This window comes from Oncorhynchus keta, chromosome 29 (assembly GCF_023373465.1).
Source record: "Oncorhynchus keta strain PuntledgeMale-10-30-2019 chromosome 29, Oket_V2, whole genome shotgun sequence".
NCBI classification, from domain to species: domain Eukaryota; kingdom Metazoa; phylum Chordata; class Actinopteri; order Salmoniformes; family Salmonidae; genus Oncorhynchus; species Oncorhynchus keta.
In genome coordinates this window covers 50046785-50118873 of record NC_068449.1, presented here as the reverse complement: position 1 = coordinate 50118873, position 72089 = coordinate 50046785, and the positions used below count along the sequence as shown (strand labels likewise).

General features: G+C 42.4%; 2 protein-coding genes across 3 annotated transcripts; one reads left to right on the top strand and one right to left on the bottom strand.

Moving 5' to 3' along the window:
• Positions 1-23677: 23677 nt before the first annotated feature.
• LOC118363028 (F-box only protein 8-like) lies at positions 23678-37638 on the bottom strand. Of its 2 annotated transcripts, none has more exons than XM_035743783.2 (6): positions 37496-37638; positions 32199-32596; positions 30866-30992; positions 30134-30252; positions 29872-30068; positions 23678-26423 (listed from the first exon to the last, which is right to left on the bottom strand). In XM_035743783.2, exons 2-6 carry the CDS (start codon positions 32585-32587, stop codon positions 26236-26238), a joined length of 1020 nt encoding a protein of 339 aa, XP_035599676.1. In that variant the 5' UTR covers positions 32588-32596; positions 37496-37638; the 3' UTR covers positions 23678-26235. The 2 variants fall into 2 exon arrangements, with proteins under 2 accessions (XP_035599676.1, XP_035599675.1); XM_035743782.2 differs by lacking the exon at positions 37496-37638 and adding an exon at positions 36369-36624.
• On the top strand, positions 37205-47037 carry LOC118363027 (centrosomal protein of 44 kDa-like). Its single transcript, XM_035743780.2, has 11 exons — positions 37205-37255; positions 37520-37618; positions 41556-41703; positions 44690-44836; positions 45034-45129; positions 45329-45481; positions 45623-45838; positions 46122-46188; positions 46324-46442; positions 46749-46786; positions 46912-47037. The coding sequence occupies exons 2-11, from the start codon at positions 37527-37529 to the stop codon at positions 46958-46960; spliced, it is 1125 nt and encodes a 374-aa protein (XP_035599673.2). The 5' UTR covers positions 37205-37255; positions 37520-37526; the 3' UTR covers positions 46961-47037.
• Positions 47038-72089: the final 25052 nt, after the last annotated feature.

Here is a 72089-nt window from a genome sequence, read left to right as displayed (position 1 = left end):
TCTCCTCCACCTTTTGAACCCTAAGGCAGAGTGCAGACTAGAGCCCCTCTAACTGCCGGGAGTCTGGGGGCCTGGCTGGCTGACTTCTGTGTGAGCGAGGACTTACTGACTGAGAAGGAGGAGAGATAAAAGTAATCTGCCATGAATATGAATGGGTTTGGATGGAATGAAGTTATTCTCAGGATAGAAAAAGAATCACAGTGGTCTACGTTTTTTTCAACTGTTCTAGTGATGATATTTCTATGGTTCTCAGTGTGTTTGTGATGACTAGTGAGTTGAATGTGGAGGCACTGGTCTGCTCCAGCGTGACTGCCTATCTATCTCTGAGAAGACAGGAAGTATTTATCAGTACTGTGTGGAAACAAGACAAACAAACCCAAAAGGACTGATGATGGGACACAAGCCTTTCCATTGATGTTCTGCATGAGAGCAGACAGGCTTATAATGCTGATTAGGAGTCGTTCTTTTATCTTCACATTTTGTGTCATCTGACATTTTAGTGTCTGCTTTTTGATATGGAGATACAGAACAGCACGGTCTGAAACGGATAAGTAAAATCGAAGGAACAATATGAATTTGTTAAATACAGTTGAAGTCAGAAGTTGACATACACGTAGGTTGGAGTCATTAAAAATCGTTTTTCAACCACTCTACAAATTTCTTGTTAACAAACTATAGTTTTGGCAAGTCGGTTAGGACATCTATTTTGTGCATGACACAAGTCATTTTTCCAACAATTCTTCACAGATTATTGAACTTATAATTCACTGTATCACAATTCCATTGGGTCAGAAGTTTACATACACTAAGTTGACTGTGCTTTTAAATAGCTTGGAAAATTCCAGAAAATTATGTCATGGCTTTAGAAGCTTCTGATAGGCTAATTAATTTACATCATTTGAGTCAATTGGAGGTGTACCTGTGGAAGTATTTCAAGGCCTACCTTCAAACTCAGTGCCTCTTTGCTTGACATCATGGGAAAATCAAAAAAATCAGCCTAGACTTACAGAGGTCTGGTTCATCCTTGGGAGCAATTTACAAACACCTGAAGGTACCACATTCATCTGTACAAACAATAGTACACAAGCATAAACACCATGGGACCACGCAGCCGTCCTACTGCTCAGGAAGGAGACGCGTTCTGTCTCCTAGAGATGAACGTACTTTGGTGCAAAAAGTGAAAATCAATCCCAGAATAATAGCAAAGGACCTTGTGAAGATGCTGGAGGAAACAGGTACAAAAGTATCTATATCCACAGTAAAAGGCTGCTCAGCAAGGAAGAAGCCACTGCTCCAAAACCGCCATAAAAAAAGCCAGACCACGGTCTGCAACTGCACATGGGGACAAAGATCGTACTTTTTGGAGAAATGTCCTCTGGTCTGATGAAACAGAAATAGAACTGTTTGGCCATAATGATCATCGTTATGTTTGGAGGAAAAAGGGGAAGGCTTGCAAGCCGAAGAACACCATCCCAACCGTAAAGCACGGGGGTGGCAGCATCATGTTGTGGGGGTGCTTTGCTGCAGGAGGGACTGGTGCACTTCACAAAATAGATGGCATCATGAGGAAAGAAAATTATGTGGATATATTGAAGCAACATCTCAAGACATCAGTAAGGAAGTTAAAGCTTGGTCGCAAATGGGTCTTCCAAATGGACAATGACCCCTAGCGTACTTCCAAAGTTGTGGCAAAATGGCTCAACAACATCAAGATATTGGAGTAGCCATCACAAGCCCTGACCTCAATCCTATAGAAAATGTGGGCAGAACTGAAAAGGCGTGTGAGAGCAAGGAGGCCTACAAACCTGACTCAGTTACACCAGCTCTGTCAGGAGGAATGGGCCAACATTCACCCAACTTATTGTGGGAAGCTTGTGGAAGGCTACCTGAAACGTTTGACCCAATTTAAACAGTTTAATGACAATGCTACCAAATACTAATTGAGTGTATGTAAACTTCTGACCCACTGGGAATGTGATGAAAGAAATAAAAGCTGAAATAAATCATTATCTCTACTATTATTCTGACATTTCACATTCTTAAAATAAAGTGGTGATCCTAACTGACCTAAGATATGGAATTTTTACTATGATTAAATGTCAAGGAATTGTGAGAAACTGAGTTTAAATGTATTTTGCTAAGGTGTATGTAAACGTCCGACTTCAACTGTAGCTTTGAGCTAAAAGTTCAAATATGGAGCTTGCTTACCACCAGCTGTGGTTTTGAATGCAGCAACAGAGCACTTGTCATTGCAGTGGTAGGAACTATCTATCATGATTAGCTAGTGACACATTTTTCTCGCTCCCCGTGGCTAATGCAGGGAAAATGGGCAGGGGCACCTGGCAGAGATGAGCCCCCCACACACACACACTCACACACACACAAATACACACAGATGAGCGCCATTTGACTTTGGCACACTAGATTGGCACAATGCCCCTCTCCATATTAGCCTGGTCCATGTGTAAATATTTCCCCTGGTTACACAGCCTGTTGATCTTTCCGATCTTTCCATATTTATATTGTATTCAAAACATTTATTATCTGGTCAGGTGCAAATTGTGAATGGAAAGCAACGCGATGTGGAATAAAAGTGTTGCACCATTCCATCATCCATTAAATATCGGCCTGATTTATCGACATTCTGTGAATCTAAAAATAAACAGTGACAATATTAATCTTTCCACAGTGTGCAGGAGTGACTGAATCATTTTAATCGAAGACGTGTGCCCTGGCGCTGTGCGTTTCCTGTTTTGTGTGTGTGTCCGCGTGTGTGTGTGTCCGTGTGTGTGTGTGTGTGTGTGTGACAGGGACGTACACAGTCCAGGCCAGCCCTCTGCAGCCACTACCAATAACACGGAGCTCTCTGACGCTCTGGGAGAAACCTCATCAAACAACTCCATCGTAAAAAGATGAGATGAAGAACATTTAAAAAAGGAAAAGAAGAAAAAAAACAGAGAATTAGATGAATGAACCGTCAGAGCAGAATCACTGTGCTGTACAGAGGAAGTATAACCTGTGTACAGCCATATGAGTGGGAGACTCATTCATCTGCTGCAGTCAACTCTCCTTCTGATTTACGGCCTGTTCGCCTTGATTAAAAGTCATTTAAAAGATTGATTGCAATAGAGCTATTTATTAAATCAATGAAATAATAGTGGTTGCGAGATAGCGTCATAGAGCTCATCACTATAAACCACATTCTTTAACCCTTTAGTTGCATAATGGGCTATGTGCACAACGATTCTGAAGCTATTATAACTCATTGCAGAGAAGTCTGTTGGTGGCTGTTGCCGGTGGTGACCCTGTTGCTAAGGCAATCATCACCTTAAAACCACAAAATGACCTATGACCTTTCTGCTCCCTTCCCTACACAGAGCAGAGGTCTACACTCGGATACCCCACACCACCGACTTTAATGGAGGCTTCTCTTTCTAGCAGTAAAATAATACATGCCAGAAAAATATTTTCTTAGTAATATATTAGCCAATCAAAATAGTTTGACAGACGATATGAAAGTAAGATATGACAGGCCAAATGTGTCAGAGTGTGCGCCATATATTTGGACGCTGCAATGCCTTGAAACAACTGTTTTTATTTTGAGTAGTGGTTCTGTAAAAAGACATGCAATATACCGGGTGATCGAATATATTTATCATGTACCAGTGACTCATTCCCAGTCAAAGTCACGTCGTCTAACGTCAGCTAAATAAATCACAGCGTTAACTAGGACAGTGGATCTGTTTCATGTTAGCATGTAAATCAACGATATACCCGACGTTATAATCCAGATATAACAACGTTATCAAACCCTTCTCTCCATCTCCATGTCCACTTCCAAGAGCAACCATGCACACGAACACACACACGTGCATTAGGCATCAATTACACATCGCCCAAATCCATTTAACCCTATGGTAATAAACCCAAACCCTTGCCCAGGGGCGAGTCAGGTCCCAGAACCACATAGGGGACAGGGTTAAGTGAATTAAAGCAGGGCCAGCAAGGTATCTGGTGAGTGTCAGAGGGCCAGGGGGCCGTCTGGTCCGGCAGCGCTGATTTCACTACACAGTGATTTGGCCCCCCTCTAGTGTTGTTGATAGTGATGGTGATAGCCCACCTTCACTGATATCCTGTCCCGTTCCTGTGTTCCCCCACCGTTGGCTGGTTGGGGTCAGTTCCATATCAATTCAGTCAGTTCAGGGAATATACTGAACTTTCGATTCTAATTTCAATTTTCCTCAATGTGTCTCTATTAGAAAAATGTGGAATTTGAATTAAAAAGGAACTGACCCCAACACTGCTGGACACAGATGACAGACGGACATACGGACAATGGTCAAATGAGGGTCTGTGTGTTTGTGTGTTTTTGGCCGGGGTGGAAATGGAAATGGGGTTTGAGAGCCGACTGCACCGAGCAGCACTCTGATTCAATTAGCAGTACACAGCAATCAGTCGTTGGCTCTTTTCTGATTTATAGTTTCCTGTTTCCCCCTTCTCTCTCTCTCTCTCTCTCTCTCTCTCTCTCTCTCTCTCTCTCTCTCTCTCTCTCTCTCTCTCTCTCTCTCTCTCTCTCTCTCTCTCTCTCTCTCTCTCTCTCTCTCTCTCTCTCTCTCTCTCTCTCTCTCTCTCTCTCTCTCTCTCTCTCTCTGTGCCCTTTCTGCCTCCCTCTCTTTCTCTGCCCTGCCCACTGCCCTCTCTGATACTGTGTAGAGTCCAACTGACCCAAACAGTCCTAACCCTCCTTATCAGTCAGCAGCCCAGGGCATCTAGGCTGCTAACCGGCAGGTCATTACTAACTGTATTTATTTAAACATGAGAAACACTTCCTTCAGGGCAATTAGGGAAATCCTCAATGGCTCGTTGAAGAGGACTAAGGCTTTGGAACTCTTTGCAGGAAAAAGAAAAGGGGATATTTTGCATTTGAAGATGATGAGGGTATATGGTACCGCACACTCTGGGTGGACAAGAAAATCATTTATAACCGAGCAGGCGGGAGACGGGGCAGCATAATGGGGGCCTTTGAGCTGCGGCAGTGCCACCCGCAGTCACAGAGGGTTGCCGTGGCCGCCGACATTACCCGCGCTGGCACGCGGGTAACCTCTGGGTTGCAGAGAGATGCTTCCTCTAATGGCTAATGACTGGTGTATGACCCATATAGAAAAACACAAAGGGGATTCAGAAATAAGTACGGCTATACATGGTGTTGTTTCAATTTCTCTACTGTAGGGACATTATCTCACACACACACACACACGCACACACACGCACACACACGCGCGCACGCACGCACACGCGCACACGCACGCACACACCCACACACGCACACACGCACACCTGCACACCTGCACGCACGCACGCACGCACGCACACACACACACACACACACACACACACACACACACACACACACACACACACACACACACACACACACACACACACACACACACACACACACACACACACGCGCGCGCGCGCGCGCGCGCGCACACACACTGTAATGGTTCACCAGTCGAATGAAACCTAGAAAGGAGACACAAAGACGACGAGATGGCAAACAAATTTGGAGTTATCAGTGTGTTTCAGTGGGAGTCTGTATTCGATGGAGTGTGCGTGTGTTGTTTTTGTGGGAGTCTGCACTCGTTGGAGTGTGTATATGTGTTGTTTTTGTGGTAGTGTGCGAGTCCACCAAACTACCCACGACCAGGATATCCAGCAAGCATCCTCTTGCTGTGTTCTGGCAAACCTCACTTTACCCTAAGCGCTTTACATGAGCCCTTTAATTAAAACAGCTGATGGTAAAATGACTTTGTTGTGCTTTCATTAACAGCACATGGGAATATTCAGAATGTAATATCACTGTGGCAACTAGATTATTTGCAACATAATATATATATATATTATTTTTAATTGCCTGCTTTGGATATATACAGATGATTTAGCAGACACGTGTTTCATTTACATAACCTTTCCAGAAAAATAAATGGAATGCAGTAGAAATGATTTAATCGTAAATAATGCATACGCAATAAACCGTGTGATACTTTCATATGCATTTAACTGGATATTTTGTAGCTGATTATCTTGTGCTTTAGTGAAATCTGAGTCTAACCCTTCTCAAGTTACCTTTGAAAAAGCTCTTCGTGCATTTGCAGCAACATTTACAGTATGTTCATTACATGAATCCAATTATGAAACGACAAGGGGCCTGTTAGGAAACAGTCATTTCAGAAGTCCCTATCAGGAACAGGAACAAGTGCCGGCCAGTCGGTGGTCCAGCTGTGACCCCCTGAGGGCCAGGTCATCCTGACAGTCTTGTTAATGTCCCCCCATCAGGCTGGTCAGGCGTCTAGCAGCTGGTCTGTATAGCCACCGACCCCAACCCGGACTAGTCCACTAAAGCAGCTGATTTAAGGCCGTTTGTGACATCAAGGCTACTGCAGTTACCATTCAGGCTCCTAATCATGTTAGCCCCCCTCAACGACCAGACGCCCCTCCATCCTCCTTTCTCTCTGATGACTAATCAAAGGCCAAGAGGGTGACTGGGACTGCGGTCTGCGCATGGTTGGCCTGGTCCACGTACTGTCGACTCAGGGATGACCGACCAACCGTCTGGTGTGATCACAGTGATCAGATAAGGGAGCAGAGCTTCTGATAGCAGCAGGCTCAACGAGCCACAACCTCACAGAACCCAGCCAGCCCAACAGTCACTAAATAGGGCCTGGGTTCAATCAATCAGCCACAAGTGGTGGCTCTTAGTTTTCTGTTATCTTGATATTATCTAGAAATCTCCCCTGTGCGTAATGGTGAAACGATTGGACACTTCACTAATGCTGTAAAATGACTGAGTGAAAGCGAAGCCCCGAGTATATCTTGAGAACAAAACTCAGAGGACTTTTATTGTATTCTAAAACACCTGTAAATAATCTAGCCTTTTGTAGGCTAATCCTGTAAATACAGTTTGTAGCCTTGTATAACCATCCTGGTAAACGATGTGCATAATTATAATGAAATGTAACCTTGGGAGATATGCTCCATAATTATCACATTTACACATGTGTAACAGACCCAATAATAACACCCGAGTATAATAATAATTTATGCTGAACATTTCAAAATGTTATATAAGACACAACCAACTGTAGCCTTCACATCCTGTATGTAGAAAACCCCTGAGAGTAAATGTATTGGGTTATTAAGGAGTTATCCCATGACGTAAAATTACAACACAATCAACAGAATGGATCTGTGTACACCCGAACCATGGCAACGCAGTCATATTATAAACCTCTGAGAGCATAATAAATCAATCAAATTACAAAAATACACCTCACTCTGAGAGAGACAGGGTCGGAGAAGGTAAAAGGCCTTCCCTCCCATCTCCCCATGGGGAAATCCGCCACTGCAGATTCGAGCGTCACACACACACACACACACACACACACACACACACACACACACACACACACACACACACACACACACACACACACACACACACACACACACACACACACACACACACACACACACACACACACACACACACACACACACACACACACACACACACACACACTGACCTTTGATATTATTATAATAATAATCATTGAATTCCGTCGTTGATCACTTTAAACATCAACGTTAGGATAATATGGGAGTAATGGGGGATCGGACAACACTTTGATATTTAAATATATGAAAAGAATCTCAGGTGAGATGTCTGTTCCCCTGTAAGCTGCTCTGTTCTAGGTTGAATTAAAAGCCTGTCAGACAGACATGGCTGCTTCCTCTCCTTTGGTAGAGAGGATGTCCTACATACAAATAAAATGACTAGAATGGATATTCTCATTCAAATCAAACTGTATTTGCCACACGTGCCGAATACAACAAGTGTAGACCTTACTGTGGAATGCAAGTCAATATTCCTGTGATGAGGACCTTTTCTCCTGTTCTAGTAGTTCTATTTCTATAGTGGGCTCAGCTTCGACCCCTCTGCCTGCCTAGTCTGCCTGCCTGTCTGTCTGACTGTCTGTCTGCCTGTCGGTTGGTCTGTCGGCCTGTCTGTCTGCATGTCTGCCTGGCTGCCTATAGCAGGGGTCTCCAACAGGTCTATCGCTAGATACCAGTAGCTCGTAGCCCACCTATGAGTAGCTCGCCAAACAATTTCCGAAGGTATGTGCAATTTTTCACGTGTTCCCATCGCAAACTGTCAGAAACAAATTTCACAAGTATCAGACACAATCTCCCAGCTACAATCTAATGAACGCAACCTTGATATTATCCCACCCCTGGTTGGCCACCATTGGCTTAAAAAAGCCAAACCTAACACGATGTCTGCCAATTAATTTCCAGCAATATTGTCTGTCTGTGTGGTGCAGGCATTTGTCTATTACTCCATGCGTAGCCAGTTGATGTGATAGCCATATTGTAGGTTGACAGAAAAACTTCTCAATGAAATGTTAACTGCAAAGTAGGATTACCTGGCAGAAGTATACCTTGAGTGAGTATATCATTTGTATCTATTACTTGTTATTAGCAAACTTTGCCAAGAAATGAGGAGCAGCAGTACAGAACCATCGCTAGACCTGCACATTTGACGGCACATTCCTCACTCACTAGATGACAATTAAAGGGCCAGATGCGCAATGAATTGATTGGGAGTTACACAAACAAAAATCAATGTTTTCTTCCAGACCTAAAACAAATGGTCTTCTGATGTGATTTAACCATTGACATGGACTCAGAACATCCAATTTCATTGTTCCTCTATAAAAAAATGTAATTTTGAGAGTGGATAATCTAAAAGATATCTGAAACCAGGAAAAAATCTAACCGAGAAAACATAATTTGTGAAAATATAAAACTTTTTTTTTTTTAAATCAGATTTTTTAGGGCCCACCTTAGAGTTGTTTATGAACCATTATTTTACCAGGTATATTGACAGAAAACAGCATACAAGAGAAGGTAGTGCACTAAGGACCAGGGGAAGAGTTGCAAGGGAGAGGAGAAGAGAAGAATATGCCTATTTGAAAGCTAGAAAATGTACATTTTTTAAAAGTAGCTGTCATGCTAGAAAAGGTCTATAGCCTGCTGAAATATAAATGTAATACTAGAGGCACCAGACCCCAGACACACAAATTGGAGAGGTTGGAATCAGCCCCACAGCGGGGAAGAAATGCTGAATAGAGAAAGAAAATTTGACTTTAAATAGTAAGAAAATATAGTAAAAATTAAACACAGGAGGATGGGAAGCAGATACGGTCACAGGAAATTACAAACTCTTAGTTTACACGCATGGAGAGGTGAGGTTAAAAAAAAGGGTCTATTTTGCCATTTTAACAGGCCTGTAAAAGTTGTCTTTAGACTAACAAGGTAGGTTAACGCGCAAAGTACACTCACTCTGTCATGAAGTTCTCTTTATAAGACAGCTCTGTCACATAGCCACTCAGCAAAGAACCACAGTAAACTCTGAATTACATCGTATACCAACATACAGTAGTGCCCGTTAACCCTCATCTTAATGAATGTTTCCGAGGAGGGATACTGTCCCTCTCTATATATTTAAACAATATATACTGAACATATATAGAAACAATATCAACATTGGTTTACAGACATATAAAAGAGAGAGAGAGAGAGAGAGAGAGAGAGAGAGAGAGAGAGAGAGAGAGAGAGAGAGAGTGTGGACTAGTTTCACCTTATTTTGAATTTCTTCATTTTTGTTTGTTTTTGTCCTACACTTTCGTCCTGCCCTCATCATAGTTAATCATTTTCCAAATGACTAATGGTCATTATGTAACCAGAACATAAAGCAATGCTTATGCTTTTCTTCACTCAACAGAGTTTTTTTTTTCTTCATTTGAGTGTTTTGTATTCGTTTCTTCTTTTGCTCTAAGGTTACTTTCGGTGATGTCTGACCATTCCTCCTTCGGGTTAAGCAGCCATTTTGGAAAAGCCAGCCACAACAGTCCCTGGGCCTCAACAGTAAGAGACCCTTAAGCCTCACAACACTTAGCAGGTGCCATCCTCTAGTCTAAGAGGCACTGCCACTGTCCCTACTTTCAACAATAGGTGATTTGTTGTTCTGACTTGTTTGCCCTCGTTGTGTCTCAGACATGGGGCCCCTGTAGCAGTGTGTGGTGGTCTGTGGTCATTAGTTGTAAGTCATTACCACAGGGGTTTTACACCATAAAGTCTACCCCAGAATTTCTCAACACAACATCTTATGAATGGGTGTCTCTGTCTGTCTTCAGTAATGACACTGATTATTAACAACAAGTATATACACTATATATACAAAAGTATGTGGACACCCCTTCAAATGAATGGATTTGGCTATTTAAGCAACACCCGTAGCTGATGAAAACACAGCCATGCAATGTCCATAGGCAAACATTGGCTGTAGAATGGCCTTATTGAAGAGCTCAGTGACTTTCAACGTGGCACTGTCATAGGATGCCACATTTCCAACAAGTCAGTTCGTCAAATGTCTGCCCTGCTAGAGCTGCTTCGGTCAACTGTAAGCGCTGTTATTGTGAAGTGGAAACGTCTAGGAGCAACAACAAAGTGGTAGGCCACAAGCTCACAGAACGGGATTGCCAAGTGCAGACACGAAACATGTAAAAGCTGTCTATCCTCGATTGCAACACTCACTACAGAGCTCCAAACTGCCTCTGGAAGCAATGTCAGGTGGAGGAGGAATAATGGTCTGGGGCTGTTTTTCATGGTTCGGGCTAGGCCCCTTAGTTCCAGTGAAGGGAAATCTTAACACTACAGCATACAAAGACATTCTAGACGATTCTGTGCTTCCAACTTTGTGGCAACAGTTTTGTGGAAGGCCCTTTCTTGTTTCAACATGACAATGCCCCTGTGCACAAAGCGAGGTTCATACAGAAATGGTTTGTCGAGATTGGTGTGGAAGAACTTGACTGCACAGAGACCTCAACCCCATCCTAACAGCTTTGGGATGAATTGGAACGAGAAAACATCCTTTCCGCAGTCCGTTGAGTAAAGTAGTGTTGTTGTTATGAAGTGGCACCACCTACTTGTCCCTGTCACGTAGGCGTCACGCCACGACACACTGACATGAACGCAAACCCCGGCTATCTCAGAACAGTCAATCTCATTCACATATTCTCACTAATGCGACACTATTTCAAGTATTTGACAGGGAGTGTAATCGCTGTGACAGGAATGGCGAGGACCGCCGTGACATAGAAAAGTTGCCTGCCCACCCGGGTGCTAACACCATGGGACCAGCTCTGTTCAGTATTGGCTGCTCCTCCACAGCTTTCAACAATGTTGTTAGGCTACTCTGACCACCACGGTTTATGATGACACCACTACAGAGGATCATGGGAGATGTAGTTTCATCACATTTTGTAGTTGGAAACTCAGTCAGGGTTGATTTGTAGTCTGACAAGTAAAAAACAAACAACTTAATTTTCCTTATTTGATTTGATTCCGCAAATATTAGTGTATGTGTTGTCCTTATGGTCAAACAATGCATGTTTTGGGGCCAACATTTGTTTGTTTTTAAATGCAAGACTCCCAAACACTCAAGACGGTTGTGGCTTATGCTTCTATTGGATTTTGCGACTGGAGCTGTGAAGAAGGATGATGAAATGCTCGGCTCTCTCTTGCTGTGGCTGAGTGACGAAGGAGGGCAAGCATCTGTTACGTCTCACGCTATGCCACCGCTAACCCAGAGGGACGTGAGGGAGGCCCGTGATTTGCCGCTGGCATCCTGTTGCTCTGAGGTCATACCGGGTCTGACCCCTGTATCTATGGTAATGAGCCATTTCTATGGTAGCCAGCTCGAAGGAGGAAGGGGTGTGTGGTAGTGGTACATGGGCGGCCATTTTGGAGAGAGTAACTGATCAGGACGGGTGGAGATAAAGGGTTCGGTTTTACTTCAACATCTCTCGCTTTCCCTCTCGCTCTTTCTTTCTTTCTCTCTCTCTTTCTCTCTCTCTCTGGTACAGACAGGGCAACCCAAGCCGATTGTCTCAGAAAAAAAAACGAATGAACAGCAGAAAAGTGGATTAAGATCTCCCCTTCTATGTCGCTTTGAAGCCTTTGTCTTTACGGGGAATGAAAAACAAGACTTCTGCCTCATAAGTGCCCTTTTTCAGTCTAATTTCTACTATTTCTAACTTAAATTGAAACTGGATACTCGCTCATCCATTCACATGAGCAGGCAAGGCAAGCACCTAGTAAAAATGGAGTATGGGACTCGGGACTCCTAGGATTTACAACGCATCGAGCCACCCCTGAGGGAAGAAGGCCATTATCCAACTCTTAACTTCCATTGCTGAAATGGATTCCCAGCTAGCTACTAGCCTACCCCGGCCCCTCAACCCCCTCAGCCCAGCCACAACCTAGGCCATAAAAGCAGGCCCCAGCCCTGGCTCTCCCTGGCTGTTGGTGGTCCCACTCTAGCCCCTTTAAACTAGGAAGGGGGCCCAATATGATTGTGTCTTTCCACTGAAGGGCCCATCTGAGAGGGAGAAACTTCAAACGGCTACATAATCCAGGTACAGGCCCTCCACTTTTAGCTTCTCCGGCCCCGCACGTCTGTAGCAGCCGTAAAACTGTGGCCACTGAAACCGGAGGATGATTGATTTTATACAGAGCTTGATTAGAATGGGGGTTCCAGTTCTCTAGCTGACTGTATCAATATAATTTAATGATAAAAAAAAACCAAGATCTTTAATGAGGGAAATGTCTAACTAATAGATTACTTGGAGTGTAATCAAAATGCTCGTCATGTTGCAGTATCCTTCCGTCGCTTTATAATTTAATGAATCTTTTGCAAGATTACCTTATTCCCGCCATTGTTTTGTGTATCTAACGTTACTTTGACTACACCATCTGTAGTGTTCAATGGACAGTGTTTCCCATGCTGTGTGCGGCGTTGCAACCCTCTTTACCGTGCGTCTCCCTTGCCAGTCAGGCAACAAATATCCAGACATGTCTCTGTCTGGGACGGACTAGGTTGTCCAGGCTGGCTTTGGGGTAGACTAGGCGTCAGTTAGTTTGGGGTTGAGGAGGAACAACGTGTGGAGGAATGTGGGGAAAGTGCACAGTGTGTCTGGATGGTCTGAGCCAGAGGACTGAGTGTATGCCAACAGCTGTGAGTAAGGCCTGGAGCCAGGGGGCATTCCTGGCAGTCCAGGCCGGCCTTACGACCCGCGGCCACCCGCATGGCCACGCAGGCGGTCAGAGCGGGCGAGAGGGGCACCCTGGGTCACCTCGGGCCCCATGGGGAGAGAGAAAGAGAAAGAGAGAGAGACAATGTTAACATATGTTTCCCATGCCAATAAAGCCCCTTGAATTGAATATAATTGTGAGAAAGAGAGAGAGAGAGAGAGAGAGAGTAAGAGAGAGAGAGAGAGAGAGAGAGAGAGAGAGAGAGAGAGAGAGAGAGAGAGAGAGAGAGAGAGAGAGAGAGAGAGAGAGAGAGAGAGAGAGAGAGAGAGGGGGGGGCTGCAGGTATACAGAGACTAAAATAAATAGAGAACTATAGAGAGAGATTGTTTGATGTGACTGGCTGCGATCACCATTCTATTGAAATGAGATGTAAAGAGATGGGGAGAGTGAAAGAAAGATGAGAGACTGGTAGAGCAGCCAAGAGAGGCAGAGAGAGAGACTCAAGAGCACAACAGTGGGGATTAGAACTCTCTCCCTCACTGTTCAGCTAGATGTGGCCATGTCTAGATGGGATACAGTTTATGTCAAATTGACTTCAAAAGTAGATTTGTTTTGTATATTAGCTAACCCTAACCTGCTACATAAAATCCTAAACTTTCTAGTCACTCTTCCCAGGTCTTGATGGATGGTTGATATCCCACTGGATGCAGACAACGCATTTTCATTGAAATGACATGGAAACAACTTTGATTCAACCAGTGTGCTCCCAGTGGGATCTGATTGGAGGAGCAGCTGGAATTAGGCCTGCCAGTTAACTACAGAATATGAACTCATGTTCTAGAGAAAAACAGTAATTGATGTTGTTTGTTAGGTTGTGTTCTTTCTGAATGCTGCTTAGACTTGGACATGTTTTTGTTTTGGTTGTTTCGACCGAGGCGAAAGTTTGGCAGGTTTCTATGAAACCACGTTGTCTTTTAGTGGGGGTTTCTATCGCCACCTAGTGATCCTGGACAATGCCTTGGTGCAGAGACAGAGAGAGAATGTGGTTTACCTTACGGGCAGCAATGGTGGTTTTTCCACATTCGATGAGAAGATGGTCGACTTCAGAAGAAAAAAAATCACAAGAGTGGTTATATTATTTTCACATAAACGAAACGTATACACTCTTTAAAAAAATCCGGATAGAACCAAAAAGGGTTATAATTGCTTGCTTCATACATGGCGCCATATAGAACCCTTAAGAGGTGCCCTATGTGACGCAACCCGATAAGCCTTTTTGGATCTATCTGAAACTTTTTTTTCTAAGAGTGTATATGGTTCGTTTATGCGAAAATGCGGCAATCACTACTGGGACTGTTTTCTAAGAGTGTATATGGTTCGTTTATGCGAAAATGATGCAATCACTGCTGGGACTGTTTTCTAAGAGTGTAGGCCAATTTAACGTGAATGTATTTCTTAGTTGACTTATTATTAGGTCTAAACTCGTTGTGACCAGCTCTTGTAATGTGTCCTTGACGCATCGAAGGATAGAACAGCAAATAGCGTAGAGCATCAATATTGTGTGCAGATTTGCTGTTCGTGAATTGAATTCATATGTCAGGCAAGTGTATAATGAAAACATCTGAAAACGAAACACAAAAACTATTGGAGAGAAATTCATGCTCTCATTGAAGAAAGGCTTTTTTTATGCAATACCAAATGTGATCAGGAATTAATTAAGTTATTCTTTCTGCCTGTTTTGTGTCAAAATGCCTTGCTCGTGGTGTGTAGGATTTCCCTTCGCATAGAAATATGAGATATATAGAGTAAAATATACTACATTCAATTATTTTCTAAATGAATCAGCCTCCCGTTTTTATTTTATCCTAGTGAAAAAAAAATGTGTCGTTCCTTTATTAAAAATAATAACATGATTCATTATTCGGTCTATAACATCATTTAAACAGCGACGTGGCAGGCATGCATACGTCATCTTATAAGAGCACAACTCGAAGCAATGTTTAAAGTTCTAGGAATGTTATTGTGTATGACGTTTTCTAAGCCTATGTAGTGCCTTTGATTTGTCTGGCCGTATTGCCAAGTTAAATAAGGGAATATAAAAAACCTAAACTGCATACAATTCGCTCACTAAACCTTAATGCAACTGTAAAAAAAATGTTAATCTAATTGTTGAACTCATCATTGTTGTCTATGTGAATTTATTCCTCAGTGTCGTTATTTTGAAAGCATGATTTTTTCACTTTCAATTCTTAATGGACCTATTCACTATCGAATGATTGTGAACCGTTTAATATTCATTTGAATAGTTTATTCGTTGATTTCGTGACGATGTAATCCTTGTTTGAAAAGAATGCCATGGGACTCATGGTCACTTTGAATCAAATCATTTGCTTTTTCTGGCTACGTATGAAGAGGATGCTTGACTGGCCTATATAGCCGATTACTCCTCTTCCAACAACGGGGGGAAGAGTCTGCATTGCACGGATGATTGCGAAGGGACACCTCAATCTTCAATATACGATAGGCCTATAGATGTTATATTATAGGAACAGCACAGCATATACATTACACACACGGAAACTGATACATTCATTCAATCTCTAATAAACTGTACCTAAAAAAAACGTACACGTCTTAATTCCAACGTTTGTTACCCATATTTTGTTTTTAACGCAAATCGCCCATCACCCACGATATTTCTTTCCAACAGTCGACCCAAATATAAAACGTTCTTGATTTTGACCTACTCAATATGTAAGAAAGATTTAGCCAAATCTACTTAAGTAGGCCTAACCCAGGTAAATGAATATGTTTGCCTTGGAGCCCAAGGTCCGGCGCACTATTGACTGTGCCGCAAAAGCATGCTCGTGCGGCAGAGTCGATTTCCGCTCTTATAAACACAGGGTGTTACAATATATGTATGTATGTATGTATGTATGTATGTATGTATGTATGTATGTATGTATGTATGTATGTATGTATGTATGTATGTATATATATATATATATATATATATATATATATATATATATATATATATATATATATATACACACACGTATCACATTAATCATTACAAAGAATAACTGGGTAAATGTCACCTTGTTTAAAAATAAATCTGGCCTAGATTTAGTTCCAATGTAGTCTACAACATCAATAAAGCCTTATTGCATTGCATTTCAAAGCAACCGTTCATTTACCAAGGCTAGGCCTACTTAAGTAGAGTTTGCCATATTTTTCTAGCATGTTGAGTGGGTCAAAATCAAGGATGTTTTCATTTCTATGTAAAGGACATAATGATAAACCAGGCGGTAAAATGTTCCTCTAGGCTTTCTTAAAGCACTAATTCATCCCCTCAATGTGATTATTTACCTCTGATTAAGATAATTATGATTAAACGAATCGATTACAAATCAAAAACCCGTTACAAATCATTCTGAAAAACAAACATAATCGGTTGTCATAGTAATTATAATTATGTCTCACCGCTTTGATGGCTCGGGATTACAAATGTGTGTGTTTTATAATTACACAGCGCTCACCTCTGCCTTTTATTAACGCACCTTGACTTTTTACAATGTAGTAATGTGTGAAAACAAGGACGTCAATAAAGCAAATCACTCTGCAGTCCGGCGCCGATAAGAGGGAAAATTACCCTGGTAATTGCACGATTAATCACGCGCCATTTTATGTTTTTCAGTCGGCAGACACCGAGGCACTATACCACCAGTGCTCATAGGCACAGCAGCAAAACATGGTACATAGGCGACGCTGGACTTGTACAAATCACAAACAAGCAAAACGTCCATGCTTCATTAAGCAAGAATGAAGAGGCGGCATGCAGGCACAACGCAGAGCAGCTACAGGCCTACAGAAATTAGATCATTTGAATGATCTTAAAACCCCACGCATATAATGGATAGCTTACATCTAAACACTAGAGCTGAATAATTACTTGACATATAAAAAATAAAAATGTCAGATTGATTTATAAGCAACACATCTTGAACACGTGCCCATTGTATTTATTTCTTACTAAAAGTGTATAAATATAATGCATGATTATCTGTCTGTGTGTGTGTCTCTATACGAGTAAACCTGCACCCAGCAGTATGCCTCGCATGTCCCAGTCTGTGATGAAGGTGGATACCTCCAAACAATAGGCGCTAGGTAGAATACAAAAATACTCTCTTCGGCCTCTCCCCTCTCTCTCCTGATACGTTTCTTTCAGCAATATTACCCTTAGAGATCAAACAGCTTGACATTGGCGAAATGTGCGCTGTTTAGAAGCCTATAGAAGCCCTGCCCTGATTGGTTGGCTGGCAATGGCTGGGGTAATGTTATGACCAGGTAATTGCAGACCTTGGACAGATGCATTAACCAGGCTCAGTGACTGGAGCCACTGGATATTATTTTAGCCTGAGGGCCAAAGGAACCTGGAAGAACTGGGCCCTTAGAGAGGCTGAGGGCTGGACCTCGGAGGCCCCAGGAGGGCCCGGTACCCTGGCTCTAGTGCCCTCCATACCCACAGAGGGCTGCTCCCAACCGAGGTCTCGTTGGATCTCTGGGTCTCCCTCCTGGTGCTTTGAAGCAGGGGGCATTGGAGTTGGTGAGCTCTTGTGGAGAGTGGGGACATTGGCACCCACCCCACTACAACTAACGCCATTCATAACAACTCTCACAACATGTGGTTGACCACTCTGTTGGTCTGTGTTTGACTGTGCCACCCCATCTGTGTATTGGATGTACACACCTTATGGTAGCTTTCTCACCCATGCTTTAATATGCCAGGGTACTCTGCCTTTATACTGCATACTTTGGACGATTCACTGAAAGCCATATCCCCCCTTCCCCCCCAACCTATTGCCTCTTCATTCAGTACAGAAACTTGCCCCTCGCGAGGCCAGAAAACAGCGTTAACTGAAGATTGTGTTTCAGTGGTTTCCATCACATTTCCTGTCGGATCTTTTAGAGGAACCCTTAGCTGGAAACCAGCCCAGCAGATCCTGTTTAGATTTGACGCTTGATACAATGTAACTCTTATGGAATTCACTGGTTTGCGTCCCAAATGTCACCCCATTTCCTACACAGTGTGCTACTTTTATCCAGAGCCCTATGGGTCCTGGTCAAAAGTAGTGCACTATGTAGGGAATAGGATACATTTTAAGACATAGACACTGAGGTGAGAAACAAGCGGGCTTTCTGTAAATGAAACCTTTATGGGTTATTATATAGATTACGCTCCTATGCCTTGTGGGCTTTTAATGTTCAATAGCATAGCCAGTAAAGCCTGGGCCACACTTGCTGAGATGCACTCAGGATCTAATAACACTGTCATAGTGCTGCTGAATGGCTTGGTGTTGTACAGCAGTATGTCAGAAGAGAGCCTTTGAATAAGTTGACCCTCGCCATCCGGAAAGGAACTGCCTCCTTCCAAAAAAGCTTATTGCCAAATTTACAGCAGAGTTCATTTCCAAATGTTGGAAATGTACTCCAGTGTGTTATAATGTGTGGGCTACATTGGACAAATGAGTGGATATTCTGGTGTTTTATTTTCTATCCCATTCTATCCAATTCTATTCCATTCCATTCCAGCCCATTCTATTCTATTCTCCATCTCTCAGTGCCAATCTAGTAACAGTAGCAGCGCAGCGATTGCGATATGATGGGGATGTAAAAGCAGATAGATTAAAGCAGTAGTTCCATCCAACAGCTCAACAGCCTATAGACTGATCACTGATCTCCCCTCCTTGTAATCTGACAAGGGTCAGACACCCCAGCCTGTCACGTCTAGGCAGGGCGCTCTCCCTAGTATATCTTTATGTCGTTTGGGGGAGGGGAGGCAGTAATGTAATGTAAGTTGTCAGAGAGATATGGTCTCAGGAAAAAAACATCCCATAAAACATATCCCCACCACTTACATCACCTCACGGCTTATTCAGGACTCGCCTTAGAATCAGGAACTCACCTTTAGGTATTCGACTCAGAAACGAGAACCATAAGGAGAGAGAACGGACTGCAACAGTCAACTAGGTTATGTACATGGCCATGACAGCACTGTCCTGGTGCTGAAAATGATTGTCATGTCATATTCACAGCCATATTCCTTCCCAATGAATCCCAATGTACCGTCGAGTGCCAGACCGAGGTTTTGAAAAGTACCCTTTCCAATAGGATATGAAGTCTCCTTCCTTCTTCCCTGTATGAAACAGAAGACAACTGTTCCCTAACTCCCCTTCATCAGAGCATAGCCATGACAGGACAGGTATAGAGAATCAGCCTATGGGCCGTGTCTGTGATGGGATGTCTATGATAGGTATAGAGACTTGGTCACTGATCGCTCCCCACAGCTGGACAACAGCTGGCCCGAGCTGTTGGATGTCCAGAAGACTCTCTGTCCACTCCAGAAAATAAGGGACACTTTAGTCTGCAGGATAGGAGACAGAGAGAGAGAGAGAGAGAGAGAGAGAGAGAGAGAGAGAGAGAGAGAGAGAGAGAGAGAGAGAGAGAGAGAGAGAGAGAGAGAGAGAGAGAGAGAGAGAGAGAGAGAGTGTGTGTGTGTGGAGGGAATGACCCTGTTTGCAGATGGGGCTATGTTTAGAGTGTATATACTTATGGTATATACTGGACTTATATTATACAATTAGTTGCTTCACTGGCTTGGCTTCATAGCCAGTATACTATACAGAGGCTATACCTGGACATATTGTAATTCATTATGAGAACATTACATTTATTTACATTACCATTAGAAGATTTCAGATTTTTGCTAACTTTTTATACCATTTTGTTTTTGGGATGGACTGTGACATTAGTATCAACTGCAACCAACTTGCTGCTGCTCTGTCAGGTCAGAAAAAGGGTAGGATATTGTTTTAATCTTCCCCACCCAACAACAATATGTATCCATGTAACCATATAGCAAATGTAGGATTCGTTCATTTATATAAATAAACATTCAGTGGGCTACAATACTCCTCCATCTTCCTTGGAAGGATTTCCCCATGCTTGACATAACGGCCATAAAAATCAAGTCCTCGTGCGTCTTTCATTTGTTACCTTATGTACAAAATAAGGCAGCCCATTTTCAATTAGAAGGCCATCTGGAGATTACAGTTCTTTTAAACCTCTGACAGAACTAAAGTCCGTTATCTCTTGTACAGTTTCTTGATCAAATCAAATGTGACATTTAAGCGGACTAACAAGCAATTATATCAGGTAATCATATCAGTATAATATCGTATCATGATTATTTATGATATGGCCAATAAGGCTACTTGATACGTGCGAGGGGAAATATTGTTGTGAAAATGTTTCCGCTTTTCATTTATTTACGTCAACTGACGTATTTCATAAGGATAATAGAATGTATTTCTGAAATATTTTCATCATAGAAAATTATGTTGAAAGAATGATCATAAGGACATCTCGTTATATATCCCGTAAATTGCTTTATTCCCTACAACCAATATACTTTGTTTAAGTATTGAGAACTTATTAGATACATCTTATAACGATGCTATTGCAAATAATTAGATTATTATCATGCCATGTAACTCCCTAAAATAATCGCAATTCGATGCTTTTTCGATAGGAAATAGAGTTCTCAAGAGCACTAAAGAAGACCCGGAGACAGAGAGGGCAGCTACAAGCACCATCATCGCAGGACTACCGATGGGTAATTCATTTCTTTCAAAGGACTACCCCGAGTTAACGTGTTTTCTTGAAATTATCTTCATCATCATTTTCAGGTGTATTCATACGCTTTTAAAACCTTATTGACACATCCCCTTGTGCGCAGGGTTGTTATGGGGCCGAGTGGATCCAACCAAAACTTCCGTAGCGTAATCAGTGCACGTTTGCAGTCAGATGGAGTTATTGGCATGCTTTTCAAAACTGCAGACAATATAGGCCTATACTCATGGATCAAATCGGTAAATAAAACAAACACTCAAAACTCCTGCCTTTCTATAACTGCTGTCTGTTGACATCACAATATTTCAATGTCACATTGATTGAGATTTTAGGACATAAAAAAGAGCAGAAAATCATTAAAAACCCAATAATCCTAAACCATAAATTGTAAAATTACACAAAAAAAAAGAAAAAAGGCTATGGGAACCGAATTACCCATTTCCAAGAGCGTTGGGTTTGGGCTTTGAATTGAGAGGTGCGGTTTCAGATTGTTAAGAACATCCCCAACTTTGGCATCTGCTTGACATTTGGACCAGAGGAAGCCTTGCGTGAGAGTAACGCCAATAATAAAGATGCCAAAGCACATTTAAAACTTTGGGTAGAAAACATTATTGGTGGTTCCAGACCAAAATAATGAAAGGAGATGCATGCGGTGCCTTTTCCCCCCTCTTGCTTCTTTTCAAACTGTGATGTCATGGATATTATTGCAAAAATGCCAGTTGCTGTGTTTCGGATGAACACAATTAGTCCGGCATGATCACGTTTAGAGTTTGATGGTCAGTTCGCCAAAGTGTACGAGACCATTGAAAGTAGGCCCATCATGCTGGCGTCAACTAGACGAAATAGTAGATAGGCCTATTTCCAGAATCTAAATATTCGTATCCTTCCCTATTCTTCCTCTTTTCATTTTTTGGGGGGGTCTATTAGACTATAGTAATGACAATGATATTTTGTATTACTTTTGTTATACCTGTGCAGTATATGCCTGGCTTCTTTCAGATTAGCATCCGTTTTTGATTTACATAACCAAAAGTCTGGTAAATGGAACTCTACATTCGCCGTAACCTATCCAGAAAGATATTATACGTTTGCTAAAAAAAAAATCGTAAACTTAGGTAGAGTTTATCTTGAACTCTCAAACTGCATTTTGTATATGGCCTATTCTGAAGGTTAATTTTAGAATAGGCCTACTGTTCCTCAATAATATACAATATGAATGTTGGTAAATGTTATATTACAATTATTATTATTAGTAAAAGTACAGCGTATAGTTTTATAATGTAGGCTAGGCTAAGGGTTCGAAGCCTACCCACATCTCCCCGGGTTTCATCCAGAGACTGCGCGTCTCAGCAGCGACAGCGTGGCGTCCCGCTCCCTCAGCAGGTAGTTGTGTTGACAAACTGCAGAATATGGAGAGCCGTAAGGACTTCATCAATCATTCCAAATGAAAGGCAACCTTGGTGTCAGCCACACCGAAAAAAAATGTTACCTATATAAACAGCATCAACTATCGGAAACCCTGATTAGGCTATGGGAACAGAGCAGAATCAAATAAAGCCTGTTCATTGGAAGGTAGAAAAAAACATCTAATTTCATCATACATTTCAGCTTCAAATACACCCAGACTAAATTAAATGAACCGTATGGCCCAATAAATGAACATGTATGAGCTAGGCTAATAAGTTGCGTAATAAATAAAAGTAAAAAATAGTGCAGAATAATAAACAATCACCATTTCCATTTAATGTTGCAAATGACTACAAGAATAATAATAAACACCTACATATTAATGTTGCATGTACAATTTTATGGTCAGTGTGGTGAACTAACTGTAATCCTTATTTTCATATCTTTTGTCCCATCCTTCCTCCCTATGCGCATAAGTCGATTGTTTGGCACAAATCTTCATCGACTGATTTACAGGGTCAACTCGTGCGTAATCGCTTTACTCAAGTTAAGAATCTGCCTTATCAGAAAGTAATTTATGTCATTCAATTAAACACGACGATTCCTATGAAATAATGTAACTTGCATGTAGGATTTTATTAAATAGTATTGCTTTTATATAATAAGAGTAATGGAAGGCGCTTGGAGCTCCTTTTGGCACAGTTGTAGATTTAGGTCCTCAATGTAGAATAACCCCATGGTTGTTGCAACAATGATAGGTAGGCTATTAATCATATCTTAATTAGTACGAACATGTGTTTTACTGAAAAAGTTGGAACTAAATGAATGATTAAGGCAATGGATCGAATCATCTAAAGTAGGTTACCAACCATTCAATTGAACCAGTTCTCCATCCAATTTAGCTTAGTATTTGGCATTGCTGTTTTTTTTCCATAGGCCCTGAAATGAGTTTGAGGAAGACAGATACAGCTAAAAAGGGGAGAGCTAAAAAGGGGTCAGGGTACACATTGCATCACCACTCTCTAAACCTTCTCAGATTGACCCCTCTCCCATGCAGCTCCAAGGGCCCTGTATCGCTCTGCTGACGGCCCCTGTGATGCTCTCCCTTTTCATTTACAGCACATAAAGCACACTCCGCTAGAGGTCGAGGGTCATGTTGTGTCTGGAGTCGATTTACTCCAGTCTATCTATACACTGACAGGCTCAGATGAACTCTATGGTTAATATATACACTATGGATCGGGGCTTTGAAATGCCGTTTGGTAGTTTTGAGAGCAGTGTTTGAGAGGTGTATATAGGGGACTTAATTCGTAAATATAGCGTACATAGTCAAAGGGTGAATCAGTGAAGGTCACGATCTTGAATATAAAAACATTATGATCACTGTAGAAATAGTCACGGCTCAACACAAGGGGAATATTTTCTCAGTTTTATTTGTATACAATCTAGACATGTTTTATTTTCAGTGTTGTCATTCAGCAACCTATCTCAGATGTAAATGGTTTTTGTTAGGCTGTTGAAACAGGAATCGTCTATAAAAATCTCAATCCATAAATCCACACCGGAAACTAAAATGTACATGGAATTGAAGAAAAGGAAAAGTCTGTACTGTCATTTGCTGCTGTTAAACTAGTGTAATTAACATTTCATAAATATTACAATAATAATCTCAAATCACTTAAATTTAAATTAATCATGGAAGTGGAGAACATTAACTGTGCAAAGACTCAGTTTTCTGCATGCAGTCCAGTGCTCATACAAAATGTCAGTGCAAAAACAGGTTTACTTATGTGAGATTTTTTTGTTTTTTGTTAAAATACATAAAAATAAAATATTTTTTAAAATAGAAATCTCTATACATGTGCAAATAAAATAAAATCTGGGTTTTAATCAATTGTATGCAATAATTTACCACAGTAGTTATTCTGCTCAGGTTCACATGCCAGTTTGGTTGTCATTTTCAACATTTTGTTTATTGGCACTATAACTAATAATAAAGACTGCGCCTGGCTAAGACAACAGATAGAAAACAAACAGTCCTTCAGATATGTGAGAACTAAAGTGTGATATTTTATATATATATATATATATATATATATGATTCAGAAGACAGCAGTGTGGAGAGAAAACACCCCCTGGTTAAAGTGCTCACTAGTTAGTAATCATTAAAAGAAACAATCTTGTAGTCCTGGGTCACGTGCAATCTACTGAACACTGCATATAGAAATTTCACAAATAGAGCAGACATGATTCCTTATTCTACATGTCAGAGGTATGTCTGATCGAGATGACATATTTCTGGACATTCGTAGCAAATAGAATCAAGCCCTTAGAGTCACTGGGGAGAGTTAGGGAGAGAAAGAGTGAGAGGTTGCAGTCAGTGAATAGAGATTGACAGGAACATTTAAACATGATAGAGGCATCAGTCCAGAGTCACACACACACAAAACAAATCACAAGATAAATGTAGTCCACAAAGGATGGTGGGAAAGATTAACGTTCATATCCGTGGTTTCACTTAGGCTGTTTACACAGGCAGCCCAATTCTAATCTTTTTTCCCCTTCACTAATTGGTCTTTTGACAAATCAGATCTAGATGTGAATAGATCGGATTTGATTGGTCCAAAGACCGATGAGTGGAAAAAATGGAATCAGAATTGGGCTGCCTGTGTAAACACAGGCATCGGTGCTAGAGTCAGTGCCTGAATGTGTCCCAAATGCCACCCTATTCCCTATATAGTGCACTGCTTATGACCCGAGCCCTATGGGCCCTGTTCAACTGTTGTGCAACACATAGGCAATAGGATGCCATTTGGGATCCAGCCTGTTTTGAAGGGGTAGAATGCCTGTCAACACAAAAGGATAAAGTAACAGATACACTAACAACTTCATTTATCAATATTACCTATCCCAGCTTGGGCCGAGGTAAAAACTCACTGAACAATTGTCCTCAACTCTGAAACCTATTTTTCTATCAGCAATCAAGAGCTGTATTACCAGTGTTGTGTTCATTAGGCGCCAAATAGAAGAAAATGGATTGCAACATTGAGAAACTAATTGGACTTGTCCAATAAGAAACATTTGTCTTCCGTAGGCGAAAAACATTTTCAATTTTGCACACTAATTAATACGACCCAGCTGAGATGCATGTAGATGAGTTCACATTAAACTCAAAATTGGACTCTCTGAGATTCCCATGGACATTCGAGTCATCCACAAACATCAATTCAGAGTATGACCCATGGCGATTACTTTACAACTCATAAAATACTTTGGAATGGACGCAAATAGTCCTTTGAAGTTCACTGCTAAAAATAAAAGGATTCCATGTTGTAAATGTGGTTGGATTAATTATTGTTGTGCCTCTTGGAAATTCATATTATTCCATCCAATTTAATCCAGCTCACAAAGTTAAGGACAAAAATGCAGTGGAGTTTCTACCAGCCCATTAGTCATTCTTTTAAGTTCCTCTAATCGTAAAAAACATTTCAACAAAAACAACATTCATTTAAAAAAAGAAAACCAGAATATTAAACTCAAAACTCATAGTTAGAGTAATTCACAAAACATAATGTGAACCACAACTGCTAATTGTTGCTGTAATAATATTCAGTCCTTGTTCATAGCATATGTTTAACTTCGTTAACATACTGGAGCTACCCTTTTGCGTGGTTAAGCTAGAAGTAGTTGGTTATATGTTCGTATGCTACTTGTGTGCTGGATATACGTCTAGCCTGTTTTAGGCCTCGTCACTTCAGGTGGGCGGGCCAAATCTCTACGCTACCTGGTCTCCATTGGCTCTACAGCCGGAGAACAGATCACCTCCCACCCAGTATGGAAGCAAGCATCATAGCTAGCAGTACAGGAACCTATATTAAGAATGACCAGCAACAACTATTGTCCAAAGTAGTATCCTATATCAGTGCAATCACTGGTTTGTGTATTCACCGACTTCCACTCCTCGTCACTTCCCGGTTAGGCCGCCACGTGGCCGATGAGATAGATGTTGTCGTAAAGATGGCCGACAAAGTCCTCGCTGATGTTCTGGGCAGCGTGGCGCGTGTTGCGGATGAATTCGCGTTTGGACATCTTGTTCTTGACGTGCGGGCTGGTCAAGTCTATAGACAGCAGGATGAGCGAGTAGCAGAGCACATACACCGCATCTGGAGAGGAGAGATGGACAGAATGTGAGAGAGGTCAAACAAGTCCCAGCATCCAATGAAGATAAAGTTGTATATCGAGCTGTGGGGTGGCAGCTAGGCTAGCTGTTAAGAGCATTGGGCCAGTAAAAATAAATAAATATAAATAAAAGTGATTGTGTTTACCTAAAAAACTAGTTTAGACTTAAGATCAATAATGGTGATGGGGCACACACGCCAACAAAATAGATATTTTTTTAAAATCTTGCTTAGTAATATACATGTATTCAATATATTAGATAGCCCCAATGTTTTAGTTGATGTCTTTCTCAGTCCAACAATACTTTCTCTGTTCATTGTGTGGTCATCTCTTGGCTGAGAGGGTGGGTGGGAGTTTAAGAATAAACGACAGGGAGACAGAGCGAAGGGAAGACCAGAAAAGAGCATCAGAACAAGAGAAGGGCTGATAGAAAAATAGTTTCATAATGACGCATCTTCAGAAAAAAAAGAAGAAGCATATTCTGAAGTGTGAATAATAGTCCTTTAAGACAAGACGCATAACAGGGAAGGAAAGAGACGTGTCTACTCATATTCTCAGACCTTACAGTGTGGGTATCAGCCCTGGTTCTGGGCAGACTAAGAGGGGTTGAACAGGGGGTCTCTTTAGAGTGGGAGAGAGCGAGAGAAAGTGTGAGAGCGTACATCTCCACTCCTCCTTTACTGCTCTGCCAATTCTATCGCCAGTAAGTTTATAATAAATCAGCCGGCTTCTCCTCCAGGACGACGGAGAACGGCCGAGAACCACGGCAGATGTTATTACAACGCCGTCCTGTGATTGGCTGGAGCGCTGCCCTCACTCTCCTAACACTTTAAGCCCGTGGGATTATTGTGGCTTTAGGGACCAATGACAGTGTTAGTACAAAGATTTCTCACACATTTGATTCATTCAACAAGGACAGGACAACTTGGGTCAAGTGCAACACCAGAGCCCTTAGTAAATTAGAGACATTGTGGGGAGATCAACAGATGAGAGAAGACCTAAAGCCTGTGGGATTTGTTGAGCGTGGACCCAGAGTTAGGAGTTGTTCGACTGTGGCAGAAACTGGCAGGTGGTTGCAAGCGCTGTCAACAGAACAGGCCAGACAGACAGACACAGACGCACGATGTCAGGTGTTTACAGTGACATCACCGATTCCTTTTATCTCCTAGTGGAGTAAAGGGCCTTTTACAGTACTTGTGTCTTCTTGGGCTTGGTCCTCTAAAGCGGACCTACGTCTAGACTGGTTGAATCCATCTGTTGCCAGTACTACAACATCCACTTACCATAGCCGCGGGAATTATCAGGTGCTGAAGCACCCTCTGATCAATCTGAATTAATATATAGTACCGGTAAAAAGTTTGGACACACCTTCTCATTCAAGGGTTTTTCTTTATTTTTACTATTTTCTACATTGTAGAATGATAGTGAAGACATCAAAACTATGAAATAACACACATGGAATCACGTAGTAACCAAAAAAAATCAAAATATATTTTAGATTCTTCAAAGCCTTTGCCTTGATGACAGCTTTGCATTCTCAACCAGCTTCACGAGGTAGTCACCTGGAATGCTGCTTTTCCTTCACTCTGCGGTCCAACTCATCCCAAACCATCTCACTTGGGTTGAGGTCGGGTGATTGTGGAGGCCACGTCATCTGATGCAGCACTCCATCACTCTCCTGCTTGGTCAAATAGCCCTTACAAAGCATGGAGGTGTGTTTTGGGTCATTGTCCTGTTGAAAAACAAGTGATAATCCCACTAAGCCCAAACCAGATGGGATGGCGTATCGCTGCAGAATGCTGTGGTAGCCATGCTGGTTAAGTGGTGTCCTTTAGTATTGGTTTCTTTGCAGCGATTCGACCATGAAGGCTTGATTGACGCAGTCTCCTCTGAACAGTTGATGTTGAGATGTGTCTGTTACTTGAACTCTCAAGCATTTATTTAGGCTACAATTTCTGAGGCTGATAACTGTAATGAACTTATTCTCTGCAGCAGAGGTAATTTTGGGTCCTCATGAAAGCCAGTTTCATCGTTGCGCTTGATGGTTTTTGCAACTGCACTTGAAGAAACTTTAAAAGTTCTTGACATTTTCCAGAATTGACTGACCTTCAGGTCTTAACATTCTTGCCATAATATGGACTTGGAAGTTTCTGGTGGTCTTCCGGGCCTTTTGGTGTTCCTGAGCTCACCAATGTGTTCTTTCTTTTTAAGAATGTACTAAATAGTTGATTTGTCCACACCTAATGTTTCTCTCTGCTGGGTTTTTCAGCCTAATGATGTCTTCCTGCACTAGCAGTGACAGCTCTTTTGGACTTCATATTGAGGGTGCAAATGTCACACTTGAAATCAACTCTAGACCTTTTATCTGCTAACCTGTAAATTAACTAATGATGGAATAACACACCCCTGGCCATGGAACAGCTGAGCAGACAAAATGGAGGGACCACATATTCCTACACCAGTCACCCATTTTGGATGTAAATACCCTCAAATTAAAGCTCATATTCATTCTTTAATTTCAACTCCAATATGCTGTTGTAGACAGCTAAAATAATAATAACATGGTCAATGTCCAAATATTTATCAACTGGACTGTATATATATTTGTATTTTACACCATTTTTCTCCCCAATTACAATCTTGTCTCGTCGCTGGAACTAGCCAATGGGCTTGGGGAGGCGAAGGTCGAGTCATGTGTCCTCCGAAAAATGACCCAACTAACTGCACTTCTTAACACATGCCCCCTTAACCTGGAAGCCAGCCGCACCAATGTGTCGGAGGAAACACTGTTCAACTGACGACCGAGGTCAGCCTGCAGGCGCCTGGCCCGCCACAAGGAGTCAATAGAGTGCGACGAGCCAATTAAAGCCCCCCACCCCCAGCCAAACCCTCCCCTAACCCGGACGACACTGGGACAATTGTGTGCCGCTCTATGGGACTCCCGATCACGGCCGGTTGTGATACAGCCCGGGATCAAACCCGGGTCTATAGTGACATCTCTAGCGCTCCTTGTGACCCATCTCTAGCGCTGTGCCACTCAGGAGGCCCATATATTTTTATATAAAAATATACATTTCTCTTACAAAAGTAGTGCGCTGGGCCTTTACTAGTCCTGTATTAGCAGACCGATATAGCACTCTGTAGCGTGGGCAGACGGCTAGATCGTCGGCAAAAAAACTAAACAAAAACCCAGCACCCATTGCAGCACCCACATACATCTTGCCTCCAACTCAACACCTGTCAGGACTACAATTCCCATGAATTAATTTATTACTACAATTCCCTCCACTAAACTAAACATCCTGTAGAACTACAACTCCCTCCGCTCACATAGGCTGAATTAACATGCACCAGAACTACAATCCCCTCCACTCATCCGACTTCCCTAAACACCCTGCAGATTAGAACTGCAACTCCCTGCAGTGCACTGACCTGGGCTGAGACCCACGTCCCGGACCAGGACAGGGTTGCAGGCGCAGAAGCGGTGGGAGAACTTGGTGATGAGCGTCTCCAGATATTCTCCCCTCTCCTCTGGGGCGTGGATGTGTCTGAAGAAGTCCCTCAGTGCGTTGGGCAGGAACTGGTTACTGAAGTTGTGCAGCGTGACCAGCTCATCCAACACATCTCTCCTGCAATGAGAGACAATCCAATAAGAATTTGAAAAAAGTGAAAAAATTCAATGAAGAAAACCCACCTCTCATCTAGGTATACCCTCAGCATCTTCCAGTTGAGCGTGCGAGTGCAGAAGATGAACTTGGCCAGCTCCTTGGGGTGGTCCACCAGTATGCCTTTGGACATGAAGTAACTGATACCCTATTGGAGAGAGAGAGAGAGAGAGAGTGGATCAACATGAAACATATACAGAGAAAGAGGGATTAGAGGGGGAGAGTAGAGAGAAGAGACTCAGACAGCACCATCTCAGTACATCACACAGTGGGGCTATCACATGCCCTTTAAGTGGCTGGCCATAGTCAGCCTAATTCACTTAGCGATACAGACAGACCAAATAACGCCATTAGATTCTAGGGGACCAGGCTTTGACCTGCAGTGACCTCCAAGGCTGTGATGTCTTTCAGAATGCATGCATCAGCAGTAAACAAGTAATTTAGCTGGTAGTCATTTGTCTTCAAGGTGGGCTGAAGTGTGGTGGGTGTGATGTGTACTTACTATTTCTAAAATCATAATTTTTTTGTGGTTTTCATATACTGACAAAGGTTGATCTATGCAGAATCAATAACATACAGTGAAAAAAAGCTAATTGGCCAGTATACATCTAGCCAAATCTTATATATAAGGAACTATTTCCTGGAAACAGATTAAGCCGGCTTTATCTACGTCCGGGAAACCGGAGTGTTTCAGTGGGGAAGTGGTGCTTTAAAAAGGAGAACGAGGTATTGGGGATAAAGATGCAAAAGAGATGACTTACCTCCTGATGGTTAGCGTTGAACGTCAGACTGCCTTCATCTAGCATCATGTAGAGTCTTCTATATGAGAAGCCATAGGGAAGCCTTCTATTGTAGATGGAACAGTGACCCCATGTGGACTTACACAAACTAGGGCACAGCCAGAGAGAGACCGAGAGCGAGCAAGTCAGGGAACAAGCGAGCGACAGAGAAAAAGGGAGGACTTGCGATTAGAAACATGATCACCCAATCAACTCTTTGAACCATTAAAAAAGCACATTGTCCCACAGAAGCTGGTAAATGGTGTACCTACTAGTGGCAAGCACCATTTGAATGATTTGTGGACAATTAAAAACATAGATGAATCTGTAATGGCATATCAGGTCCTGTAGCGCACTTCTCATTGGCCGCGTTCACACAGGGAGCCCAATTCTGATATTTTGTCCAATAATTTGTCTTTTGACCAATAACATCAGAACTTTTCACATTTTTTAAAGCTGATCTTATTTGGTCAAAATACCAATTAGTGACATTATTTTTGAATAATTAATTCTGAACGCCCTCTAACTATACTCACCCCTGCCCCCCTTCCACAGACCCTGTCAGTCTACTACTTACCCCTGCCTCCCTTCCACAGACCCAGTCAGTCTACTACTCACCCCTGCCTCCCTTCCACAGACCCTGTCAGTCTACTACTCACCCCTGCTTCCCTTCCTCAGACCCTGTCAGTCTACTTCTCACCCCTGCCTCCCTTCCACAGACCCTGTCAGTCTACTACTCACCCCTGCCTCCCTTCCACAGACCCAGTCAGTCTACTACTCACCCCTGCCTCCCTTCCTCAGACCCTGTCAGTCTACTACTCACCCCTGCCTCCCTTCCACAGACCCAGTCAGTCTACTACTCACCCCTGCCTCCCTTCCTCAGACCCTGTCAGTCTACTACTCACCCCTGCCTCCCTTCCTCAGACCCTGTCAGCCTACTACTCACCCCTGCCTCCCTTCCCCAGACCCTGTCAGTCTACTACTCACCCCTGCCTCCCTTCCACAGACCCAGTCAGTCTACTACTCACCCCTGCCTCCCTTCCACAGACCCAGTCAGTCTACTACTCACCCCTGCCTCCCTTCCTCAGACCCTGTCAGTCTACTACTCACCCCTGCCTCCCTTCCTCAGACCCTGTCAGTCTACTTCTCACCCCTGACTCCCTTCCACAGACCCTGTCAGTCTACTACTCACCCCTGCCTCCCTTCCACAGACCCTGTCAGTCTACTACTCACCCCTGCCTCCCATCCTCAGACCCTGTCAGTCTACTACTCACCCCTGCCTCCCATCCTCAGACCCTGTCAGTCTACTACTCACCCCTGCCAGAGGTACTCGTCGTGGCCCAGGTCCTGCCACACGCAGGATGCCAGACAGAGGTCTGTAGCGTTCAGGTAGGACAGGATGGTGATGCTGAGCTCTGGAGGAAGCATCTCCAGGTCTATGAAACCCTGCTGCTCCTTCCCCCGGCGGGCACGCAGCAGCTGGTAGATGTCTGCCCCTTGGCAGTGCTGGGGGTGGCGCCGCGGGTGGGGGTGAGGTGGCAGGTCGCCCACCACAGGGGAGGGGGGAGCCTGGCTTGGGTTGGCCCCCATCTCCATCCCCAAATCCTGGGGATCTCCGTCAAGGCCAGATCCAGCATCCCAGTGCTCTCCGTACTCCTGCTGCAGCTGCTGGTTCCTGGCCACCCTCCACAGCCCCTGACCCATCTGCAGGATCTGGTGTATAGGCAAGACAACACAGGCAGCACAGTCTGCATGTGTCACATAGGGAATAGGTTCCCTCAGGAGGAATATCAAAACAGAAGTAGCTCAGTGATCTACTTACTAGGCATTAAATTGGGAAATTCCTGGCTATCCAATCTGGCCTTAAATAGCCATGTACTCTTATAATCTCCACCCGGCACAGCCAGAAGAGGACTGGCCACCACTCAGAGCCTGATTCCTCTCTAGGTTTCTTCCTAGGTTCCTGCCTTTCTAGGGAGTTTTTCCTGTGCACATCTGTATTGCTTGCTGTTTGGGGTTTTAGGCTGGGTTTCTGTATAGCCCTCTGTGACATCTGCTAATGTAAATTACATTTGATTGAGCCAAAGTCCTATTTTAACAATCCAATATAAAAACGGAGGCCATCGTGCTACCTTGTTTAAATGTTTGGGAAACTGGATTACTTCCTGGTTACTTTTGTCACTGGCATGGCAACAGCTGATGGTAGGCGTATCTATCTTGGAGTTACCCTGCTATGCTGAGTCACTGAAGGGCTCAGCGGTTGTCACAAAATAGAGAAACATCCGTGACGGGTCAATTTAACCTGCATTCAGACCCTAGCTGTTTTCCGCAGAAACATTTCAATGATTGCCTCTGCTTTCATGTGTCATCTCGCATACATTAGCCCAATCAAATTAAAGCAATTGCTTCCTGAAAGTGCACTCTGGAACAGTCTCTGTAAGGGTCGAGGCAGATTCTAATGTGACTTTGCATAACAAGCTATTTCGAAATATACTGAACAAAAATATAAATGTAACAATTATCGATTTTACTGAGTTACAGTTCATAATGAAATTACTAAAATTTAATAAATAAATTAGGCCCTAATCTATGCATTTCACATGATTGGGCAGCAGTGCAGCCATGGGTGGGCACAGGCCCACCCACTGGGGAGCCAGACCAGGCCAATCAGAATATGTTGTCCCCCACAAAAGGGCTTTATTACAGACAGAAATACTCCTAAGTTTCTATCCCGCAGGTGAAGAAGCCTGGATGTGGAGGTCCTGGGCTGGCGTGGTTACACGTGGTCTGCGGTTGTGAGGCAGGATGGACGTACTGCCAAATTCTCAAACAACGTTGGAGGTACAGAAAATAACATTAAATTCTCTGACAACAACTCTGGTGGATATTCCTGCTGTCAGCAGGCCAATTGCACGCTCCCTCAAAACATGAGACATCTGTGTTATTGTGATGTGACAAAACTGCACATTTTATAAATGTATTTTATTGTCCCAAACACAAGGTGCACCTGTGTAATGATCATGCTGTTTAATCATCTTCTTGACATGCCACATCTGTCAGGTGGATTAATTATCTTGGCAAAGGATAAATGCTCACTAACAGGGATGTAAACACATTTGTGCACAAAATGTCAAATAAATAAGCTTTTTGTGCATATGGAAAATGTCTGGGATCTTGTATTTCAGCTCATGGAACATGGGACCAACAATTTACATGTTGCGTTTATATTTTGGTTCAGTGTAGTTACTATATGCATCAAGCCTGCTCTCTCCATCTTTACCCTTATAATCCTTTGGCCAGGAACAACTATCTTACCCCTTCCATTTATAGCCATCTAAACCTTTACCCCATCAGACAGGGGACAGTGCAACTGAGGCAAGGCCTAAACCACTTGCGACTGCTATCACTTACCATCCATCATGCCAGCTATGGCCCTGTTTTTTCTCCAGGAAAAAAACCCCCATCCACAACACAAATTGACATGGTATTATATTATAAACCAGAAGTAGCCTCAGTTAACCCGCTAGGTGATATGCATTCAACTCTCTCCGACTCTCCTGTCAGTCAGTGAATGGGTTTGTAGCTTAATTTCTAATTCTTGTGTTTTTGTCACATTTGTTTCCCCTTTTTTCTCATTTAACTTGCATTGTTCAGAAAGAGCTTGTGAGTAAGCATTTCACTACACCTAGTCGGCACGTGACAAATAACATGTCAGACAGTTTACACTACAGACACTCTTCTCTCTTGTAATAGCATCTTAGAATGGTTCAGAGCTGAATCATAGCCTGGTCCCAGATTTGTTTGTGCCATCTTGACAATTCCTGTGGTGATTGTTAAGACAGCCCAAACACATCTGGGATCAGGCTAGAATCTTCCATCCCTGTCACTACAGCTAAATCTCAATTCCAGCCTATTTAGCCTAACCACTGCTCAGAATTCCTCACATGTTCTCAATTCTCTGTTTCCCATGTGATGTGGGCATGCTCCTAGGCTGCTTGTCGCTCCATTGCTGCAATGCCATTGCACTTGTTATTCAGCATTCCCTGCTTGCTGCTGGAGCATTACGACTGTAGGCTGCTCAAAAAACACACTGGGGAATGTCTTAATGCTACAATATGTAACTTTTTGGGCAAGCTGACCAAATCCAAAGAAATGTGTGTTCTAGATATGTCAGTCTCATTGAAAGCAAGTCTAAAAAGTGGTAGGTATGTTCTTTGTAAGCTATGTCCATTATTCCAGTTATGTTTATTTTTTTGCATCTTTTAGCTTTGTACACAAGCTTCAAACAGCTGAAAACACACTATTTTTGGATATGGAAAACATATTTCACAGTGGTTTAGACGGTACAATGATTCTCTACACAGACAGATTATTTTGTCACAAACTGAAATTAGGCACACTATTAGAATTCTAGCAACCAGGAAAAGGCAGAGCTATTTCTGCATGTTGCATCTTTAAAGTTGACACGAGTCTACTGGTTATATGGTGAGAGGGTTACTGTAGGTCATAGATGTTTCTAGACATGTAGGCTAAGACTAGGTACATAGATACATAGATAGATACATAGCCTAAACTGTTTGGATTAGTTCAACTGACCTAAGGGTGTATTTGTTCAATTGTGGATTGATGTCTTACAGTCATACTTATGACAGCCTAGCTTGCTAGTCAATTATTTTAAGCATTATTTTAAGCAAATTAATTCAGTAGTAAAAAAAAAAAAAAACGTTCACTCATTTAAAAGGAGAGAAAGCACAGTGCATGGTGTGATCACATTGGCTGAATTGATGTATTGCGAATGCACAGGACAGGCATATGGTTGGTCTACATTGGTAGTTGGTTCATGGGGTGAGGCATTCAAATTAGGTGGGTTTGGGGGTGTTTTAACTGAATCTGGTGATCGCAAACATATCATTTGAGTTTAAAATGAGCAACTATCTACAGTGGGTTTTGACTTCTTCGTGATGGAAAAACCAGTGGTAGTCTGTCTACCTGTACATGCGTGTACGGAGAATGTTGTACCAAATGGTCTGTGTACAGTCAATAAAGTGACGCACAATACAGATTCCGAGAAATCATTCTGATCAGCTGCCTACTGAATGTACAATCTTTAACAAACTAATGCAAACGATTCGCTAGTGAGAAGGACATTCATGCATACCCGTAGTCATGCAATAAGAAATCTCTTGGTAAACAGAGGGACCATACTCTGTCAAGCACTAGAGTTATGTGCCCCATCGTCTGTTGAAGTTTGCCTAATTCAGTAATTGGATAAACTGTCAGACAGTAGTGGGCTTGAAACACGTTCAGCGTCTTGTTGGAAACAACATCAAACTTTAAGTTATGTTCGGCAACTGATAGATAATGTCACTATCAAGCTAGATTGACCTAAAGCCCTCGCCTTTCTTCAATATAATTATACAAGCTAACCAGCCATTGGGGAGGCTCGTCTTGTCAATGACAGACCGTCCTAACCAGCGCCACCTACCTGAATTGTATGGAAGATTGTACCGCCGCCGCGACGTATACACAGTCCAGAACGTAAACAACTTCGGTGGGAATAGTTGTGGGTCTTCTACCAGTAACCAGTTGCTCCCATCTCCGTTAAATGCTGGCCAAAAACACCCACTCTCGTCGCTGTTGTAGAGAAAAACTGCTCTCAAAGTGACAACAGGCCTAATCTGCCCCTATCACTCACTATAAGGCTTCTTCAACTCCTCATTTCGCCCTCCTCTTTTTACACGCACAGTTGTCTGGTTTGACGCTTCGCGTGTTATTGGTGGAAATGACGTAGCTGTAACTGAGTAAATCTATCTAACGATTGTGATTGGTACTTAACTATTATAGTGTAAAGACCCAAGAGCATGCTTTTGCGGCACAGTCGATAGCGCGCCGGACCTGAGGCTCGAGGGTTCGAGACCTGCTCCCTGCTGTTTCATTACAATATTTATTTATTTTTTGTTTAAAAAAGTATTATTCTAGTAAAAAGGTCGGCCTACACAGAGCAGTCTAACGTATCTAACGAAATCCATTTGACTTTTTTTCTTCTAACACATTAAAGGTAGCTAACCAGAATAATTATGTTTTGCTTTCAAATACAGACATTAAAGACGACGTTTTTACATGGATTTAGTTAGTTCAGCTTGTTTCATAAGTCGTCGTCAGTTTTCCATCGACATTAAAACCAGAAGTCTACAAACAACTTTTACCGCCATCTAGCTACGAATGTGCTCTTGTGAATCTTCCTTCTAGTTTTTCTTATTCACTTATCATGGCAACCAATCGCGGCAATTATGTTATTTACCCGGGCAAAACAAACTAAATACACGTCCAGCTAGCGAACCAATTTGGCTAGCACTTCTACTCAAATTTAAGGTAATTTATTATATTTTGTGCGTGGTATGTTTCAGTAACTGCAACAACGAGTCACCTCAACAAAAACTAACGTTCGCCTATAACATAGCAAGTAACTTGCTGGCAAGCAAGCTGTGTTGGTAGCTAGCCAACATGTAATGGTAACGTTACATAGCTATATTGTTTATGTTAGTTAGCTAGATTGTGTTTTATCCATTCGTTGTAAAAGAGTTAATGGAAGAATTGTTGTGGTAACGTTACCTGTCTGTCATTTGCATCTTCAAGGTCCGCAATGATGTCAACCGGTGATTTGAAAGGATGTCTTCGGAAGCTGGATGCTCAACTACGGGCATTGAAGTACCCAAGAGAGGTCGACTATAATGGGTATGTTAGCTAGGTCATGGATAAAAATTGGGCCAATGCTAACTAAACAATTGTGCCACGTTCCCAAACTTTTTAAGTGAAGGAGCCAGTTTATACAATCTGTCTGCACCTGTTGTGTTTATTCAGTTGATGGCCACATGATGGCTCCACTATTCAGTCTTAGTTTCAGTGCAGGAGCTGTATGAACATTGGTGTCACTTTTACTTGCTTACATTGGAGATATACATCCCCCATTCTGATATATAGTGAGCTCCAAACGTATTGGGGCAGTGACCATTTTTGTTGTTTAGCTTTGTACTCCAGCACCTGATTTGACCATCAGGTATTCCAAGACACTTTGGATTTGAAATGATACAATGATCGAGTTTAAAGAACGTCAGCTTTAATTTGAGGGTATGAACCATTTAGAAACGACAACACTTTCTGTACATAGTCCCTCCATTTTTGCTATCATTATTAGATAGATCTGAATGAATTGTGAATAATGATGAGTGAGAAAGTTAGATGCACAAATATAATACACCCCCAAAATGCTAATATCCCCTGTTATTCTAATGGGAGAAGTTAGTATGTCTTGGGGGATGATATTTGTGAGTAACTTTCTCACTCATCATTATTTACAATTAATTCAGGACTATCTGTAATCATTGTAGCATCCACATGAATGTATGTGTTTTTAGAAGTATTATTATTATTATATTATTAGAAGCATAGTATATTCTTACTTACGGTAAAATTGACTCAAATGACACATTATTTACCATTAATTTCTATTGGGCACAAAATAATCTGAAACACAACCAAAACAAACAGCAAATGCATCCAACGAGTTTGTAGAGTCACAACCTTGATGTAATCATTGCGCGCTAGGAATATGGGATCAAATATTAAACTACTTTAATACACACAAGTTAATTTGTCTAAAATACTTTTGGTCCCTTGAAATGTGGGTCTATATGAAATTACCCTCAAATTAAAGCTAACAGTCAGGATTTGACTATGAAGTTCAAATGCAAATTATTGGAGTACAGAGCCAAAACAACAAATGTGTCACTGTCCCAATACTATACCAAACATTAAGTATACCAAACATTAAGAAGACCTTCTTAATACTGAGTTGCCCTCAGAGCCTCAATTCATCAGGGCATGACTCTACAAGGTGTCAAGCGTTTCACAGGGATGCTGGCCCATGTTGACTCCAATGCTTCCCACAGTTTTTTTCAAATTGGCCTGATGTCCTTTGGGTGGAGGACCTGTCTTGATACACACAGGAAACTGTTGAGTGTGGAAAAACCCAGCAGTGTTGTAGTCCTTAACAAAAACTGGTGCGCCACACACCTACTAACATACCCCGTTAAAAGGAACTGAAATATGTTTGATTGGTGGAGTGCTCCTTCTGGAAGGTTCTCCCATCTCTGTCAGTGACCATCGGGTTCTTTGTCACCTCCCTGACCAAGGCCCTTCTCCACAGATTTCTCAGTTTAGCTTGGCGGCCAGCTCTAGGAAGAGTCTTGGTGATTCTAAACTTTTTCCATTTTTAAGAATGATGGAGGCCATTGTGTTCTTGTGGACCTTAAATGCTGCAGTCATTTTTTTGGTACCCTTCCCCAGATCTGTGCCTCGACACAATCCTGTCTCGGTGTTCTAAGGAAAATCTCTTCGACCTCATTGCTTCGTTTTTGCTCTGATATGGATTGTCAACTGTGGGACCGTATATAGGCAGGTGTATGCCTTTCCAAATCATGTCCAATCAATTGAATTTACTACAGGTGGACTCCAATCAAGTTGTAGAAACATCAAGGATGATCAATGGAAACAGGATGCACCTGAGCTCAATTTCAAGTCTCATAGCAAAGGGTCTGAATACTTACAGTATATAAATAAGGTATTCCTGTTATTTATTTTGAATAAATTCGCAAACATTTCTACATTTTGCTTTGTCATTATGGGGTATTGTATGTAGATTTCGGATAATTTTTTTATTTAATCCATTTTGGAATAAGGCTATAACGTAACAATGTGTAAAAAGTAAAGGGGTCTGAATACTTTCCGAAGGCACTGTACATACTCACTCCCCGGGCAGTTTATTAGCTACACCTGTCTACTACTGGGTTGGACCCCCTCTTGCCTCCAGAATACACTGAATTCTTCGGGGCATGGATTCTACAAGTCAGAAACGTTACACATTGATGTTGGTACATGCTGACGCGATGGCGTCATGCTGTTGCTGCAGATTGGACGACGGTACACCACTGCAACCAGCCTGTGCTGTTGACACCAGGCAGCGTCCATAGACTCTGCCATCAGTATGACGCAACATCCCATCTGGTTTGGGCTTAGTGGGACTATCATTTGTTTTTCAACAGGACAATAACCCAAAACACCTCCATGCTGTGTAAGGGCTATTTGACCAAGAAGGAGAGTGATGGAGCGCTGCATCAGATGACCTGGCCTCCGCAATCACCTGACCTCAACCCAATTGAGATGGTTTGGGATGAGTTGGACTGCAGAGTGACGGAAAAGCAGCCAACAAGTGCTCAGCATATGTGGGAACTCCTTCAAGACTGTTGGAAAAGCATTCCAGGTGAAGCTGGTTGCGAGAATGCTGTGAGTGTGCAAAGCTGTTCTCAAGGCAAAGGGTGGCTACTTTGAAGAATCTCAAATATAAGAAATATTTTGATTTGTTTAACATTATTTTTGGTTACTACATGATTCCATATGTGTTATGTCATAGTTTTGATTTCTTCACTATTATTCTACAAATATTCTACATATTAACCATCCATGCAGTATCTAAGAATGTTTTGGGCAGATGAGACCTTGAAGGAGAGGCAGGTGTGCATATGGTAGCATTTCTCATGATTTAACATTTTGTTCCACCATGAGCCTAATTTCCGATGATCTCGTTGTTATGATGAGCATATCTGACCAGGTCTTTATCCAGGTTGTGGGGTCACTGATTTCTATGGCCTTTGTCCATTACACTCTATTTGGCTTGAAAGTGCCAACACATTGCAAGTGTGATGACATATGGAACTTGTGATGAATTAAGAATGACAATTTAGGCTAGAATGAATATTATCAACAGTCTGTATGATGTTCTTGCGTGCTATAGGCAAACCTGCTCTGTAGTGTAGGATAAGGTCACGAGACTGAATGTGTCCAATATGGGACCCTATTCCCCAGAGTGCACTATTGCGTGCTATTGGCTCTGTTTAGAAAAAAAAGTGCACTATTTAGGGTGCTATTTGTGACGAAGACTAAATGATTTGGCTGGAAGACAGATTAAACATATGTAGTCCTATAAACATCCAGATTGGGGCTGTAGCCACGGGTACAGTTCATGGTCTGGGTTTGTTTTGAAGTCTCCAGCAGGCGGCAGAGGGGGTTGTACGGAGGAGCCCTGCTCGACGATAACTCTGTTTGTAAACATGCTTTACATTAACCAGCCGTGGGTTCCCCTCTGACGAGGACCCCCAGTCTGCACATCTGATGAGCTGGGAAGAAGTGATTCCTTTTGAAGTGAAGAGCATCAAGCACAATATGCTTGTGGGGAATTTAAAAAATGATGTGGCTCAAATACAATTTTCTGTGGATGGGAGACAATTTAAATTCGGAGACAAAGGTTGGCCATTTTTTAAAACATTTTTTTTATCGAACTCGTTTGGGTTCCATTGATGTCAAAATGTGTGTTGGGCTGTGTTTAGACAGGCAGCTCAATTCTCATATTTTTTCCCACTAATTGGTCTTGACCAATCACATCAGATCTTTAGCAGAGCTGATCTGATTGGTCAAAAAGCATATTTTTTGTTGTTGAAAAATTGGTCTACCTGTCTGAACAGAGCATTATTGTCATATTTTTAGACCTAAATGATACTAATACATATGAAAACAGTAGTACACATTGTAAAACACAATCTATGCTTTATCTCTACAGCTTGGCCAAAGGGGATCCTTCTGCCTTTCTCCCCATAGTGAGTTATGCATTCATCTCCTATTCACCACACCTTGCTGAACACCTGGTGCGCTTCGGAGTGGAACTCACTGGGAAGAACGACCTACGTTTTATCGAATGCATCTACAAGGTAAATCCACACATTGATTCTATTGTGTTCTTTACATTTTGTTTTTTATATATTAAGGGTAATGATGTACAGTACCTGTCAAAAGTTTGGACACCTACTCATTCAAGGGTGTTCTTTATTTTGACTATTTTCCACAATATAGAATAATAGTGAAGACATCAACTATGAAATAACACACATGGAATAATGTAGTAACCAAAAGAGTGTTAAACAAATCAAATTATATTTTAGATTCTTCAAAGTAGCCTGGACTCGAACCCAGAATCTCTAGTGGCACAGCGATGCACTGCGCCACTCGGGTGGCCCATGGCTGGTAAACTCTAATGAACTTATCCTCTGCAGCAGAGGTAATTCTGGGTCTTCCTTTCCTGTGGCGGTCCTCATGAGAGCCAGTTTCATCATAGTGCTTGATTGTTTTTGCGACTCCACTTGAAGAAACATTCAAAGTTCTTCAATTTTTCCAGATTGACTGACCTTCATGTCTTAAAGTAATGATGGACTGTCATTTCTCCTTGCCTATTTGAGCTGTTATTGCCATAATATGGACTTGGCCTTTTATCAAATAGGGCTATCTTCTGTATTCCAACCCTATCTTGTCACAACACTACTGATTGGCTCAAACGCATTCCAAGAGTATGCAAAGCAGTCATTAAGGGTAGCTACTTTGAAAAATGTCAAATATAAAATCTACATTGGTTACTACATGATTCCATATGTGTTATTTCATAGTTTTGATGTCTTGACTATTATTCTACATTGTAGAAAATAGTAAAAACTAAGAAAAACCCTTGAAGGAGTAGATGTGTCCAAACTTTTGACTGGTACTGTAGGTTAACATGTTTCCGTGACAGCCTTAGTATTTAAGGATCATCATGCACAGTGGAGGGATTTTACTCCATAGCTCTCCATTAGTATGGTAGGAAGAAGACGCTGAGCGTAATACTACAACACTGTGTTTTAAACAAACATCTTTTGTGATGAAATCATGTTTTTGAATGTATCCCCCCCTGCAGCAATCCCACATCCTGACCAAGGCCTACCCGTTTGAGAAACACATTGGCATCACTCCCCAGTTGACTGTATTATCTCCCAGGCTCGTTCCTTCATGCCCTCCCCATGATTTAATGCTCTGTTCATTCACTGCGTGCTGGGATCTTTCCTGGGTCCTACTTTTCCACTTTTCCCCACCACCGCTCTCCCCATGTGGCCCCATGCAGTGTCGTCTCCCTAACACGGAACAGTTTCTCCCAATAGCAGGGACTCCCCTCTAGATCCCCTCTCTCATACATCACAGTTATCGTCGTAATGGTTCAAAATGGCAAAGTGTTTCCAGTTGTTTCCTCACAGGGCCTCACACACTGTGACTTCAGTTTATTCCTTGGAGTCTCCTGAGGCCAACGGCTGTCTACCCAGGCACTCTGCTGTGGTTTAACCCCTCCACGCTTGAGCTGAACTGCAATATTTCCCCCTAATACACACACACATGGAAGACATTGGCATTGCATCACTCACTACCAATAAAGTCCTTTTGAAACAGTGCAGGATTTCCTCTGTAGAAGTGAAAGGTAGGCTGCATGTGGGATTCCTTTTTATTCCTGTGGTGATCAAATGACATGAATGGAGTCTTAAAGTAGTCTAGGAATTCAATTAATTCTTATCTATGGGAAATGGTATTGGCCTCCACTGTCGGAATTCCTTTTTTCATGATTGTGCTTGGTCAGGTCAAGGCTAAGCCATTTCCTTCATCTCACGTTCTAATATTACAGCTCCTCTCTCATCACAACCAACCGAGGACTTGGAAGGAATGACTTGTGTAAATGGATCAGGGGTTTTTCAGTCTTTTTGTTGAGGCTGTACTATAGCCTCTGTTAACCCTGCTAACAGAACCAGAAGGGTTTTCACTGAGCGGGCCCTGATCTGCAGCATCTTTATTTAACACACACTCTGGTGTTTCCTTCCAGCTGGCAACCGGTGGTCGGCAGCACAGCGTCCTTGAGCAATTATGTTTTATAAAGTCTTACATGAAATCCTGATTCCTGCGGTGAACACAGGAACTCCATGTTGGTCCAAGTACTCATCTCGGATCAGACTCCCCCTTCTGTTCTCTGAGCGCTGAGGCCGCAGGCGAGCTATCTGCCTCTCACAGCATCGGTTCATTTTCGCGAGAAAGGAGAGGGAGACCGAAAAGGACAAGGAAGAGCGAGACCCTCTGTGCGATGGCTGGCGCCCAGTCACTGCTTCGCTTGGCTGGCACACACACACACACAAATATGGGAGACAGATTGGGCCGACACCAGCAGCATTTCATACAGAAGAAATGCAGAGAGGAGACGAGCCATTTGCTCTGCGTTATAGTCGGTGACCTCCTGTCATACCTTCTGCCATCTTTCCCTGAACTCATGTCAACTATAGTGAGTTTTACAATTATCAGTAGAATGTTTGGATTTGTGTTCCAGCTCCCTTTTCACGTGAATTAAGTGTATCGAGGCAAGGGATACACATATTTTGGAAGGGAGAACAAACTCTATATACTTTTAAAGTGATTACAACCAAATGGAAACTGTGTAGAAAATATCATGGATCTACATTTATACTGTTTCTTGACTGTGTCCAGCTTACTAATAATCATTCAAATGAAACCTAGACAGTCGGGTAGCATTGAAAATTGCATAAGCATTGGATTACAGGACTATTTCTTTGCACGTTTTGATGGTGAACAAATGAACACATTTTCAGTGCGACCCTCTGGACCTTCTTGAAGAACGAATGTGGCCCCCTAAAACCCCTGTACCAGATACTTTGCAATGTGATCTTCAATGACAATTCAATGAATATTGTTTTGATCTTTGCATTTTTTTACTGTTTGAATGAAGAAAACATGGTGTATTTTTGATTTGAAACTATTTTTCAGCAGGGAAAATTTAGCCGTGTGTGTGTGTGTGTGTGTGTGTGTGTGTGATACTGTCTATTGTTCACCCACATCTAGGTACTGCGGGATCTCTTCCACTACAAACCTGTCCTGACCAAGCAGCAGTTCCTCCAGTTTGGCTTTGCAGAAAGAAAGACCTGCATCCTCTGTGATGTCATCGCCTTCGCCCTGCAGAAACACAAAGAGCTCAGCAAAGGCAACAAGGTCAGTCTGTCTCCCTCAGCTTTGACGAGCCTCGAGAAAAGCGTATCATCAAACGACATGATGATACGGTGTTCACGGTTCAATTAACTATTGCACCCTCTTGATCAGACCATGTCTGTATTGTAGTAGAGAATGTGTTCTCAGTAGCCTATCTGGTAAAAGAAAAAGTTAATGTATTGCATCTGTGTGTGTTGCAGCCAAAGCCGAGACCGCGTTTTCAGGCCTCGAGTTCAGACTCCAAAAGTGAGGCTCTCCCTTTTCAGGCTGAAACAATGAACCCCGTGGCCACCAAAGTAAGTCTTTGCCAAGGACATGACAGTGTAGACCAACAGACCTGTTCAGCTCGCTACACTTTATCAAAGAGGCCTGAGCTAGCCTAGTTAAGTAAAGATCAAAGAAAACATTTTAAAATGATAAAATAGTCCATTGTGACGCTGCATGAGTACATGGCCCGGCCTTAACATGACTAGGTGAGATGGTTCTTTCCCACAGTTGTCCCTAAGCAGGCCACTAGTGGAGAGACACATTGGTGGTGACTCCTGGCGCTCCTCTAGTAGAACCTCAGATATTGAAGAGTCTGAGGAAGAGGAGGAGGGGCTGGGACTGGAGGAGGTCCAGAACCAAGCACCTACAGTCCCTCAAACAGTGAGTACCAGCATACTTCTCCACAATATAAACACACACACACACACACACACACACACACACACACAGCCTTTCTCTCTGTAACACACATCACTAAAGTGACACACACACGCACAGACTGGATTGTGAACACCCTTCCAGGACCTGGTGGTGGAGGGGAGGCTGGCAGTGCTGGAGGCCCAGCTGTTGCAGGTCCAGACCCGGCTGGGGGGGCTCTCGGCCCTGGAGCAGAGGCTGGAGCTTCTAGAGAAGGCCTCGGCCGGGAGGATCACTATAGACAAGCACCAGTGGGAGAACCTGGAGAGCAGAGTGCTACTGCTGGAGACCAGACTGACCCTCTCCACAGCCACGGCCCAGGTAGGCTCTTTGTGTGTGTGTCCCTATCCACTGCAAAGGGATTCTTGGATACTGTGTGTCTGCATGTGTGTCAGCCATGGCCCAGGTAGGAAGGGATCTCTACACCACATCTGTCCGATCTGGAGACTCTTCTAAAGAACTCTCCCTACCTCTATCCAATGACAAGTAGATGCAGATGTTGAACTAATGATGTCAGTCCATTCCAGAATGTCTACTGTATCTCTGTTTGCTGATTAAAGATGCAAACATGTACAGCTTTCAAGGTTGTTTTTTTTCCCTCTAGGAGTCGTCCTCACTTATCAATGGGGGTTGGAGTCATCACGTGGTGGATAATGCAACAGAAGTCACGGGTTGGAACTGATTTTGACAATAAAAGTATCTTGGATATTGATGAGGCCATCGTATACAACAACTGAAATACAGTAATAGAAAGATCCAATTCCCAGTGTGATAAAAGTTCAACTGATGCTCACATACCCTTACAGAGTCAAGACCCAGTCCTCCAGAGAGCCTCCTACACAACTCTGGCTGTGAGCGTCCTCAGTCCTCCACCCCTTCCGCAAGCTATCCCATCACCCCCTGTGTGACAATGGCACCCCCAGAGGTAAAGGCTCAGGGATTGGAACCAGCAACCTTTCGGTTACTGACCCAATTCTCTTAACTGCTAGGCTACCAGGTGGTGAGCTGCTATATACAATATTTGTATATTTGGGCTGGATTCAATCAGTAGCATCGTGAAAGATCCACATTATAGGTTGATTGACATTTTAAATGCAATGTTCGAGGAGACTTCGTTCACGGTAAACTCTGCATGTGCCGAAATTACCTTAGAATTTTTACGTGGATCTTCCACAATACGGATTAAATCAATCCCTTTGTTTTTCATTCATTCTTGACTCATTTTCTATAGGAGAATATGAAAGAGAGATTGGAAAGGATAGCCAACATGTAAGTAACTGTAGATCTATGTTGTGTTCCCTCTGTTAACCAAGGCCAAATACACCATCTACTGTATATAAAATAATACTCCATTTATGTTTAACTTCATTACGTTTTGTTCTTCTTTGTTTTAGGATGAAAGACACTTCCAGCCTTTTAAGAAGTATAGAACCCTCAATGTAAATTCAGACTTAATATGTATTTTTGTAATTGATCTCTGGATTAGTATGCGAGTGATGAATAAAATAATCATGGAAAAATATCGACTTGTGTTCACAATCCATTATATAGAGTACCTGTCAAAAGTTTGGACACACATACTCATTAAAGGGTTTTTCTTTATTTTTACTATTTTCTACATTGTAGAATAATAGTGAAGACATCAAGACTATGAAATGACACATGGAATCATGTAGTAACCAAAAAAGTGTTAAACAAATCAAAATATTTTAGATTCTTCAAAGTAGCCACCCTGGCTTTATCCCAACCAGCTTCATGAGGTCGTCACCTGTAATGCATTTCAATTAACAGGTGTGCCTTGTTAAAATGTTCTCGTGAAATTTCTTTCCTTATTACTGCATTTGAGCCAATCAGTTGTGTTGTGACATGGTAGGGGTGGTATACAGAAGATTGCCCTATTTGGTAAAAGACCAAGTCCATATTATGGCAATAACAGATCAAATAAGCAAGGAGAAATGAGTCCATTACTTTAAGACATGAAGGTCAGTCAATCTGGAAAAGTGCAGTCGTAAAAACCATCAAGTGCTATGATGAAACTGGCTCTCATGAGGACCACCACAGGAAAGGAAGACCCATAGTTACCTCTGCTGCAGAGAATTTCATTAGAGTTACCAGGCTCCGAAATTGCAGCCCAAATAAACACTTCAGTGTTCAAGTAACAGACACATCTCAACAACTGTTCAGAGGAGACTGCGTGAATCAGGCCTTCGTGGTCGAATTGCTGAAAAGAAACCACTACTAAAGCACACCAATAAGAAGACTAGACTTGCTTGGGCCAAGAAACACGACCAATGGCCATTTAAACCGGTGGAAATCTGTCACTTGGTCTGATGAGTCAAAATGTGAAATATTTGGTTCCAACCTCCATATCTTTGTGAGATGCAGAGTTGGTGAACGGATGATACCTGAATTGTGTGGTTCCCACCGTGAAGCATGGAGGAGGTGTGATGGTGTGGCAGGTAGCCTAGTGGTTAGACTGGTACTGTAATTCTGTATTTTATTTGCACAAACAATATTACGTACAATGCCCAGTCTTGTGTAACCTTACTTTCAATCAGGGTGGCGTGTCGGAATACCCGTCAACTGAGGGCTCTATTCAATCCGTATAGCGCAAGTTCAGCATGTGAAATTATAAGCAATGTTCCTGTGTAAACGGACACTACATTCACGGTAAACGCTGGATGTCAGCTTAATTGGAAATAACCTTTGCCTTACAGAAATGTAAATCTGTAATTCTTCAGCAATTCAAATTGAATAAAGCCTCACGGTGTGTTGATGTATACTCTGTAGTTGTGCCTAAACTGACCCACTTACTTGAATTTCCCTGGCCACTGAACTATGGACCTGACCAGTAGAGGTCACTAACAGACCTCTCTGAGCCATCTTCTCCAGCTATACTGGACTATACTCCAGCTCCTGTTCAATCATCCTTCCTCCTCCATAGTAGAGCTCTCCTAGGCCCTGTACGAACTGCATTGTATGAAGAGCAATTGTGTTTTGAAAAGAAGGATAGGAGAAAGGACACAAGGAATGAATAATTTGAGAACGTCTAATTCTGCTCAAAGGTTTCTTCAATTCAGGCTGATATTCAATTCAAGGCATGTTATATAAAGCAGTGTTTTCTCAAACCTCTCATTGAGATCTCCAGACCTTTCATGTGCTTGATCTATTCCATGGCTAGCACACCCTCTTCAATTTGTCAACTATACTGAACAAAAATATAAATGCAACATGAAACAATTTCAGTGATTGTTACTGAGTTTTACAGTTCTTACAAGGAAATCAGTTAATTGAAATAAATAAATTAGGCCCTAATCTGGATTTCAAATGAGTGGGCAGGAGCGCAGTCAGGGGTGAGCCTGGGTGGGAATAGGCCCACCCATTGGGGAGCCAGGCCCAGCCAATCAGAATGAGTTTTTCCTCACAAAAGGGCTTTATTACAGACAGAAATACCCTCCAGTTTGATCAGCTGTCAGGGTGGCTGGTCTCAGGCAATCCCCCGGGTGAAGTAGCCGGATGTGGAGGTCCTGGGCTGGCGTGGTTACACGTGCTCTGTGGTTTTGAGGCTGGTTGGGCATACTGCCAAACTCTCTGAAACTATGTTGGAGGCGGCTTATGGTAGAGAAATTAACATAAAATTATCTGGCAACCGCTCTTTTGGGAATTCCTACAATCAGCATGTCAATTGCACGATCCCTCAACTTGAGAACTGCACATTTTAGAGTTGCCTTTTGTCCCCAGCACAAGGTGCACCTGTGTAATGATCATGCTATTTAATCAGCTTCTTGATATGCTTATTTCCATATGCAGCGTTGTACCGTGAATGTGGCCTTTGCTGACAAAGTGCTCTGTAATTGAATCCTGGCCTAAAATATCATAGAAATGCGTAATAAAAAACAAAACAATGACCAAGGAGAGTTGTGGATCTAAAAGGACAACCCAGTGTGCTGGAGCATGGTGCTTGCAACACCAGAGATTTAGCTTTGATTCCTATAAGCGCCACTTAAGCTGTGGTGTAATCGAGGATTGGCCACAGTACAAACACTCAAGAGGCAGGTTAAAGGCAAAATATAGACTTTTAATGACAAACTTAGCTGGGGACTGGGATCAAAAGCCAGGACCTCCCTGGGGCTGATCAACCACCAAATCGGTCGCCGGAGGGATGGTCACCTTCTGAGGCTTAGAACCATGGTTTTGAGGGGCCCACAACATGATCAAATTCTAATTCAGAGCATATCTTACTTAATCAAACTGAACCAAAGACCTTCATTCAAACAAAGGTCCATGGAGCTTGGACAATCTTCAGCAGCTCCTGCTCTCTAAGTGGCAAATCCCCAATCAGTGGTGTAAAGTACTTAAGTAAAAATCGTTTTTTTGGGGTATCTGTACTTTACATTACTATTTATATTTTTGACAACTTTTGCTTTTAGTTCACTACATTCCAAAAGAAAATAATGTACTTTTTACTCTACATTTTCTCTGACACCCAAAAGTGCTAGTTACATTTTTAATGCTTAGCAGGACAGGAAGATGGTCCAATTCACACACTTATCAAGAGAACATCTGATAGACTCCATAAACACACATGCTTCATTTGTAAATGATGTCTGAGTGTTGGAGTGTGCCCCTGGCTATCTGTAAATGATGTTGGAGTGTGCCCCTGGCTATCTGTAAATGATGTCTGAGTGTTTGAGTGTGCCCCTGGCTATCTGTAAATGATGTTGGAGTGTGCCCCTGGCTATCTGTAAATGATGTCTGAGTGTTGGAGTGTGCCCCTGGCTATCTGTAAATGATGTCTGAGTGTTGGAGTGTGCCCCTGGCTATTAGTAAAAAAAATACATGTAATGGTGCCGTCTGGTTTGCTTAATATAAGTCATTTGAAATTATTTATACCTTTTTACTTTTTTTTAAAGTATTTTTAAAACCAAATACTTTTAGACTTTTACTCAAGTAGTATTTTACTGGACGACTTTCACTTTTACTCATGTTCTACTAAGGTATCTTTACAGTTGGGTACTTATTCCACCACTGCCCCCAATGCATCTTCTTCGATGAACGCATCCAATAAATGTTGCATTACCAAATGTATTAACAGAGTCAAAAAACAAATGTGTTCGATGTGTTCAAATGCCTCTTGATTTTCATGCTTGTATATTTCACATACAAAATCTTCATATTTCACCAATTAAGCACGTAGAAAAATGCAGTGCTTTTGCTGATCCTTTATTTCCCTGACCACAGTGTGATGTATGGATTTGACCACCAGAGTTCACTAACAGACAGTATATTCCAGCTGACGTGATTAATTCATGCTTCATTGTTGCCCTCTAGTGGTCATTCTATGTATAAGAGAACAATACATCTGTCTTATCCTTCACAGCTACTTTGAATATTTGCAAAGTGCTCTGTGAGATGGAATGTTTCCAGAGCAAATTGCCACTCTAAATCTGAATGGTCATTCCTAGAGGATCCATTCATTGACCCCTTGTTCTAGAGACAGCAAGTTAGAACAGAGCTATCCTAACCTCTCAGACCTTTCTCCCTCCGTCTCTCCTTCCCTCTTACCTGTTGTTTAGCTCAGCTCCCAGGCCTCTAGCTGGCTGAAGCTGTTGGAGAGGTGAAACATCCAGGTCATGTGTCTGGACCTGTCTGGAAGGATGTACACATTAGTATTCTGGAACAGAGTCTGCTATTGCAAATCCAAGGCACTGTTCCTGAACATTGTTATTGACTTTCAGTGTGAGTCAGGAGTAAGTGTGTGACGCAGCTCAGCGAAAACATGGGTAGATCAGAGGTGAGCCCTGACAGTGGAGGTGGTGTGTGTGTCTGTCTCTAGTTGTTTGTGAATGTGTGCATGTTTCCCTCTGCTTGTTTGTGTGTGTGTGTGTCTGTTTGTTTGTGTGTGTGTGTGTGTGTGTGGAGCAGCTTTCTGTGATGATGGGAGCTCAGCAGGGGGTGCCAGCTGGCAGAGCGAGACCACACAGTCTCTGTCGTAAAGTCTGATCATAGACCTACGGAGCGAGAACCAAAAGTAGCAGATCCACACATTCCTCCTTTTCGACTCAACAAACAGCATGTAACTCCTTTTAAAAACTCCCCCACGTCCCTCCTTTCCTCCCCCAAATCCAACAGGAGACCCTGGACCACCCCTAACCCTCACCCATACTGAAACACCCAGTCTGGGTTACTACAGGACTGCTGTGGCCTGACTGTGAGACCTGCCTTGCCCAGATGTGGCTAAGCCGGGGGAGAAGTCCTTAATCACTTCTTCTCCACTGGTATGTTTCCTCAAGATTGTTCCCTAAGCCCTGCTTGTTTTTACTGGCTGTGTGTGAGGGTTTTAATTTTATGTTCTGCACTGTGCATTCTGTGTTTTCTGTGTGTGTGTTGACTGTTGTTGGGATTATGTGGTTGTGTCTTGCTGTATGTAGTCTATCAAGAGAAATTCCTCTCCCAAGAAAAAGACTGTTCTATGAATTGAATACAACACACGACTAAAGAGTACAATGAAGCACTGTTGTGATCTCCTGCCTGAACAAACACATCTCTTGCATTGTGTGGAGTTGAAGAGAGCCGCTCCATTTCAGCTTAAAGTAATTACCCGGAGCTGTAGGGCTTTTGGAAGGGGAGGAAGTGTATTCACTAGAAACATACACCCTGTCTCCCTAATGTTGATCTGTATTGAATAAAGGGAAGCCCTCCAAGGCATGTTGAATGAAGCCCATTGATTCCATCAATCTTTTTCTTTGCAATTGTCTTCTCAGTCATCAGTTTAATTCAATATGAAGTGCAGTAAAACAGTCAATCCTCCAAGGCATTGGATTTAATTATTATATACATTTTATATACATGTATAAAATATATTTTTTCTATCATAATTTGAATGTTTTCTTGTTTTATGGACTAGACTGTGAACCGATATGCTTCTTCAACCCTAAAGGAATGTGTCTTTTACAGCAGAAAGGCCTACAAGTGTCCAACAAGGAATAAACAAACTATGCCACCTGTTCACTCCAAAGTGTATTTCTGATAAAAGGCTCTAGTATTACGTCTGTATTGACTTATTGCTACAACATACCTACTATACCGTAAGTCAAACAACATCTGCACAAGTAGCTGTTTCAATAGAAAATCCCTTCCCTCCATATATACAAAAATATAAACACAACATGCAACAATTTAAAGCATTTTACTGAGTTGCATTTCACACAAGGAAATCAGTCAATTGAAATAAATTCCTTAGGCCCTAATTTATGGGTTTCACATGACTGTGAATACAGATATGCATCTGTTGGTTACAGACCAAAAAAGGTAGGGTGTGGATCAGAAAACCAGTCTGTATCTGGTGTGATAACCATTTGCCTCATGCAGCGCGACACATCTCCTTCGCATAGAGTTGATCAGGCTGTTGATTGTGTCCTGTGGAATGTTGTGTCGCGCTGCAATGGCTTTGCGAAATTGCTGGTTATTGGCGGGAACTGGAACACGCTGTCGTGCAAGTCGATCCAGAGCATCCCAAACATGCTCAATGGGTGACATGTCTGGTGAGTCGGCAGGCCATTTGAAGAACTGGGACATTTTCAGCTTCCAGGAATTGTGTACAGATCCTTGAGATGTGGGGCGTTGCATTATCAGGCTGAAACATGAGGTGGTGGCAGTGGATGAATGCCACGAAAATGGGCCTCAGGATCTCGTCACAGTATCTCTGTGCATTCAAATTGCCATCAGTAAAATTTGAACGTGTTGGTTATCCATAGCTTCTTCAGTTGTGCAAACCCACAGTTTCATCAGCTCTGGCAACAGCTCTGGTGGACATTCCTGCAGTAAGCATGCCTATTGCCCTCAAAGCTTGAGACATCTGTGGCATTGTGTTGTGTGACAAAACTGAACATTTTAGAGTGGCTTTTATTGTCCCCAGCACAAGGTGCACCTGTGTAATGATCATGTTGTTTAATCAGTTTCTTGATATGCCACATCTGTCAGGTGGATGGATTAACTTGGCAAAGGAGAAATGCTCACTAACAGGGATGTAAACACATTTGAGGGAAGGTATCTTTGTGTACGTATTAAACATTTCTTGGATCTTTAATTTCAGCTCATGAAACACTTTACATGTTGCGTTTATATTTTTGTTCAGTATCTATGCCATTCAGCATATCCAAACCAACTTAGTCATGCATTTTGTATATGGGTCGTCCCTAGAATCAAACCCACTATCCTGGTTTTGTAAGCACCATGTTCTACCATTTCAGCTACAGTTTTTAACTGAAAGCCAGAAACCATCAGAGTCCCAATTCACTCTGCTCTAAAACGAATACGCTAGCCACCACTATGATTCATGATGTAATCACAATGTGTCTCAAGACTAAGAGCCCCAGAGGCTGATAATTAAGACAGAGCGAGAGAGAGGAAAAGATGTTCATAGTGAATGTGTCATTATCTTTTGTTGATTAGCCTTGCCTGGAACACATGGCTCTGTCGCTCCCCACATCTACCTTAATCTGCATCTCCACTCCAGCCTTCATCAGTCTCAACAGTATTGAGAAAACAGACAGAACGAGAGAAAGAAAGAGAGAGGGAAGAAGGAGGGATAATCTAAGAGGGAGCTGGCACTCGGCACATTCCTTCAAAGTCCTGAGTGTGTGAGGGTGCTATATGCCTCTGTGCGCCCCGCCACTCCTCCCTCCTCTCACACCAGTCCACAGTCAAGCCCCCCAACCCTGCGGGTATAGATGACTGAAATGAATGGGCCCAAACCGGGCAGTGAAGTGTCTTTAGACACACGCCTGTGATCAAATGTGACACTTATCTTATAGCGTATTCCCCCCATGACTGTCCACAGTAAGTGGTAGTTATTGTTTGTCAGCTCTTTCCTGGGCTCATGAGGAAAGTGACTTTGATGTTTTGTTATCTGCCTATACGCAGACTTTGCGCTGCAGGTAGGGCCCCGCGGCCGCTAGGGGGACTATTTGGGGGGAGGACCTCAGTTCTCAACTTACTGTTGAAAAATAGCATAGAAGAATACACCACATGCAATTTAGAAATTTGGTAGCTTGTGCATCAGCAGTTGTTCTTCTGTTATGTCAGAAAGTCGATAAGATTGCTCGGTAAGTTAGTCTAGCCAGCTATCTAAACCTTCATGGCTGAACCATATCCTGCTTAGGGCCCCTGTGTAAGAACATCCAGTCATTGTTGATTTGATTCACATTAAGATTCCGTTATTATCTTACCTAACATTTGTCTCGGTTCCAAGCCGGTCATCCTGCTAACAATTGACCTACTTCACGCCCCGAGGATTGTTTTTTTAACACTCCAATTTAACTCCACTATTTCTCCTCATTGTTTTGTTCCGAAAATAATTTCCTCGGCTAGATCTAATGATTGATTGCAAATGTACTCTTATTTCTCACTCTCTCAGCCAATAGAAGCCAAGTTGTTATAGTTGGACCCAGGCCAAAAGCCCTTTGGGTTGCCAATCAAAACAGTTTCCACAGGGCTATGGGAAGTCCTACAATAACATCTTATCATTGTGAGCGAGCACACTAGGTGAGCTGTGGAGGTCACTCGGACATGGGGTTGAAAAATAAACACTGCGACTCTCACACTGTGAATGTGCTGCTGAGGTCACTGCCCGAGCAGACGCTACAAACTGACAGTGGACTGTTGGCAGGACCTGCATCAGAGTCTGGGTAAAGAAGGCTATAGAACCGAAAGAGGCACATTGGTCCACTACACACCACAAATCAGTGGTGAAAACATAATGTTGAAGTCGAAAGTTTATATGCACCTTAGCCAAATACATTTAAACTCAGTTTTTCACAATTCCTGACATTTAATCCTAGTAAAAATGCCCTGTCTTAGGTCAGTTAGGTTCACCACTTCATTTTAAGAATGTGAAATGTCAGAATAATAGTAGAGAGAATGATTCATTTCAGCTTTTATTTCTTTCATCACATTCCCAGTAGGTCAGACGTTTACATACACTCAATTAGTATTTGGTAGCATTGCCTTTAAATTGTTAAACTTGGGTCAAACGTTTCGGGTAGCCTTCCACAAGCTACAGTAAGTTGGGTGGATTTTGGCCCATTCCTCCTGACAGAGCTGGTGTAACTGAGTCAGGTTTGTAGCGTGCTCTCACATGCTTTTTCAGTTTTGCCCACAAATTTTCTATGGATTGAGGTCAGGGCTTTGTGATGGCCACTTCAATACCTTGACTTTGTTGTCCTTAAGCCATTTTGCCACAACTTTGGAAGTATGCTTGGCGTCCCAAGCTTTAACTTCCTTACTGATGTCTTGTGATGTTGCTTCAATATATCCACATAATTTTCTTTCCTCATGATGCCATCTATTTTGTGAAGAGCACCAGTCCCTCCTGCAGCAAAGCACCCCCACAACATGATGCTGCCACCCCTGTGCTTCACGGTTGGGATGGTGTTATTTGCCTTGCAAGCGTTCCCCTTTTTCCTCCAAACATAACGATGGTCATTATGGCCAAACAGTTCTATTTTTGTTTCATCAGGCCAGAGGACATTTCTCCAAAAAGTATGATCTTTGTACCCATGTGCAGTTGCAAAACGTAGTCTGGCTTTCTTTATGGTGGTTTTGGAGCAGTGGCTTCTTCCTTGCTGTCGATATCGGACTCGTTTTACTGTGGAACGAGATACTTTTGTACCTGTTTCCTCCAGCATCTTCACAAGGTCCTTTGCTGTTCTTCTGGGATTGATTAGCTCTTTTTGCACCAAAGTACGTTAATCTCTAGGAGACAGAACGCGTCTCCTTCCTGAGCGGTAGGACGGCTGCGTGGTCCCATGGTGTTTATACTTGCGTACTATTGTTTGTACAGATGAATGTGGTACCTTCAGGTGTTTGTAAATTGCTCCCAAGGATGATCCAGACTTGTGTAGGTCTACAATTGTTTTTCTGAGGTCTTGGCTGATTTCTTTTGATTTTCCCATGATGTCAAGCAAAGAGGCACTGAGTTTGAAGGTAGGCCTTGAAATACACCCACAGGTACACCTCCAATTGACTCAAATTATGTAAATGAATTAGCCTATCAGAAGCTTCTAAAGCCATCACATAATTTTCTGGAATTTTCCAAGCTATTTAAAGGCACAGTCGACTTAGTCTATGTAAACTTATGTAAAGTGAATTTATAAGTGAAATAATCTGTCTGTAAACAATTGTTGGAAAAATTACTTGTGTCATGCACAAAGTAGATGTCCTAACCGACATGCCAAAACTATAGTTTGTTAACAAGTCATTTTTGGAGTGGTTGAAAAACTAGTTTTAATGACTCCAACCTAAGTGTATGTAAACTTCCGACTTCAACTGTATTTGTCCAGGAAAAAATGAATCAAATATATCTGTTCTATCATGAACGTGTAAAACAGAAACAGCATCTGCTGCAAAGGCCAGCCGGATTGTCAGACCTTGTGGCAACAGGCCAGTCATCATGGTTGAAAAACATGGCTGGGATAAAGGCTGTTTAGAGAATAAATAACACAAGACTATCTCGCCGAGCAAAGGGTTTGCAGAGTTTTTATAGAATGCTGAACCAATGTAAGCCCTTCTGCCTCTGTTTACATGAAAGATATCTCAACCCCGAGCAACGCTGGGAGTTGGCAGGGAGTTGTACCCTCTCTCTCTTCCCACCATAGTTTGTAAAGAACATATTAACTAACCTCTTGTAGTTCTTATCTTAAATCGGTTCCGAACCCCTCCAAAACAATAACTACACCCTGTGTTCGATAACCAATCGACCATGGCAGAGGATAGGACAAGGTCACACACGTTTCCGTAAACATCTAGACATTTCTGAAGCAAGGCGTCATGTAATGCAGCTTAAATGATAAACAGAGGGTAAAGGAGTAAACTTCCATGAACAAATGAAAATGTCTCTCAATCTTTTTCTAAGGGGTCGCCAGTAATTAGAGCCTAAGGGTATTTTCAATGGATGCGTGTTCTTTTAAATTGGGCCGTTATTTTTGAGTGACTAATTTTATCCCTGGCTGTCAATCATCATTGCTACATGTGCTCCATGTTGTCATATCATTCTTGCGAAAGCAACAATATTGGGAAAGTTGACGGCTCGACTTACAGACATATATACTCATGTTGTTTCTCTATGACCTTTTGGTTGCTTTTCAGTTCTCTAAAGCAGAGGCACTAATACCACACCATCCTCGGAGTCAACTTACTTACTATGCAGCAGGAATGAGATAATTTTCTGCTTTATACGCTCCATAGGAATACTGACAACATATTGTGTTGGCTTATATGGTTTAAAAGGGTGTTCTATTCAGACCGTGAAGGGAGTTTGTTGACTGACTGGTTCTGTTGACGTTTGCCAATCAGATTAAATGGCAGCCAGTCAGTGACCTTCTCGTCTGGTAGGTAATTGTCTGTGTAACCTTCTCACGCAGGCACCATCCGTCCACCACCAATTAGTAGCCAATCTTACAGAGCACAAGGCAACAGTTTGCTTCATGAGTTTGGTGTAGTCCTGCTGATATCGATGCTGCCAGAACATGCTGCTTTGACCTTACAGTAACAGTAGTTGGTTGAAATGAAGAGAATCATCATAGTCAAAAATAGAATAGGGAAATCAATTTTGGCAGTGGTGACTCAAGTCATTTCCACTGTGCCATTTTCTCCTCAGACAACATAAGCAACGAGTTACAGGAGTTCACGAGAACCTTACGGGAGAGAAAGTCCCCATGTTGTCGTGCGCTCGTTCTGTGTGTGCAGAAGAGCGGGATCCAACTGGGCACACACTGGTTGAACCAATGTTGTTTTCACGTCATTTAAATTCAATTACGTTGAACCAATGTGAATAGACGTTGAATTGACATCTGTGCCCAGTGGGATCCCACTTTTCCTCTGTGGTGGAAAAAGTACCCAATTTTCATACTTGAATGAAAGTAAATAGAAAATTACTCAAGTGAAAGTCACCCAGTAAAATACTACTTGAGTAAAAGTCTAAAAGTATTTGGTTTTAAATATACTTAAGTATCAAACATAAATGTAATTTCTCATACTTAAGCACAAATGTAAACGTGTAAATTATTCCACATTTCTTGTATTAAGGGGCACACTCCAACACCCAGACATAATTTACAAACGAAGCATGTGTGTTTAGTGACTTGGCCAGATCAGAGGCAGTAGCTATGACCAGGGATGTTCTCTTGATAAATGTGTGAATTGAACAAATTTCCTGTCATGCTAAGCATTCACAATGTAACAAGTACTTTTTGGGTGTAAAATGTATTGATTACCGTATTCTCTGGCATGTTGTGGGGGTTACCCTACAAGATGGAAGTCATTGTGTCACTGGTTTTCACCAGGATTCCCTAGATGAAACTAGATGTCTGATCCTCAAGGGGTTGACCCATAGCGAATGATAGATGCCTCTAGTGGCCAAAAGGCCAGTTTAACATGGGGGCTTTCACCCTTTTTTTGTTGCCATTTTAAGTTGTCGGTGTAGTCAACGATTCTTATGGGTTGTAGCCTCAATGGCCCTGCCCATGCTGTCACAGAATCCAAGAGGCCCATGATCACTCTGGATGAACTGCATAGATCTACAGCTGAGGTGGGAGACTCTGTCAATAGGACAACAATCAGTCGTATATTGCACAAATCTGGCCTTTATGGAAGAGTGGCAAGAAGAAAGCCATTTCTTAAAGATATCCATAAAAAGTGTCGTTTAAAGTTTGCCTCAAGCCACCTGGGAGACACACCAAACATTGGGAAGAAGTTGCTCTGGTCAGATGAAACCAAAATGGAACTTTTTGGCAACAATGCAAAACGTTATGTTTGGCGTAAAAGCAACACAGCTCATTACCTTGAACACACCATCCCCACTGTCAAACATGGTGGTGGCAGCATCATGGTTTGGGCCTGCTTTTCTTCAGCAGGGACAGGGAAGATGGTTAAAATTGATGGGAAGATGGATGGAGCCAAATACAGGACCATTCTGGAAGAAAACCTGATGGAGTCTGCAAAAGACCTGATACTGACTTTGATTTGTTAAAAAAGTTTGAAATATCCAATAAATGTCGTTCCACTTCATGATTGTGTCCCACTTGTTGTTGATTCTTCACAAAAAAATACAGTTTTATATCTTTATGTTTGAAGCCTGAAATGTGGCAAAAGGTCGCAAAGTTCAAGGGGGCCGAATACTTTCGCAAGGCACTGTATTTTGAATAATTTACTTCCCTGAGCCTCCGTTGACACTTGAAATGCTCAGTCTGATCTTGTGGGCATTAGGAAACAACATAAACATATATTTACACACACATCCCTGATTGGCTGATAGGATGGTCTAGAACCCACCCCCTTAACCAGATGAGCTGTCATTGGTTTTTTATAATCATGATGTGGGCCAAATGTTCCATCCCACCTTAACAGGCTGAAATTTCAGGCATTTATTTCAAACAGGTCTTACACAAAAATGGTATTAACATAATTTTCACAATTTCAGGGTGTTATTTTTACCTCATAGTGTGGAAGCATCATAAAGAAATGTGTTTTTACTGAACTGCCCCTTTAAGGCGTGGTTGTGGCGGTGCGTGACATTGCACACCATCACAAAAGGAAACATCATGGACCATATTAGGATATGTAACCTTCTTCTTGAACAAATTCATTCAACACCCTGATACATGGAAATACCATATTATCACATGCACTTTAGTCATTGTATAGTTTGTTTTCAACAGTGTGATGAATACATCATGCGTACACGCCATTCTGAGTAAACAGCTACGTGCTTCAATTGATCACAATGTGAGTTTTGAACAGGAGAGAGAACATCCTGTCTAATTCACAGCGGTTGGGAGGTAGATGCAAATATAGGTTTATGACCGGGGGTGTTAACTTAATGATATGATTTCAACTATAAAGTTCACACCCAGCTCCTAGTCAATGTAGCCACCCTATCATTACATATGGCCTAGAAGCCCAACAACAGCAGAAAGAACATTCACACACACACTCACACATTCCATCACTATACAATTCCACCCATCTCTCCATTTAATAAGGACCTATGACATAATTAGGCAGACACATTATCGTACTTAGCATGGGTGTGTTATATTGTATCACATTGTATAAGTAGTCTTGCACGAGCCTTGGCTTGTGCATGCCAAAACTGCTCATAGGAGCAGGAGTCTCTCTTCTGTTCTGTGAGGCAGGTTGATGGACAGGTCTTACCACCAATCTATCTCTTTAAAGCTGCAATATGTAACTTCTTGGGCAACCTGACGACATTCACTAGAAATGTGAGTTATAGATCTGTCATTCTCACTGAAAGGAAGTCTAAGAAGTGGTAGATATGTTCTATGTGCGTTATTTCTGTGCTTCCATTCCTAACTTTCGTTCTTGCATCTTTTACTTTCAGTTGTGTACACCAGCTTCAAACAGCTGAAAATACAACATTTTTGGTTATTGAAAATGTATTTTACAGCGGTTCAGATGTTACAATGATTCTCCTCACTATTGCTTGTTTTGTCACATAAACTGAAATTAGGTTAATTAGAGCTATTACAATTTTAGCAACCAGGAAATGTCTGAGCGATTTCTGCTTATTGCAACTTTAATGCTGAGTGCCAGGCAGAGACATTCTAAACATAAGGCAGATAAGTTGGTCTGTTTCACATGAAGGGATGCAAAATTCTGGTAACTTTCCCAAAGTTGCCAAGCTTTCCAGAAATCTTGGTTGGAGGACACCAGATTTCTGGCTCATTTCGGGAATCTTCCAACCGAAATTGATGGAAAACCTGGGAATTTAGAAATAGTTCGACATTTTTGTAACCCTGGTGTCAGGGGCAACGTTAAAGTAATTCTATACTTTTATTACTTCTAGAGCATTATCATTGCCATTTATAGCTAATAGATTGAAATGTTCATGAACCTCCTTTCGTGTATACACTACCATTCAAAAGTTTGGGGTCACTAAAAAATGCCCTTGTTTTTGAAAGAAAAGCAGATTTTTTTGTCCATTAAAATAACATCAAATTGATCAGAAATACAGTGAAGACATTGTTAATGTTGTAAATGGCTATTGTAGCTGGATATTCTTATGGAATATCTACATTATCCCATTATCAACGACCATCTGTGTTACAATGGCAACTGTGTTCCAATGGCACATTGTGTTAGCTAATCCAAGTTTATCATTTTAAAAGGCTAATTGATCACTAGAAAACCCTTTTAAATTATATTAGCACAGCTGAAAACTGTTGTTCTGATTAAAGAAGCAATAAAACTGGCCTTCTTTAGACTAGTTTAGTATTTGGAGCTTCAGCATTTGTTAGTTCGATTACAGGCTCAAAATGTCCATAAACAAAGGACTTTCTTCTGAAACAGTCTATTCTTGTTCTAAGAAAGGAAGGCTATTCCATGCGAGAAATTGCTGAATTCCATCTCGTACAACGCTGTGTACTACTCCCTTCACAGACCAGCGCAAACTGGCTCTAACCAGTGTCGTGTCTTTACTATCATTAAATTGATGACTTATAGTTTTTATCAAAGATTCTCTGTAATTAGTATTACGCGATCAACTGATTAATCATGTAACTGTAATTAACTAGAATACCTGACCCTAACTGGGCTCAGGGGCGGTCCTCTGATTTAGTTCAAATCAAAAGGGAATTGTATTTTCCTGCATTAAACAGTCCAAAATCATATTACACAATTTTACAAACAGTATCATACTCAGTCATTCATCTTATACAACAATTAGATGTCAACCTCATACCTGAGGCTATTTTATAAACAGCGTTATGGTAATGTGGCCACACCGTCTCCCATGAGCTTCCCCAAGTTGTAAAAAATGGACCAGTTCGTAGCTGTATTTTTCACCGATCTTTTATACCTTCTCCGGAACATGAAATTTGTTCGGACCTCGAGTTCTGTGAGGTGGGAGAAAGTCCTTTGTTCTCTATGAAAATTGACTCTCTCTATACTGTGTGTCCATGAGGAGATCCTCAGGAATTTACAAGGTCTCTCTGACCACAGCAGCCTAGTTGAAGGAGGAAAGGGGGAGGCAGGGAGAGGGGAATGGGCTTTCTGTACCCAAAGAGGGCAACGTCATGCCACCATAATAGAAAGAGGAGTGGGAGGCCCCGGTGCACAACTAAGCAAGAGGACAAGTCCATCAGTTTGTGTCTAGTTTGAGAAAAACAGACGCCTCACAAGTCCTCAACTGGCAGCTTCATTAAAAAGTATCTGCAAAACACCTGTCTCAATTTCAACAGTGAAGAGGTGACTCTGGGATGCTGGCCTTTTCAGGCAAGGATATTGCTGCCAGTAAGATTGCACCTAAATCAACCATTTATCAGATCATCAAGAACTTCAAGAAGAGCGGTCCAATTGTTGTGAAGAATGACAGCAAAGAAGCCACTTCTCTCCAGGAAAAACATCAGGGACAGACTGATATTCTGCAAAAGGTACAGAGAATGGACTGCTGAGGACTGGGATAAAGTCATTTTCTCTGATGAATCCCCTTTCCGATTGTTTGGGGCATCCGGAAAAAGCTTGTCCGGAGAAGACAAGGTGAGCGCTACCATCAGTCCTGTGTCATGCCAACAGTAAAGCATCCTGAGACCATTCATGTGTGGGGTTGCTTCTCAGCCAAGGGAGTGAGCTCACTCACAAGTTTGCCTAAGAACACAGCCATGAATAAAGAATGGTACAAGCACATCCTCCGAGAGCAACTTCTCCCAACCATCCAGGAACAGTTTGGTGACAAACAATGCCTTTTCCAGCATGATGGAGCACCTTGCCATAAGGCAAAAGTGATAACTAAGTGGCTTGGGGAACAAAACATCGATATTTTGGGTCCTTAATCCCATTGAGAACTTGTGGTCAATCCTCAAGAGGTGGGTGGACAAACAAAACCCCTCAAATTCTGACAAACTCCAAGCATTGATTATGTAAGAATGGGCTGCCGTCAGTCAGGATGTGGCCCAGAAGTTAATTGACAGTATGCCAGGGCGGATTGCACTGCAACACTGCAAATATTGACTCTTCGCATCAACTTCATGTAATTGTCAATAAAAGCCTTAGACACTTATGAAATGCTTGAATTATACTTCACTATTCCATAGTAACATCTGACAAAAATATCTGAAGACACTGAGGCAGCAGACTTTGTGAAAATGAATATTTGTGTCATTCTCAAAACTTTTGGCCACGACTGTACATTTATAGATATATTTTTAAAATCCCCCCACCTGCAATCTGATAGCATGTAATAAATCATGATATAAAAACAAATAAATGAATTTTACATAGTAAATCTACTGAACAATATATCATAGAACCTCAGAAATAGTGACAAATTATTGATACACATTCATGGATGTTTAGGCCAGTTGGCTAAGAGCTCAGAAATGTCCGCTGCTGCTTTTTTCCATGTGTCCATGTGGATCCTGGCCGTGGAGAGCTCCATAAGTACAACCAGAGTGGACACTTTGGTCATGTGGATCTTAGCCGTGGAGAGCTCCATAAGTACAACCAGAGTGGACACTTTGGTCATGTGGATCCTGGCCGTGGAGAGCTCCATAAGTACAACCAGAGTGGACACTTTGGTCATGTGGATCCTGGCCGTGGAGAGCTCCATAAGTACAACCAGAGTGGACACTTTGGTCATGTGTATCCTGGCCGTGGAGAGCTCCATAAGTACAACCAGAGTGGACACTTTGGTCATGTGGATCCTGGCCGTGGAGAGCTCCATAAGTACAACCAGAGTGGACACTTTGGCCATGTGGATCCTGGCCGTGGAGAGCTCCATAAGTACAACCAGAGTGGACACTTTGGTCATGTGGATCCTGGCCGTGGAGAGCTCCATAAGTACAACCAGAGTGGACACTTTGGTCATGTGGATCCTGGCCGTGGAGAGCTCCATAAGTACAACCAGAGTGGACACTTTGGTCATGTGGATCCTGGCCGTGGAGAGCTCCATAAGTACAACCAGAGTGGACACTTTGGTCATGTGGATCCTGGCCGTGGAGAGCTCCATAAGTACAACCAGAGTGGACACTTTGGTCATGTGGATCCTGGCCGTGGAGAGCTCCATAAGTACAACCAGAGTGGACACTTTGGCCATGTGGATCCTGGCCGTGGAGAGCTCCATAAGTACAACCAGAGTGGACACTTTGGCCATGTGGATCCTGGCCGTGGAGAGCTCCATAAGTACAACCAGAGTGGACACTTTGGCCATGTGGATCCTGGCCGTGGAGAGCTCCATAAGTATAACCAGAGTGGCACTTTGGCCATGTGGATCCTGGCCGTGGAGAGCTCCATAAGTACAACCAGAGTGGACACTTTGGCCATGTGGATCCTGGCCGTGGAGAGCTCCATAAGTACAACCAGAGTGGACACTTTGGCCATGTGGATCCTGGCCGTGGAGAGCTCCATAAGTACAATTTCTTTCAATGTTAGCAGCCATTGTTGCAATGGTAACTGATGAGGTGGAATCCAACCTTTGTACAATAATTTTCTTAGCAGCTGTGGTTCACAAAGCAACATCTAATGGCAGTATTTGATCTATAAGTACAGAGATGACATCAATGAATATCCCCCAGAATTCAACCACCCCCTGGCATTTCCACAGCACATTCTGAAAACTACGAAGGTCCCATGTGGTGCAGAACACACATATTGGCAACGGACTAATACCCGTGTGATGTCTTTTGTGAGGCGATAGATAGGTTAATGGAAAATTATTTCATGAATTAATTGGTGATTGGGGTTTCTAGATGATACAAATATATTCCTCCATACAGTCTCCCAATAGATTTGTCTGTCAGCAAGTGAAAAATCATTTGCCCCACACAGTGGATAGAGTTAATGGTTTTTGTGCTGGTCAAATGGATTCAAATCAAATCAAATCAAATTTATTTATATAGCCCTTCGTACATCAGCTGATATCTCAAAGTGCTGTACAGAAACCCAGCCTAAAACCCCAAACAGCAAGCAATGCAGGTGTAGAAGCACGGTGGCTAGGAAAAACTCCCTAGAGAGGAACCAAGCTATGTGGGGTGGCCAGTCCTCTTCTGGCTGTGCCGGGTGGAGATTATAACAGAACATGGCCAAGATGTTCAAATGTTCATAAATGACCAGCATGGTCGTATAACAATAAGGCAGAACAGTTGAAACTGGAGCAGCAGCACGGTCAGGTGGACTGGGGACAGCAAGGAGTCATGTCAGGTAGTCCTGGGGCATGGTCCTAGGGCTCAGGTCCTCTGAGAGAGAGAAAGAAAGAGAGAATTAGAGAGAGCATATTGGGGTGGCCAGTCCTCTTCTGGCTGTGCCGGGTGGAGATTATAACAGAACATGCCCAAGATGACCAGCATGGTCGAATAATAATAAGGCAGAACAGTTGAAATTGGAGCAGCAGCACGGCCAGGTGGAAGTTGAAACTGGAGCAGCAGCACGGCCAGGTGGACTGGGGACAGCAAGGAGTCATCATGTCAGGTAGTCCTGGGGCATGGTCCTAGGGCTCAGGTCCTCCGAGAGAGAGAAAGAAAGAGAGAAGGAGAGAATTAGTGAACGCACACTTAGATTCACACAGGACACCGAATAGGACAGGAGAAGTACTCCAGATATAACAAACTGACCCTAGCCCCCCGACACATAAACTACTGCAGCATAAATACTGGAGGCTGAGACAGGAAGGGTCAGGAGACACTGTGGCCCCATCCGAGGACACCCCTGGACAGGGCCAAACAGGAAGGATATAACCCCACCCACTTTGCCAAAGCACAGCCCCCACACCACTATTGACTATAGATATCAGAAACAACTCCTTTCGAGGGGTGTCTGTCCGTTAGAAGTTTGACCAATTTGTGTACTGCTAATTCTGCTCCCCAGGGGACCCCATAGGCTTGCATGGATGGGCGTCTTTGAAGGTAAAGACAAAATTATGAACCTGGGACATTAAAACACTAGCGGATTTCCTGGAAACTGAGGAGTCCATTCATATTGAATATGTCTTTGAAAGTATAAATACCTTTCTAAGACCAAGAATCTGTTATAAATGATTTCTTACACACTAAGAATTCTTTATGACGACATACTGGAGAGTATAAATGCCATTTAAGATTAGATCTCATATACTTCTCTGTAGTTTCCACACATTTTCAGAGTATGCTATAATGGGTGTAGTCAATCCAGAAATGTATAAATATTGTCATCTAATTGTTGAAACCATTGACTCTTCTATGTTGCATATTTAATCTGTGGTCTCTTTCTCCCCCAAATTAACTTCTTTATGACAGAGTCAAGTGTAGACCAATAGTCCAAAGGAGGAGGCAGTGGTAAACATGGAACTCATGAAATTGATCCGAGGGAGGACATTGATTTTAATCATTGAGATTCTAGAGAAATTGCTTGTTCAGTTTGTTTGATTTTGAGATGTGAGGAAGCTAAATGTTGATGTATGTTTTGTACCAGCGGTTCAAGAGAGAGCAAATAGCATGGGGAGTTGGGACAACCCTTTTTACTTTTACCCATTTTCTCTCCCCAATTGGTAGTTACAGTCTTGTCCCATCGCTACAACTCGGGAGAGGCGAAGGTCAAGATCCATGCCTCCTCCGAAACACGACCCTGCCAAGCCGCACTGCTTCTTGACACACTGCTCGCTTAACCTAGCTGGACCAATGTGTCAGAGGTGTCACGCCCTGGCTGTAGAGAGGCTTTTATTCTCTATTTTGATTAGGCCAGGCATTCTAGTTTCTTTATTTCTATGTTTTCTATTTCTTTGTTTTTGGCCAAGTGTGGTTCCCAATCAGAGGCAGCTGTCTATCGTTGTCTCTGATTGGGAATCATACTTAGGCAGCCTTTTTCCCACCTGTGTTTTATGGGTAGTTGTTTTCTGTATAGTTGATTTACCTTACCGAACTGTTTGTTTGTTCTCTTTGTTATTTTTGTTCAAGTGTTTTTGAGTAATAAAGAATCATGAACACTTAACCCACTGCGTTTTGGTCCGATCCTCATTCTGACGAGAGACGTAACACCATCCAACTGATGACGGAAATCAGAGTGCAGGTGCCCGGCCCAAGGAGTCCCTAGAGCACAATGGGACAAGGAAATCCCGGCCGGCCAAACCCTCCCCTAACCTGGACAACGCTGGGCCAATTGTGCGCTGCCTCATGGGTCTGGGATCGAACCCAGGACTGTAGTGACGCCTCAAGCACTGTGATGCAGTGCCTTAGACCACTGCGCCACTCGAGAGGCTTCTCCTTTGGTATTTTGGGTTATTTTATTAGGATCCCCAGTAGCTGTTGCGAAAGCAGCAGCTACTCTTCCTAGGGCCACAGAAAACATAAAACCAGATTTTATTAATTAGGATACTCGTTAGTCGATGCCAATGGCTACAGCTAGTCTTACTGGGGTCCGACATATAACGAAGAAGACATTACAGACAAAATACTTTGCAATTTACATATATTTAAAAACATTAACATATCGTGTGTTTATCAATTACACCTACTGTACATGTCATGTCATATACACACATAAAGTAGGTCACATGGGGGAGAGGGGCTGTGCCATGAGGTGTTGCTATATATATATTTTTTAAACCAGGTGTGTTGTTTACTTGTGCTATATAAGATGGAAGGGAGTTCCATGCACTCATGGCTGTGTATAATACTATATGTTCACTTTAATTTGTTCTGGACCTGGGGATTGTGAAAAGACCCCTGGTGGCATGTCTGGTGAAGTAAGTGTGTGTATCAGTGCTGCGTGTAAGTTGACTATGCAAAACATTTGGAATTTTCAATACATAAATGTTTCTTATAAAAAGAAGTGTTGCAGTCAGTCTCTCCTCAACTCATAGCCAAGGGAGACTGTCATGCATAGTATTTATATTAGCCCTCTGATTACAATGAAGAGCAAGATGTGCCGCTCCGTTCTGGGCCAGCTGCAGCTTAACTAGGTCTTTCCTTGCAGCACTGGACCACATGGCTGAACAATAATCAAGATCAGACAAAACTAGATCCTGCAGGACATGCTTTTTGAAATGTGGTGTCAAAAAATCTGAGCATCTCTTTATTATGGACAGACCTCTCCCCATTTTAACAACCATTGAATCTATATATATTGACTATGACAGTTTCTAATCTAATGTAACACCAAGTAATTTAGTCTCCTCCCTATAGGCTGTCACATCGTTGTCAAGTGATCAGTCCTACCACTGTTGTTTCGTCAGCAAACTTAATGATGGTGTTGGAGTCGTGTTTGGCCACGCAGTCATGGGTGAACAGGGAGTACAGGAGGGGACTAAGTACACACCCCTGAGGGGCCCCAGTGTTGAGGATCAGCATGGCAGGTGTGTTGTTGCTTACCCTTACCACCTGGGGGCGGCCCGACAGGGAGTACAGGAGGAGACTAAGTACACACCCCTGAGGGGCCACAGTGTTGAAGATCAGCGTGGCAGGTGTGTTGTTGCCTACCCTTACCACCTGGGGGCGGCCCGACAGGGAGTACAGGAGGAGACTAAGTACACACCCCTGAGGGGCCACAGTGTTGAGGATCAGCGTGGCAGGTGTGTTGTTGCCTACCCTTACCACCTGGGGGCGGCCCGACAGGGAGTACAGGAGGAGACTAAGTACACACCCCTGAGGGGCCACAGTGTTGAGGATCAGCGTGGCAGGTGTGTTGTTGCCTACCCTTACCACCTGGGGGCGGCCCGACAGGGAGTACAGGATCCAGTTGCGGAGGAAGGTGTTTAGTCCCAGGTTCCTTAGCTTAGTGATGAGCTTCATGGACACTATGGTGTTAAATGCAGAGCTGTAGTCAATGAACAGCATTCAAGGGCTGTTCTGTGGAAAGAAACCTCTCTCTTAATATCTAACCAATCATTGAGCCATACTTCTCAAAAGCCCTGTTTATACCTGGTTCTAACCTTTGTCCTGATCCTCTCCACATTCTGACAGTGCCCACAGTTGTAGACGATTAAAAGCTTGTGATCAGATCTTCCGACCACCTCCAGATGTAGTCAGGGACCCTAACGCATTGTGATCAGGAAATCTTGTCACAATGCGAACAACAATAGACGGATAAAAGATAGTTGTCAATGTGGATAAGATCAGGACAAAGGACGCATGTTTGTACCTGGGACAGAACAAACCCTTTCACCAGGAGCATTCTTTAAACACCTGGAGGTGTATGCATTTCTCAAAGCAGGTTGGGTAATTCAGCTTTTACACCTTTGACTCTGAGCCAACATGTAATGACATGTGTTTAAAGCCCCCATGCAGTCTTTGTAATTATGTTTTTAAATAATCACTTTATATCTAATAAATTACTGTGTGTGTGTATTTAGTGAAAATAATTATTTCCCTGAATCACCTTTGACACTTGAAATGCCCAGTCTGAAGGTGTGGGCATCAGGAAACAAATACAAATATATTTACATAAATAGCCCTGATTGGCTGATAGGATGGTCTAGAACCCACCCCTTTAACCAGATGAACAGTCATTGGTCTATTATAATCATGATATGGGCCAAAAGTTAGGTCTCACCTGAACAGGTTGAAATTCCAGGCATTGTTTCCAAATAGCTCTTACACAAAAATGGCATTAATCATAATTTTCACAATTTAAGAGTGTAATTTTTACCTCACAGTGTGGAAATATAATATACAAACATGAAAATGTGTTTTTACTGAACTGCCCCTTTTAAGGCGAGGTTGTGGCGGTGCGTGACATTGCACACCATCACAAAAGGAAACATCATGGACCATATTAGGATATGTAACCTTCTTCTTGAACAAATTCATTCAACACCCTGATACATGGAAATACCATATTATCACATGCACTTTAGTCATTGTATAGTTTGTTTTCAACAGTGTGATGAATACATCATGCGTACACGCCATTCTGAGTAAACAGCTACGTGCGTCATTTGATCACAATGTGAGTTTTGAACAGGAGAGAGAACATCCTGTCTAATTCACAGCGGTTGGGAGGTAGATTAATGATATGATTTAAACTATAAAGTTCACACCCAGCTCCTAGTCAATGTACTCGCCCTATCATTACATATGGCCTAGAAGCCCAACAACAGCAGAGAGAACAGAGAGAACACACACACACACACACACACACACACACACACACACACACACACACACACACACACACACACACACACACACACACACACACACACACACACACACACACACACACACACACACACACACACACACACACACACCCCCCTCCGCTCAGCATCAGCCACAGGGCGTAGGCATTGGTGGGAAGACTCAGGATGAGGTTTATTGAGTCGCCAGCAGTGTATAGTAGACACTGGACATGAAACAGGGGTTGGGTGGAGAGGAGAGGAGAATTGCTGTCTACGGAATTGTTCATCTTTTCACAGTTGTTGGGGTCTGTCAATATACGGGACAAGAATGGCCTCAGAGTGATATCGTAACAATTGTAAACGTCACCAGGTTAAAGCTTATTAGATAAACGGTCAGATATTACAAATACGGCAACTTGAATCCTAAAGAAATAGAAGAGTATATGCTGAAATATGTTAAGTCTATGTTAGACTACAATAAAGAACAGTCAATTATACTGTATGCAACACATTGACATACCAAACAACACAATTACAGACCACTCAATGATATTAGAAAATGTACAGCTTAATTTAAACTTCTAACCTGTATAGTTGGAGAGGTATTCCCTCTGGTAAGGTTGTAATGGCAGTGGAGAGTTTCCGAATTTTGCATAAATACAGTAGGTAAAGTCTGTCTGAATTATGCACATTAGTTGGTAAAGTTAGCGGTCGATGTTCCTTCCTTGGTCATACGTGGGCTCTATCCCAAAATGGCACACCCTATTCCCTACACAGTGCAGTACTTTTGACCAAGGCCCATTGGTTAATGCACTATATAGGGAATAGGGTGCCATTTGGGACTCAACCTTATAATGCACGTCTGAATTTGCATGATCAGCTACATTTGCATTTGGGAGTTATGTTTCAGAACCATGATGGAGCTAGACAAATCTGTGGGGGGGGGTGGACGGACATTGTTGAACATGGTTGAAACACAATTCAGCAGGAGGAAGGAGCATTTCACATACCCGGGTTTGACATGTCAGGCCTGAGATTCACATCTTGAAGATACTATATGTAATCCATGTATACCAGTGGAGGCTGCTGAGGGGAGGACGGCTTATAATATTGGCTGGAATGGAGACAATGGAATGGTATCAACCACATGGAAACCACGTGTTAGATGTGTTTGATACCATTCCAATGACTCCACTCCATTCCATTGACTCCATTTGACTCCATATACATACAAACATATATTACCGTTCAAAAGTTTGGGGTCACTTAAAAATGTATTTGTTTTTGAAAGAAAAGCACATTTTTTTGTCCATTAAAATAACATCAAATTGATCAGAAATACATTGTAGACATTGATAATGTTGTAAATGACTATTGTAGCTGGAAGCGGCTCATTTTTAATGGAATATCAACATAGGCTTGCATTTCTTTCAAAAACAAGGGCATTTCTACGTGACCCGAACTTTAAAC

What these genes read in the sequence shown, in the direction of transcription:
- LOC118363028 (XM_035743783.2), bottom strand. Translation starts at nt 32,587, where the DNA reads ATGGGTCAGGGGCTGTGGAGGGTGGCCAGGAACCAGCAGCTGCAGCAG. An exon ending in TCAACGCTAACCATCAGGAG is followed by an intron (nt 30,253 to 30,865) that starts GTAAGTCATCTC and finishes TCTCTCCAATAG; the next exon opens with GGTATCAGTTACTTCATGTC. An exon ending in GGACGTGGGTCTCAGCCCAG is followed by an intron (nt 26,424 to 29,871) that starts GTCAGTGCACTG and finishes TCTCCTCTCCAG; the next exon opens with ATGCGGTGTATGTGCTCTGC.
- LOC118363027 (XM_035743780.2), top strand. Translation starts at nt 37,527, where the DNA reads ATGATGTCAACCGGTGATTTGAAAGGATGTCTTCGGAAGCTGGATGCT. An exon ending in TAATGCAACAGAAGTCACGG is followed by an intron (nt 46,189 to 46,323) that starts GTTGGAACTGAT and finishes ATACCCTTACAG; the next exon opens with AGTCAAGACCCAGTCCTCCA. An exon ending in TGACAATGGCACCCCCAGAG is followed by an intron (nt 46,443 to 46,748) that starts GTAAAGGCTCAG and finishes CATTTTCTATAG; the next exon opens with GAGAATATGAAAGAGAGATT.